General features: G+C 40.8%; 1 protein-coding gene across 1 annotated transcript; it reads right to left on the bottom strand.

The window, feature by feature from the left end:
* Positions 1-20,569: 20,569 nt before the first annotated feature.
* LOC123759174 (interaptin-like) lies at positions 20,570-37,808 on the bottom strand. The gene is made up of 7 exons (XM_045744050.2): positions 37,694-37,808; positions 30,813-31,487; positions 30,572-30,648; positions 28,525-28,805; positions 27,938-28,271; positions 21,581-21,733; positions 20,570-21,265 (listed from the first exon to the last, which is right to left on the bottom strand). The coding sequence occupies exons 1-7, from the start codon at positions 37,806-37,808 to the stop codon at positions 20,570-20,572; spliced, it is 2,331 nt and encodes a 776-aa protein (XP_045600006.2).
* Between the last annotated feature and the right edge of the window lie 27,696 nt (positions 37,809-65,504).

The following is a 65,504-nucleotide window of genomic DNA, read 5'->3' as shown; positions in this document are numbered from 1 at the left end:
ATAAACAAAGTGTAGCTAGTGGAATCACCAGTGCATACAGTGTGGAGGACCGCGTAGTGACCTGACCTGACCTGTCCTGACGGCCAGGTGGAACAGCCCGCCGTGGAACTGCTGACTGTGTTTGTTGGGTGGTGACTGTGACTCCAGAGATTTGTGTAGAGAAGAACCGACATCGTCAATCTACTAGCACTTAGAGAATCACCAAGTGGAAAGGCGACGACGGAGCACCATCGTCAACCATACATCATCATTACTCATCTAGTTGTGTGAGCGGGAAACAGACTGGTATGTACCCCCTCTCTGGTCAAGTAATCAGGTGTACAGTGTGAGGTAAAATATTATCAAATTCTTGTTCAGGATAGTATATATATTTAAAATCTCGGTGTGGCTCATTCTGGGTAGAAGTTACCGCTTACGGGAACTAGTGACACACGCATGCGCACGCACGCACACGCACGCACGCACTCAAGCCCACGTACTTATGCACGCACACACACACACGCACACACAGGCTAGAAGGGATTAACACCTTTCGTGGAAAGGAGATAAAACCTCTCATAATCCACTCCCCTCTCTTACCCCTTCTCTTCCACCTCGCTTACCTGCTGTAAGCTGAACACCTCACCTCCTCTTTACCCCATCCCACGCACACACATGTTCTCTCTCTCTCTCTCTCTCTCTCTCTCTCTCTCTCTCTCTCTCTCTCTCTCTCTCTCTCTCTCTCTCTCTCTCTCTCTCTCTCTCTCTCTCTCTCTCTCTCTCTCTCTCTCTCTTGCCCTCTCTCTCTCTTGCTCTCTCTCTCTTGTTCTCTCTCTCTCTTGTTCGCTCTCTCTTGTTCTCTCTCTCTCTTGTTCGCTCTCTCTTGCTCTCTTTTGTTCTCTCTCTTGCTCTCTCTCTCTCCCTTGCTCTCTCTCTCTCTTGCTCTCTCTCTTGACAAGGGGCAAAATGGCAGGAGGCCGCAACAGGGACACGGGAAGCAGCCAGGGTGATCAAACAAAGGAATTGCTAACCCAAGTTCTGGAGGAATTCAGGAGGGAGATGAATGAAATGAGGATTACAATTAACAATCTGCAAGGTGAGTTAGCATCAGCAAGGGAGGAGATCAAATCTCTCACAGAGAAAAATAAAGAGACCGAGCATCAGATTATCATCCAAAGGGAAGGTGGGAATGTTACATTGCAAGGAAATGCCTCTGTACCTGATACATTTGCGGATATACTGAAAAAGAGCTCAGAAGCAATGGACACAGTGAGGGAGATAGCGATGAAGCAGCTACGTCACAGGAAGCAGCAAGGTGCACCACTCAACTGCTGGAGAGAAAAAGATCAGTGGTAGTTGTAGGCATCAAAGAACAGGAAAGATCCAACAGGCAAGAATGGAATGGCAAGGATAGAGAGGCAGTACATGGGCTACTGAAGGGGTTACAGATGGAAGGGGCTGTACACAACATTGAGAAGGTTAGGTTTTCAGGTTGAGCTGGTACAGCAAGGACAGAAACCAACTTGTAAAGATGGTGTTTACAAACGAAACCACGAAGGAGGATATTCTCGAAAGGAAGAGTCGTCTGCAGCAAATGGAGGGATACAAAAAAGTATTCCTGCAGAGGGACAGGACGAAGGAGGAGAGAGCCAGGGCAGCAGAGGCAAGGAGGAAGCGCAGGGGGAGAGAGGAGCAAACCAGGAAATCACAGCCCTCAACACAACAGTCCCTGAGACAAGAGGAGAACCCAAAACCAGAATCCCAGCAACACCAGACGGGAGGGCAACACCACCACCCCCTCTGCATAGAAACCCTCCCTTCCCCTCACCCTACCTGCCCCCACCCAGGGAGCCGGTCGGCCGTGCGGACAGCACGCGGGACTTGTGATCCTGTGGTCCTGGGTTCGATCCCAGGCGCCGGCGAGAAACAATGGGCAGAGTTTCTTTCACCCTATGCCCCTGTTACCTAGCAGTAAAATAGGTACCTGGGTGTTAGTCAGCTGTCACGGGCTGCTTCCTGGGGGTGGAGGCCTGGTCGAGGACCGGGCCGCGGGGACACTAAAAGCCCCAAAAGCATCTCAAGATAACCTCAAGATAACCCAACCTTCCCTCCCCCCCCCACCCCATTCTGACCCTGACACCCCTTCCCCATTCCCATCATGTCCCCCTCTCCTACCTTTCCCCCCCTGTCCCCCCTCTCACTTCATCCCATACCCTCCCTATCCCTCCTCCCCCCTCACCCCGTATCCTCCATGTCCCCCCTGTCTCCTTAACCCACACCCTACCTGTCCCCCCTTCCCTTAAACCCCCCACCACCCACCCCAAAATCCTCTGAGCCCTGCAAACCACCTCACAGTTCCTCTCACCCACGGAACAGCTTCCCACACCAGCAGAATGCTCGCCAAGAAAGGGACATGAAAATGAACAGAAGAAAGTGAGCTTCAAAGCGATGTACACTAACATAGATGGGATTTAAAATAAAACAAGTTAACTTGGAGAATGGGCACTAGAAGAAAACCCAGACATAATAGCACTCACAGAAACAAAGTTAACGAAAATCATAACAAACGCAGTGTTTCCACAGGGCTACTATGTAGTGAGGAAAGAGAGAGAAGGGAGAGGAGGAGGTGGTGTAGCTTTGCTACTAAGGGAAGGTTGGAGTTTCGAAGAGATGGTAATTCAGAACTGTGAAGGTTTCAGCAGAATATTATAATAGTAGTCATATATAACCCCCCACCGAATGTCAGAAGACCCAGACAGGAATATGATAGAAACAACTTGGTCACCTTCAATATAATAGAGAGAGCAGCTTCTGTGGCTAGCAGGAACGGATCTAGACTTCTAATTATGGAAGACTTCAACCATGGGAAGATAGATTGGGGGAACAGAGACCCACATGGAGGCCCAGACACATGGAGAGCTAAGCTGCTGGATGTGGCAACAAGAAACTTTCTAAGTCAACACGTCAAGGGACCGACAAGAACGAGAGGAGGGGATGAACCAGCCTTGCTTGATCTGATATTTACCCTAAATGAGTCGGATATAAGGGAAGTTAAGTTGGAAGCCCCCTTGGGAATGAGTGATCATGGTGTATTGATCTTTGAGTACCTGGTTGAGCTGGAAATTATCACCCCCAAAAAAGAACTGGGAACCAAAGGGCTGGCGTACCGAAAGGGAAACTATGAGGAAATGAATAAATTCCTATGGGATATACATTGGGACACAGAACTCGGAACCAAGTCCCTACAAGACATGATGGACTATGTCACCCAAAAATGTCAGGAGGCTGTAAGCAGGTTTGTCCCAGCCCGACAGGAAAAAAACAGAGAAGCAAAGGAAGAATCCGTGGTTTAATAAGGAATGTATGAAAGCAAAGGAGCTGAACAAAAGGGCATGGAGGAACTTCCGTAATAACAGAACACCAGAAAGTAGAGAGAGATACCAGAGAATCAGGAACGAGTATGTCAGTGTGAGAAGAGCAGCTCAGAAAAGGTATGAAAATGATATAGCTAATAAAGCCAAGACCGAACCAAAGCTACTACTGTTATGATCTCAGCCTACAGGAGAAACGAGTCTCCCTCCTTGAGACCTTCTAATCAGGTCAAGCCTGACCTGATTAGAAGGTCTAGCGAATATTGAAGTGATAACGCATATGTAAAATAGTTGTTTGGATATGTATAACAGTTTGAGATCATGGACAATGAAGAAGAAAACAGATAAATGACTGGCGAGGAGATGTGGACATTTTGCTGGAGGCGTGAGGCTCGCTTCCGGAGGACCTTGACCTCACTTGAGTGCCAGACATTGCAGGGGGAAGCCGCGCTCCATTTGAGCTCCCGCCAGAAGGGAACCCCTAGTGATATATCTCGAAGAGAAGAGAAGTGTGTAGACGTGCCAGCTGTGGAACCGAGCTGGGAACGTTGTGGTATCAAGTCCTGGTCGACGAGCAGAGTTTAATAAGCTACTCAGAGGCATTTTCGTGGGCTGTGTGGAGCGCCCTGACCAGACGCCGTCAGAGGAAAAGCGCCCTCGATCAGTTAATCTGTGGTAAGCACGATATACGCCAGTTCATAGTGATCACTTGTAGTTGGTCGTGTGCCCAGCGACGGTAGCAATGTTTATTTATAAGTTAGACATGTTTTAATAAGGCAGAAAGCCTGAAATAGGAGAGTGAAGAGGGAGGAGCACGGAGCGACGTCCGCCCCCTCTGAGCGCTGGCGGACGACTGAGGGAGCCTGGCTCTTGACAGAGGAAGACCCTCCCAGCGAGTGAGGACCGCCGCCAGGCGAGGTGGAGTATGGACCCGCCCAAAACGGGGGAGTCCACTCTCACTGTAAGTAGAGAACAGATAGAGGTTTGAGGCAAGCATATTGTGTGGTTATTTTTGTTTATGTGTTAAAGGGGAACATTTTATTGGAGTGTCGATGGGTTGCAGGTTTGTCTTTTGGGGAAGAAGTTGCTGAGAACTTCGAAGCCAGCAGATGAAGTAGCTGATGAGACTCCAAGGTAGTGGAGCAGAGGACCTCGAGCTGTGAGGAGAAGCAGCAGTGAAGAGGAGTGTCACGTGCTTCTGTAGAGGTGGAGAAGCACCATAGTTGCTCGGGGAAACTTCATGGTGTAGCAGCCAAGAGAGCTGTGGAGGACCCTAGCAGAAGGGTGAAGCACCGTAGTTGCTCAAGGAAACTTCATGATAGCAGCCTGGAGGAGCTGCAGAGGATCCTGGTAGTGAAGCCCGGAAGAACCTAAGGATATTAGGGTAGTGAACTTCCAGAGGTGGAAGGGGAAGTTCTGGTGGATTACTTATAGGGAGTTGATAGTGTTTGGTTGTCATTAGCGTGCAAGACGCAGTGAGAGGTGAGTGACTGTTGGCATTCTTATGTCAAGGAGTTTTTTATACTGAAGTATCAATGAACATTTATACTGGTATATGTTATTGCATTCAAATGCTGATTTTCTATATATAAATGTTATCTTGCTGATGGTGCAACAGTGTATGTAGGCTTGATCAACTTGAGGAGGTTGATAGTATCAGGTGGTGAACCAGGAGATAGGATACCACTTGATAAGCTGATAATAGAGTTCTGATGGTGTTGGAGTGCAACCTGATTGTGATATTATAGAGTATAGGATTCATTATTATTATATGTGTGTATGTATCGTGTATGTGCTTTGTCCAGTAAATGTGTCACAATTTGCTGGTGTCCAAACAAGGACATTCCCTTGTTTGTTCCCGAAGAGGCAGAGAGCTTTTTCGAGCACTTTGAAAAAGTAGCCAGTATCAAGGAGTGGCCACAGGAGGAATGGGCCCAGCTGGTCCAGTTAAGATTGACCGGTGCAGCCAGGGAGGCATACACCCAATTGTCACTGGAAGAGTGCCAGGATTATGCCACGGTAAAGAGCAGCATATTGCGCTCGTTTCAGTTAATCCCAGAAGCTTATAGAAAGCGTTTCAGAGAGATGGTGAAAGTTGGAGCATGTACGTTTGCTGAGACAGCAAGGGATCTGGAAAGACGATTCCAGAAGTGGATTGAGGCTGCTGGAGTTGGATCTTACGCTGACCTGAAGCAACTGATGGTCATGGAGAAGTTCTTGGAGATGATGCATCCCAAAACAAAGTTCAAGATCCAAGAAGCAAGGATAAAGGAGGTGAAAGATGCCGCAGATAGGGCGGATATGATTACTGAAGCATACAAGAGCTTAAGAGAGAACAGAGTAAGAAGCGAGGCGAGACGCAGCAATAGCAGACCCAGTGGAGTCTGGGGAGGAAGAAGTTTTGGGGGGCAGACAAGCAGACCAGCTAGTTTTAAGCCCCAGGAAGGAAAGTTGCCGAGTCCGCCGGCTGGAGGTAAGCAGGAAAATAAAAATGTGCAGAGGAGACAAGAGTCCAATGAAGCTCCACAGAGTATGAGTAGTACATCTGGCCCGAGGAACTCCAATACGAGTGGGCAGAGTCAGAGCCACTCGGGGGCGTATAGGAGAGATTTCTCCCAAATGAAATGCTACAAGTGCAACAGATCAGGTCACATGATGCGAGATTGTCGGCAGGGCAAGAGAGTCGTGGCCCTGACGACATGTGATCCCCGGAAGAAGTACGTTGATGTACAACAAGACAAACCACAGAGGGTAGATTTGATGAACGAGCGGTATAGGCCGTTCATTAGTAAAGGTTGGGTCGGCATAGAAGGTCAACCCGAGATGGAGGTTAGTATCCTCAGGGATACTGGAGCCAATCAGAGCTTGATTCTGAGAGGCCTAATAAGAAATGATCGACTGTTAGCTGGCAGTAGGAGGATAAAGGTTCATGGGTTGTTGTCTAAGAGTGACATGCCCGTGTGTGCTGTCCAGTTGAAGTCAGATTATTTGTCGGCGGAGGTGATGTTGGGAGTGTGCCCCAACATACCTGTTCCAGGAGTCCAAGTGATCCTGGGGAACGACTTGTGTGGGTCCAAGGTGCTGCCAGAGCTGATAGTAAAAGCTGTGCCGGAGGTGAACCAGAAGGACCGCGGTACAAGTGGAACGCCGGACAAGATAGATCTAGCCAGCATCCTTGAAAATGAGGCAGAGGACAGTCAAGTCATCGTATACCCGGCCTGTGTAGTGACAGAGTCGGACGTAGCCGCCGAGGAAGACATTGGAGATGATATGGCAGTGTCGACTCCACCAAGGGAGGAGGTCAACATGGACATGTCTGGGCTGTTCGACGAAGATCGAGCTCAGAAGAATGAGGATTCGAGGAGACAGGAAGTGAAAATGACCCTACCTGAAAAGTTCAGCGTGAACCGAGCGGACCTGATTAGGGCTCAGAAAGAGGAGTTTATAGATCTAATCAGGGAGGCAAAAGGGGGAAATTCATGTCCGGAGTCCCCCGTGTATTACTACTTGGACGATGATGTACTAATGAGGAAATGGCGACCGGACAAAGCCGGCGCAGATAAGGTATGGTTGGAGAAGCACCAAGTGTTAGTGCCGAAGGAGTTTAGGGCGGCTGTGTTAGAACTAGCCCACTCCGTAGATATGGCAGGGCACTTGGGGGTGAAGAAGACCTTAAATAAGGTGCAGGAGCACTTCTACTGGCCGAACGTGTGGAAGGAGGTAAAGAAATATTGTAGGACATGTTTGGCGTGCCAACGTGCAGGTAAGCCGGCTCCGGCTATACCAAAGGCACCCTTAAAGCCCATACCGGCATTTGGCGAGCCTTTTGAGAGAGTCTTGATAGACTGTGTAGGTCCGTTGCCGAGGACCAGAAAAGGCCACGAGTACTTACTGACCATAATGTGCACGGCCACCCGTTTCCCTGAAGCAATCCCCCTGAGAAGAGTGACGTCGAGAGCCGTTCTGGATAGACTACAGAACTACATTGCTTGGGTAGGAATGCCCAAGGTTATCCAGACGGACCAGGGGAGTGTCTTCCAGTCGAAGTTGTTTAGGGAAACTGTGAAAGGATGGAGAGTAGAGCAAGTGCGCTCGTCACCGTAACACCCTCAGTCGCAGGGAGCATTGGAGCGTTTCCATGGAACGCTAAAGAGCTTGTTGAGGATATACTGCGCTGAGGAAGGGAGTAGTTGGGACGAGGCATTACCATCCGTGTTGTTCGCCATCAGGGATGCGGTAGTAGAATCACTCGGATTCACCCCATTTCAACTGGTGTACGGACACTCCGTGAGGAGCCCAGTGGGCGCGCTGAAGGAGCAGCTCACCGTGGATAGGCCTAAGGTGGACGTGGGAAAATATGTGAAGACTTTTAGAGAGCGACTCTCTAGGGCCAGAGATTTGGCCAAGGAAAATTTGAGGACATCCCAGGCAGAGATGGTAAGGTACCACGACAGGAAGGCAAAGGGCAGGAAATTTCAAGAAGGAGATCAGGTGTAGGTCCTGCTACCGGTAAAAGGAAGTATATACGAGTGGAGATTTTGTGGACCATATACCATCCAGAAGGCATTAGGGGATGTGAATTATGTAATCCACATGCCAGATCGTCCGAGGAAGTCACAGGTTTGCCACGTGAACATGATAAAGAGGTACTATGACAGAGATAAGCCTCTAGGCGATGAAGAACCGATGGAAACCCCATTGCAGGCGACGGTGCTGTGTGGAGGAGACGGAAAAGGGATAGAAGAGGAGAACTGTAAGTTAGAGAAGGCCGATGGCGCGAAGATATCAAATACAGAAAGCCTGGCCAAGATAGGTGAGCGTCTGGGTCATTTGGAGGATGACCAACGACAGGAGCTAGTGGAGATCCTACGGAGGAATGAGTCGTTATTCACGGACGTGCCTAGAAGACACCGCGGAACGGTGCACGAAGTGAATGTAGGGAGTGCTGAGCCCATCAAGCAGCACCCTTACAGAGTTAACCCGGAGAAAGCAGCGGCAATGAGAGCAGAAGTGAAGTATCTGCTAGATAACGACTTGGCAGAGGTTAGCGACAGTGACTGGAGTTCGCCGTGCCTCCTCGTGAAGAAGAGTGACGGCACGTACCGGTTCTGTACCGATTATAGGAAAGTGAATGCACTCACGGTCGCTGACTCGTTTCCGATACCGCGCATTGACGATTGCATAGATCGGATTGGGAGTGCACGGTATGTCTCGAAGATAGACCTGTTGAAGGGATACTACCAGATTCCCCTGTCTGAGGAGGCCAGGAGGATCTCAGCGTTCGTGACACCCGACGGCTTGTACCAATATAAAGTGGTGCCGTTCGGAATGAAGAATAGTGGTAGTTGTTTTCAACGAGTAATGAATCAGGTATTACAAGGCGCGACTGGATGTGCAGTGTACATCGATGATATTGTGGTGTTCGCTGATTCCTGGAAGGATCACGTGGATCGACTTTTAGATTTGTTCGATCGGTTGGAGAAGGCCAACATGACGATTAACTTGGCAAAAAGCAAGTTCGGGAGAGCCCGCCTGGAGTACCTTGGATATATAGTAGGGCAAGGCGAGGTTGCTCCGGTAAGAACAAAGGTGGAGGCCATTGACAACTTCCCGGTGCCCAGGAGTAAGAAAGAATTGTTGAGATACCTCGGTATGATTGGGTATTACCGGAAGTTCTGTGAAAATTTCTCCACCGTAGCCGCTCCTATGACGAGTTTGCTATCAAAGAGCAAGAAGTGGGAGTGGAATGGAACAGCACAAGAAGCGTTTGAGAAGACCAAAAGACTGTTGACTGAGGCACCTGTACTAGTGTCGCCAGATTTTGAAGCGCCGTTTACGTTATTTGTAGATGCCAGTGATATAGGGGCCGGAGCTGTACTGACGCAGCAGAATGATGGAATTTACCGCCCCGTGTCCTTCTTCTCGAAGAAGTTCGTTAAGCACCAGAGGTCGTACAGTACAGTTGAGACAGAGACTTTGGCCCTGGTGATGGCATTGAAACATTTTGAAGTGTATGTGAGTGGGGGGGGGGGACACCCAGTGACGGTGTATACAGACCATAATCCCCTAGTTTTCCTGAAGAAAATGAAGCATGCAAACCAGAGATTAACCAGATGGTTTTTATCGCTCCAAGAGTATGACCTGGTGATAACGCACATAAGAGGGCGAGACAATGTAGTGGCTGATGCGTTATCTCGAGCCTAGCCACTAGAATAACTCTCAAAAATAAGGGGAGGGGAGTGTTATGATCTCAGCCTACAGGAGAAACGAGTCTCCCTCCTTGAGAGTTATTCGTCAAGCCTGACCTGATTAGAAGGTCTAGCGAATATTGAAGTGATAACGCATATGTAAAATAGTTGTTTGGATATGTATAACAGTTTGAGATCATGGGCAATGAAGAAGAAAACAGATAAATGACTGGCGAGGAGATGTGGACATTTTGCTGGAGGCGTGAGGCTCGCTTCCGGAGGACCTTGACCTCACTTGAGTGCCAGACATCGCAGGGGGAAGCCGCGCTCCATTTGAGCTCCCGCCAGAAGGGAACCCCTAGTGATATATCTCGAAGAGAAGTGTGTAGACGTGCCAGCTGTGGAACCGAGCTGGGAACGTTGTGGTATCAAGTCCTGGTCGACGAGCAGAGTTTAATAAGCTACTCAGAGGCATTTTCGTGGGCTGTGTGGAGCGCCCTGACCAGACGCCGTCAGAGGAAAAGCGCCCTCGATCAGTTAATCTGTGGTAAGCACGATATACGCCAGTTCATAGTGATCACTTGTAGTTGGTCGTGTGCCCAGCGACGGTAGCAATGTTTATTTATAAGTTAGACATGTTTTAATAAGGCAGAAAGCCTGAAATAGGAGAGTGAAGAGGGAGGAGCACGGAGCGACGTCCGCCCCCTCTGAGCGCTGGCGGACGACTGAGGGAGCCTGGCTCTTGACGGAGGAAGACCCTCCCAGCGAGTGAGGACCGCCGCCAGGCGAGGTGGGGTATGGACCCGCCCAAAACGGGGGAGTCCACTCTCACTGTAAGTAGAGAACAGATAGAGGTTTGAGGCAAGCATATTGTGTGGTTATTTTTGTTTATGTGTTAAAGGGGAACATTTTATTGGAGTGTCGATGGGTTGCAGGTTTGTCTTTTGGGGAAGAAGTTGCTGAGAACTTCGAAGCCAGCAGATGAAGTAGCTGATGAGACTCCAAGGTAGTGGAGCAGAGGACCTCGAGCTGTGAGGAGAAGCAGCAGTGAAGAGGAGTGTCACGTGCTTCTGTAGAGGTGGAGAAGCACCAAAGTTGCTCGGGGAAACTTCATGGTGTAGCAGCCAAGAGAGCTGTGGAGGACCCTAGCAGAAGGGTGAAGCACCGTAGTTGCTCAAGGAAACTTCATGATAGCAGCCTGAAGGAGCTGCAGAGGATCCTGGTAGTGAAGCCCGGAAGAACCTAAGGATATTAGGGTAGTGAACTTCCAGAGGTGGAAGGGGAAGTTCTGGTGGATTACTTATAGGGAGTTGATAGTGTTTGGTTGTCATTAGCGTGCAAGACGCAGTGAGAGGTGAGTGACTGTTGGCATTCTTATGTCAAGGAGTTTTTTATACTGAAGTATCAATGAACATTTATACTGGTATATGTTATTGCATTCAAATGCTGATTTTCTATATATATATGTTATCTTGCTGATGGTGCAACAGTGTATGTAGGCTTGATCAACTTCAGGAGGTTGATAGTATCAGGTGGTGAACCAGGAGATAGGATACCACTTGATAAGCTGATAATAGAGTTCTGATGGTGTTGGAGTGCAACCTGATTGTGATATTATAGAGTATAGGATTCATTATTATTATATGTGTGTATGTATCGTGTATGTGCTTTGTCCAGTAAATGTGTCACAATTTGCTGGTGTTTGCCCTTGTCCTAGTGAGGCTTCCCAGGAGGTAGTAAAGAAGGAGAGAGAGAGAGAAAGAACCAAGAACCACTGCCGTGGACAGGGTAGGAGGTAATACTAGTAAGTCATAGGGGATTGAGGAGATCATATATCATAAGGAGAGAGTGGGGAGTCACAGCGGCTTGAGTGGGTGTGTGCACGTGACAACGAGGCTAAGTGTTGGAGCCTCATCCCCTAAACGTGTGACGTTGAGCCCCTCTCCAAGAGCCAGAAGCGCCAAGGGTGATCTCCTAGTATAAGCACTCTGCCGAGTTGTGGGTTGGGTTGTCCATAGAGAAGGATCAACGACGACAACACCAACCAACCCACAGTCTATAATACTACACAGTCACATAAGGAGGAAGACAACAGTGAAGGAACAGGTGATGAAACTTAGGGTGGGCGAGGACAGGTACACAGAGAATGACAAAAAGGTGTGTGAAGAACTCAACAAAAGGTTCCAGGAGGTCTTTACAATAGAACAGGGAAATGTCGCGGCGCTAGAAGAGGTGGCAGCAAACCAGGTGACCTTGGATAAGTTCGAAATTACAAGAGATGAGGTCAAGAAGCACCTATTGGAGCTGGATGTGAGAAAAGCTGTTGAGCCGGATGGAATCTCACCATGGGTATTGAAAGAGTGTGCAGGAGCACTTTGCCTACCACTCTCCATAGTGTATAGTAGGTCACTGGAAACGGGGGACCTACCAGAAATATGGAAGACTGCTAATGTAGTACCAATATACAAAAAGGGTGACAGACAAGAGGCACTGAACTACAGGCCAGTGTCCTTAACTTGTATACCATGCAAGGTGATGGAGAAGATTGTGAGAAAAAACCTAGTAACACATCTGGAGAGAAGAGACTTCGTGACAATCCATCAACATGGGTTCAGGGAGGGTAAATCTTGCCTTACAGGCTTGATAGAATTCTACGATCAGGTGACAAAGATTAAACAAGAAAGAGAACGGTGGGTGGACTGCATTTTTTTGGACTGTCGGAAAGCCTTTGACACAGTACCCCATAAAAGGTTGATGCATAAGCTGGAGAAACAGGCAGGAGTAACTGGTAGGGCGCTCCAGTGGATAAGGGAGTACCTAAACAATAGGAAGCAGAGAGTTACAGTGAGGGGTGAGACCTCAGACTGGCGTGATGTCACCAGTGGAGTCCCACAGGGCTCTGTAATTGGACCTATCATGTTTCTGATATACGTAAATGATCTCCCATAGGGTATAGACTCATTCCTCTCAATGTTTGCTGACGACGCCAAAATTATGAGAAGGATTAAGACAGAGGAGGACAGCTTGAGGCTTCAAGAAGACCTGGACAAGCTGCAGGAATGGTCGAACAAATGGCTGTTAGAGTTTAATCCAAGCAAATGTAATGTAATGAAGATAGGGGTAGGAAGCAGGAGACCAGATACAAGGTATCACTTGGGAGATGAAATACTTCAAGAGTCAGAGAGAGAGAAAGACCTGGGGGTTGATATCACGCCAGACCTGTCCCCTGAAGCTCATATCAAGAGGATAACAGCAGCAGCATATGCCAGGTTGGCTAACATAAGAACGGCCTTTAGAAACTTGTGTAAGGAATCTTTCAGAACATTATATACCACATATTTCAGACCAATCCTGGAGTATGCGGCACCAGCATGGAGTCCATATCTAGTCAAGCATAAGACTAAAATGGAAAAGGTTCAAAGGTTTGCCACCAGACTAGTACCCGAGCTGAGAAGTATGAGCTACGAAGAGAGACTACGGGAATTAAACCTCACTTCGTTGGGAGACAGAAGAGTTCGGGGGGACATGATCACCACATTCAAGATCCTCAAGGGAATCGACAGGGTTGATAAAGACAGGATCTTTAACACAAGGGGCACACGCACTAAGGGACACAGGTGGAAACTGAGTGCCCAAATGAGCCACAGATATATTAGAAAGAACTTTTTTAGTGTCAGAGTGGTTGACAAATGGAATGCATTAGGAAGTGATGTGGTGGAGGGTGACTCCATACACAGTTTCAAGTGTAGATATGATAGAGCCCAATAGGCTCAGGAACCTGTACACCTGTTGATTGACAGTTGAGAGGCGGGACCAAAGAGCCAGAGCTCAACCCCCGCAAGCACAACTAGGTGAGTACAACTAGGTGAGTACACACACACACACACACACACACACACACACACACACACACACACACACACACACACACTCACACACACACACACACACACACACATGCCGCGTATGCCGCGCCATCATGGAGCCCCCACCTGAAGAAACACATAAAGAAACTGGAGAAGGTTCAGAGGTTTGCGACGAGGCTTGTCCCAGAGTTACGAGGGATGGGATATGAAGAGCGGCTGAAGGAACTGAACCTAACGACACTAGAGAAAAGAAGGGAGAGAGGAGATATGATAGGGACATATAAAATACTCAGGGGAATTGATAAAGTGGAAATAGATGAAATGTTCACACGTAATATTAACAGAACGAGGGGACATGGGTGGAAACTGGAAACTCAGATGAGTCACAGAGATGTTAGGAAGTTTTCTTTTAGCGTGAGAGTAGTAGAAAAATGGAATGCACTTGGGGAACAGGTTGTGGAAGCAAATACTATTCATACTTTTAAAACTAGGTATGATAGGGAAATGGGACAGGAGTCATTGCTGTAAACAACCGATAGCTAGAAAGGCGGGATCCAAGAGTCAATGCTCGATCCTGCAAGCACATATAGGTGAGTACACACACACACACACACACACACATACACACACACACACACACACACACACACACACACACACATCCACATACACATTAGATGAAAATAATAAATTCAATAAAAAAATAATAATAAAACAAAGATGACTCCAAACACGGGGATTATAAACACACCAACAGATGATTGTTTCAAAGAATTCTCACCTCAAAATATAATGAAAAGGGGTTTTCTTCGCCAGTTAGAGATAATTGAGGATACGCAAAAGAAGTTTGAAGAAAGAGTATTTAAATTTGAAGAAAAAAATGAAACTCTCTGTAGTGAGTTTCACACTTTAAAAAGAAGTATTCTTCAGCAAGGTCAGAATGTTACTTCATTAACGGACAAGGTAAAGATTCAAGAGCAACAAATCAAGGAACTAGTGAAAGAAAATGAATTATGGAAACAGAAATTTGTCAAGGATATGCAAAGAGAAACTGCATTTGCAACTCACATAGAGGTGGTTAATAGAGAACTAGAAAAGTACATAGAAAAAATAAAAGAGACATATGCACAAATTATAAAAGAGAAGGAGACAATCAAATAATTGGAAGTCAAAATATTGGAAGTCAAAACCAGAAATGACAAAAATGAAACAGAAGTGAGGCAAGCAATTAGGAAAGAACTAGTAACCAACAGTGAACTAGTTCAAAACACTGTAAATAGAAGTAAGTCCATAATAATTTTCGGGTGTTTAGAAAAGGGACTATCATCTAGGGTGGATAGAGTAGCAGAAGAGATGAAAATCATAGATAAAATAGTAGGTTTAGGAGAAGGTCTAAATTCAAAGGAAAATGTCAGTGGTTATAGAAGAATAGGAAAATATGAGAAGAACAAAAACCGCCCCTTAAGGGTTAAATTTAATGAAGTTAAAAACACAATGGAAGTGCTTAGAAATGCCAGGAAATTACAGTGTGATAAGTTTAGCAAACGTTGGTCAATAAGACAAGACCTCTCAAAGAAAGATATTGAAGAACTGAAAATGAACAGTGAAGCAAAACGTCTAAATGGAAAAAGAACTGAAGAAGAGAAGAATTAATTTTTTTATAAAGTGTCAGGGACTGGAAAGTTAGTAAAATGGTACATAAAAACAGATGAACAAAACTATTAGAGGAAGGGGGAGTAAGGAACAAAGAGATAGGGAACATGTGCCTGAAAATTGTATATGCCAACATAGATGGAGTAGGATAAAAAGTATTGGAGCTGAGATGATAAACTGATAATTGTAAATGCCTACAACCCACCAGCAAGCAATACATGGACAAAGGAGGTACTGGATTACAAAGGAGAGAACTTCATAAGTGAGATTGTAGTAAAATCCGATAAAGATAAATCACGATTGTTGGTAATAGGGGACTGGAAACATTCACGCCAGCCAAGTACAAGATTTAGGGAAGGTTGTGATATAAGCTAGAAGAACCTATTAAATGTTTATTGTGTGAATACATAGGTAAAGTGACATAGTAGAATGTAGGTGGCAACGACGTCATCAAACAGGTAACTAATGATAACCAATGGTGTACATATGATATATAAAAAGATGATGAGACTCACACAAACAGTCAGTTAATCAGCCGGACCAGAGCATTCTTCATGAATCTTACCTGTCTCAACCAACGGTATAAATATAAGATGAGTTTGAGTTGGTTTTTTGCTTACTTAATTGAAAAACTTTATCATTTCCCAGGTAGTGCCTGGAAGCTACTTCAACTGGGTAGCAGTTAAGAAACTGAAAGAATTATAGTTAACATCGAGGAAAATAACTAATTATGAGAAATATTGTGGGTCACGTCAAATGGAAATGGGAATATACACCATCTGATTAAAGGGAAGTCACCAGTTCTAAGTTAACACAAAGGGATCTACCTTGGGTCAACCCAGCGTCTCCTCACAAGAGTCAATCCATGGATAAGCCATCCCGGACTAGCAATGTTCAAATCTTTAAATAAAGTGGTAAACAGTGAGATTTTAAAGAGAAATATATAAAACTAAGCTAGTCTATACTATTTTTTAGTAAAAAACATATATAAATATAATATATTATAATATATATATTATTAAATATGACCGAAAAAGTAAGATTAATAATTCTAACACGGCCATATACTGCAGGTATGTTGACGACATTTATACACAGGTACCTGATGTCAGACATCTGCAGGAGCTGAAGGAGGCTTTTGAGCAGAATTCTGTGTTGCGTTTCACTTACGAGATAGAGAAGGATGGGAAGCTGCCCTTTCTAGATGTAACAGTCATGGAAAGGAGCGGAGTTTTCCACACTGCAGTCTACACTAAGGAAACAAACATAGGAATGTGCCTGAATGCCAACAGTGACTGTCCAGACAGGTACAAGAGGAGTGTTGTTAATGCTTATTTCAACCGTGCTCTCAGCCACAGCTCAGAATGGAAGCAAGTCGACGAAGAACTCTGTAGGGTAAGGCAGGTCCTAGTCAACAACGGCTTCTCCAATGGTTTCGTGGAAGACATCATAAGAAGGAAAGTGAAACGCCATGCAACCTCTGAAGAGACAACTACCACAACACCTATACCCCCTATTAGACTATTTTACAGGAATTTCTTTTCCACAGCCCACAAAATGGAGGAAAGGGTCCTGAAAGATATTGTTAGTAGAAACGTTATCCCTATAGACAAAATTCAGAAGATACAACTGACAATTTACTATAAAACCAAAAAAACGACCAGCCTACTCATGAGAAACTCTCCAGACACAAAACAGAATGTTTTAAAAGAGACCAACGTCGTCTATGCCTTCAAATGCCCTCTTGGGGACTGTAAGTCTCAAAAAAATCAGTATATAGGCAAGACAACAACATCTCTTTCTAGGCGTTTAACGATGCATAAGCAACAGGACTCCATTAAGGAACATATAGTCTCTTCCCCCAACCAAACCATCACCAGAGAAATCTTAGCAAACAACACAGAAATCATCGATAGATACAGCGATAGCAGGCGGCTTGATGTCTGCGAGGCACTACACATTAAAAAGTCAACACCAGCAATCAACAGCCAATTAATGCACAACTATATTCTACCCACCTCAAGACTCCGCTCCAATATAGAAGCATCAAGAAATATGGACCAATAGGCTTTCTACAATCACTTCCATTCAATACCCATTGTTTCGTGTTCTGTCTTGTGTTTATGAATTTAATACCCTATTAATACCACCTCATCCCATCCACCTCACTCAAATGTAGATATAAACAAATCGAAGATGTGTAAGTTCTATTCAGTTGTGTATGTGTAAACTAAAGTCTCTGAAAATGTAATAAGTTTTACGAAACGCGCTTAAGTGTCGCGTCAGACTAGAAATAAAAATGAATTTTGGAGAATTAATTTTTGAATTACCACCAACAGTGAAAAGAAACGTACGAAAGATCGAGAAAATTCGTGCTAGAATTATTAATCTTACTTTTTCGGTCATATTTAATAATATATGTATGTCTACAGGAAAGACTGCTACCAAAATATACTAATATATATGTATATATATATATATATATATATATATATATATATATATATATATATATATATATATATATATATATATATATATATATATATACATATATATATATATATATACATATATATATATATATATATATATATATATATATATATATATATATATATATATATATATATATATAATATTATTATAATATATACCACATCAACCGCTGTCGTCATCCTCATTGTGTTTTTGTAACTTTTGTTAATAACAATATTATGAGCATTTATAATGATCAGCTAGTTCAATCCCAGCATCTCTTACAATTTAGGAATAATCGATTGTTGTGTTATGAACTTTTATCAACACACAGGCTCCACGACTATTTAGCTATGGCTATTGCTCTCTTTGACTACCTTGATGATTTTAAAGATAATTTTCTTATGTGACTCATATTGCAACCGAGAAACCCATGGTCAAAACGTATCAAACCCGTTTAACCTAAAATATTGATCATTTGAAACAGTATTTTACTACATTTAATGACGATCTAAATGCGGATGTGATAAACAACGTTACTAATCTCTCCATTCTCGATATTGCAATGGACATTTATCCTAGTAAAATATTCGATATAAATATGAAACCGGAAAAAGTTCATATATTGATATTCCCACCGATGATTCCAATAGGAAAAGTATAAGAATGTTAGAAACCACCCTTCTTAACATTGTTTATAAGCCTCAAATAGAGTTCGTTATCCTTAAAAATAGATGTTGTAATGAAATGTTTGTTTAAAGAATACAATTACATTTTTACTAAATATATTAACTCGAGGTACCAACACAAACTTTATTGTTGAAAATTCCCTAGGGATATACTATATCTATACTAAATACTATATCATCCATCAGTAAATATTTGGCAAAAATGGTTTAAATTATAATAAATTAAAACAAAAAATGACTACAACATCCACCATTGATGTTAATAATCTTAGCAGTGCCTTAAAAAATAAACAGTATAAAAAAGCTTTCCAAATCTATTTAAATTTTGAAAAATCTATTTTAAAGACACTCTTTACACACACCAAAATAAAATTTCACTATGAAAATAGTTCAGAGACTCTAAACCCATTTCCTCTGATAATATGTTACACCCTATTTAATTTAGCAATACAAGAAGATGGGAAAAGAGAGATAAAACAATTTAAACCGAAGGAAAGTATTCAAGAATTAAATGAATTCTTTAAAACTACCAATAATATCGACCGAATAATGGGTTCATCCCTCATTAACGATTTTTTAACTAACCTTATATTTTGTGTGATCAAGGAATTTGAAAACGAAAATATGGACGGACCCAATCTCATGAACAGAATTTTTAGTGTATATAAATTGTTTGAATGGTTTCTATCTGCCCTTGAACGTAGTCATCTTCATACACCGAATTCAATCTTTGCCCAACTGATTTACCTTTCTTATATGTTATGTAAACGAGTGAATGAACTCATTAAAAGTTGTGTAAATATGAACACGGTCGCTAATTCTAAAATAGATGAAATTCAAAATAACTTTCAAACTAATTTGGCCCAAATGGATAATAATAATAAATTTTGTATGCAACAATTACATAAACATTATCAACGGCAATTTAAAAAATCTCAAGAGGTCTTTAAAAACAACATTGAAGAAATTTATAGAAAAACTGAGGAAAGTAAAAATGAATTATGGGAAAGAGTTAACTTTTCAAATATCGACACTATACGCAAAAAGAATTAATGTTAAATATTCAGCTTGAGTTGATAGAACAACTCATAAATAATATACCAATGGACGAAAGTGAAGATGATGAAAGTAGATAATAAGCATTATAGAAGTAAGAAGACATAATATCAATATACAGAGAATTTTATTCTCATAGTGAGGAAATTTGTACCCATGTGAGAGGACGACATTGTCTACTGTTTACATCAGAATTTTCTGCTTCTTGTTTATTTATTAATAGTAACTGATCGTTTTCACATGAAATGACAAAGTAGTCACATTGTATTTTTTCTTTTTTGTCCCAAAGATTTATTTTTCACAGAAACATATTAAGGATAAGAGAGCTGTGTCACCATAAGACAGACACTGGGCTAACTTTCCCTGAGGTGGGGGTTCTGTTCTTTTGCTACTACTATTATCATCTATTTTTCCATTTAAACGTTTAGAGAGAATAAAAGTATCTATATTTTTTATTTGGTGAGGGGGTATATTGAACGCTCCAAATTCTTTCACCACATCACGAATTGTATAAGGACTATATTGCTGTTTGACTGTTCCATCATCATCATTTGTCTCTGTCTCATAACTCTTTTTTTTCTTCCTAAAGCATTATAAACAGCCCAATTTTCTATCAGTATTGCTCTCATATCTGAATATCTAGGGTATTTATTGACAATATATTTGTATGACTTACTAATACCATATTTATTTTTGGATAAAACACAGTCATAATACGTTAGAATATGAGTAAAATATTGATACATGTTCAATAGTGTTAAAACATTTTGGATATATGATCTGCCGATCATAAAATAAGAATGTTATGTTTGTTGGTGGCTTTCATATAATCTAACATTTCATATAAGAATAGGCGTGTGTACACTGAAAGAAAACTGTCTGACAAATTCAATGTCAAATGTTGTTGTTCATCATATACAGCTAATGTATTATCAAAATCAAAAACTAGAAGAACAGGTGCCCTCTTTTCCTCATTAAGATATCGTACATATTTAAAAAAAACATGTTGAGAAAAATCTTCAGTATCTAAGCTCTTTTTACTATTAAAATAATTATTACTATTATTATCATCGTTGTTTACTGGGGACAATATATTACTAGTAGTAATAGTAGTAGTATTAATATCACTAGCAGCAACAGTAGTAGTAGCAGTAGTATCATTAAAAACATCATTAGTAGTAGTTATATTAGAAGGAAAATATGACAAAAGTTGATTTGTACTCATATTCCACGACATTGTATTTTAATGTGTTTAAATTTATTTTTTTTATTTTAAATAATTTATTTACTTAATTGTCTAACAAGGTAACAATAGGTAACATTGGATGACCAAATAGTGTTGATGGTATATGTTTTAATACTTCCTCAATGAAATATTTGTTAGAGTGCTGCATTTCCTCAGTGGGCAGTATATATTTCTCAAGTAAGCATTTTAAATGAATCATAGCATGGACGATAATAACACAGATATTAAGAGCTGACATTCCCATTCCTTGTAGACTAGTGTTGAACATTTCTCCATTAGACACATTTACAAATGTGTTATATAAAATGCGATGTGAACCTAACACTTTATATCGCTTATCTGCTCCAGGCATAACCAAACTGTAGGCAACTAAGCCACTTACCAGAGACCGGTCATTATTCTTGTTTAATGAATTTTTGTCATCATCTATAATTGTTTTATAAATGCTTTGTAATTCATTTATTGAATAAACAATATACACATTATTAGTAATATGGTCAAAGTAAAGATTAATATACTCACAATCTTGAGGATGGAGGAGTTTTCCACTTTGATATCGATTACCCTCTAATGCCAAATTCAAAATTTCAGTATTTACTTCCATTCCACTCTCCTCGAAATCGACAAAGAGATAATTTACTGGGGGTGATCTTGATTTTTTTTTATTTTCAAACCAACCATCAAACAAAAATTGATCAGCAGGTCCAAATAAATTTTCAATTGTTCTAGATGTAAGTTGCTGAGCCACATGTCCCATAAACCTAATCCAGTTATGATAAACTTTATTTATAATAAATGGGGCACTTTCATGGGTATATATTAGAGCCATGATTGGCTCAGCTTTGATAATGTTACTTTTACCTAGACACTCTTCAATATACTGTAAACGTCTTTCTACTCTAGCTAAGCGTGTTCTTTCCTCTAAATCATAATCATCAATATAAACATCTTTATTAAGGTTGTTTTTTTTCTTTTTTCATATGACCATCTGTGTTTACACAATATGCGTCACTGGAGGGTAAGAGTCCAGCTGCTGTTTTGACATATGACATACGTTGTTGCTGCTTTCTTCCGTACTGATTTTGTTCATTATTTCTTTCTCTAGTTGTTGTTGTTGTTGTTGTTTTAGCTTCAGTTGTTGCAGTTGTTTGTTTTTTTCTACAGTTAATATAAGATTTTTCATTATCACCGGTGCTGTAGATTCCTCCTTTTGAGGAGAAATAGGCCATCTACTCAAGACTTTCTGTTTCTTCTTCTTCTTCTTCCTCTTGTTTTTCTCTTTTTTTCAACATGTTAGTGTCAAATGTATTATTATGCATTGTTACTTTTTTAATTATTTTTAACTACTTTAAATTTTATTGTATTTATAAATACATTCTTTCATGTTCAACTCATTTTCTTGGAAAGTGTCTCAAATATCTTCATCTTGTTCTGTAATTCTTATAAATTTTGGGGGTCCGCCAATGTCGAACGAGAGACTTGGATGACACCAGCAGCGGAGACGGAGGTAAAATTTTAATACTTTTCAAAAATAATAATAATAATATATCTGATGGCCAGCTGATCAACTATGGATATTTTAAAATTACTCGAGGAAAAGAAACGGCAAAATGTCAATACGCATTTGCTAGACTTGTACAATCCAAGAAATGATGGAACTGGAAACAAGGACCTGGATGAGTTTCCGCAGGTATATGATTCAATGTTATTTAAGTTTATCGTATATATAAAAGAATTCAAATCTAAATTAGGTAGTAATATTCCTATTATTGAAAAATATAATAAACAGTGCTTATCATGTTCCCCTCAATATATATAAGGACATTACATTATGGATGATACAAGTATTAATAGATATTATCAAGAATTTCAGCAGAAACTAGGTGATATTGGTCAGGCTTCGGCTAGTTTTGCCCTAGGTAATATGATAACCCCTAATTTGGATTATACGATGTGGATTAGGACTGAAGATTTACAACTCAATCGTATATTTATTGGTCAAGTATATCTGACAGTATCACAAATGCGTCAATTAATAAGTCAGTCACCATACCGAGCTCATCAAATATTAGGTTTCAGTGATGTTACCACACCTTCGAAATTTGAAAAACTGGTTAACCAGGAAAATGCTGCTCAATTCTTTGATTTTATTCCATTTCTTCGTAACCCTCAAACTGTTCTTGAAAAAGACATGGTATATATATAGTAAATTCAATTTTAATAATAAAAGGATAGACTGGGAGATAATAAACAGGGAACTTACAAACATTCCATGGGGAACTGTTCTAAGTAATACAAGTCCTACAGAAGGAATAGAAAAACTGACTTCAGAAGCGTATCAAGTCTGTCTGAAACATGTTCCTTTGAGGAAAGCCAGAAAGAAATCTAACGTAGAAAGAGAACGCAGACGACACTATAAACGCAGGAAAAAAATAACGAAACTGCTTATGCAGACACGAATTTTCCGTCAAAGAAGGAATAATTTAAATAGGGAGATTGAAGAAATCGAGCGGAAATTGAAACACTCATATGAAACTGAAGAAAGGCAGTTAGAACAGAAAGCCATTCAGGAAATAAAGAAAAATCCAAAATATTTCTTCTCATATGCGAAATCAAAAGCAAAAACCACTGCCAGTATTGGACCTATTCGTACAAGTGAAGGTTCATACACGGAGGATGACAAAGAAATTAGTGAAATCCTAAAAAAGCAGTATGAGGACATGTTTAGCACTCCAATAAACAACATGAAGGTGGAAGATACAGACAATTTCTTTATGCGGGATATTCAAACCCCTGTAAATATAACTGATATAAACACAAGCGCACTAAATTTTGAAAAAGAAATTGAAAACATGCCCATGCACTCGGCCCCAGGTCCAGACTCATGGAATTCAATATTTATAAAGAAATGCAAAGTGCTGGTAGCACAGGCACTCAGTATAGTGTGGAGGAAAAGCTTGGACACGGGGGAGATACCAGATGCACTTAAAGTAGCAGACATAGCCCCTCTACACAAGGGAGGGAGCAAAGCATTGGCAAAAAATTATAGACCAGTTGCACTAACATCGCACATCATAAAAGTATTTGAGAGAGTGATTAGGAGTCAGGTCACCAATTTCATGGAGACCAATGACCTTCACAACCCAGGCCAACATGGATTTCGAGCGGGAAGATCGTGCCTCTCACAGCTACTTGAGCACTACAACAAAGTCACTGAGGCATTAGAAGAGAAACAGAATGCTGATGTGATATACATGGGCTTCGCAAAGGCTTTCGATAAATGTGACCATGGCGTGATAGCACACAAAATGAAGTCAATGGGAATAACCGGTAAAGTAGGATGCTGGATACTCAGTTTTCTGTCAAACAGGACTCAGCGAGTAACTGTCAACCATATAAAATCTAGTCCAAGTGCAGTGAAAAGCTCTGTACCTCAGGGTACAGTCCTTGCACCGCTGCTTTTCCTTATTCTCATATCAGATATAGACAAAAATACAAGTCACAGCTTCGTATCATCCTTTGCAGATGACACAAAAATCAGTATGAAATTTACCTTGGCTGAGGACATTGAAAAACTTCAAGCTGATATTAATAAAGTTTTCGACTGGGCATCAGAAAATAACATGATGTTTAACAGTGATAAATTCCAGGTACTCAGGTACGGTAAAAATGAGGACCTTAAACATAATACAGAGTACAAAACACAATCAAATGTACCCATAGTAGGAAAACAGCATGTAAAGGATTTGGGAATAATAATGTCTGACGACCTAACGTTTAATGAGCATAACCAAGCAAATATTGTGACAGCCAGAAAAATGATAGGATGGATTACGAGAACTTTCAAATCCAGGGATCCCATCACAATGGTTGTACTCTTCAAGTCACTTGTGTTGTCCCGCCTTGAGTACTGCTCAGTACTCACTCCCCCCTTCAGAGCAGGAGAGATTGCTGAAATAGAGGGAATACAGAGAACATATACGGCACGCATAGACGCAATAAAGCACCTAAATTATTGGGATCGTCTCAAAGCCCTCCAAATGTACTCACTAGAAAGAAGACGAGAGAGATATCAAATAATATACACCTGGAAGATACTGGAGGGCCAAGTACCAAGTCTACACAGTAAAATAACAACGTACTGGAGTAAACGATATGGAAGAAAATGTAGAATAGAACCAGTGAAGAGCAGAGGTGCCATAGGCACAATCAGAGAACACTGTATAAACATCAGAGGTCCGCGGTTGTTCAACGTCCTCCCAGCAAGCATAAGAAATATTGCCGGAACAACCGTGGACATTTTCAAGAGGAAACTAGATTTATTCCTCCAAGGAGTGCCGCACCAACCGGGCTGTGGTGGGTATGTGGGCCTGCGGGCCGCTCCAAGCAACAACCTGGTGGACCAAACTCTCACAAGTCAAGCCTGGCCTCGGGCCGGGCTTGGGGAGTAGAAGAACTCCCAGAACCCCATCAACCAGGTATCAACCAGGTATATTACCGAAAAAATAGTATATTGTAAAAATTAATAAAAAAAAGAAAAGAAAATGTTAAATAAAAAATAGTTTATAACTTTTTGGAACCAAACTTTTGATTTTTATTCTGGTGTGTTAAGAATAATAATAATATTGAAGGAATTTGCTTCTGATTAACTCTTAATTGTTTACTTCTCTTTTTTTTATTTATCTTTGATTCTATTATTTGACCTCCCTTAAAAGTCGACATAGTCATGAAAAGCTTGGCTAAGTATCGCTGAGTCACATCAGCCCATATGCGCTTGGGGTTTGGTTCTCCTGGTCATTCTCTTGCATGGAACTGGTGACTTCCCATTGATCAGATGGTGTATATTCCCGTTTTCATTTGTTCTGACCCACTACCATCGCTACCAACATCACCACCTCATATTGAGGATGATGCCACCTGTAGCATCCTCAATATTCTCATAAATAGTTATTCTTCTCGATATTTTCAATAATCTTTTTAGTCTCTTAACAACTACCTAGTTGAAGTAGCTTCCAGGCCCTACCTGGGAAATAATAATGTTATTCAATTAATAGTTGTAATTTTTTATCAATTATAACAAAATTGAATTATAGCTAACCCCTTGTATTCAGTAAGCCAAAAAAACACTCAAACATCTAATATTTTTACCGTTTGTAATTTATAATTTAGATCGTTAGGTAAGATTCATTAAGAATGCTTTATATATCCTCTGGACATTATGGGTCATCATTATTTATCTCTGTGATTACTAACGCCGGTAACATCTATATCCTGCTATGTTACCTTTCGTTGTTTCTACACAAATACACTCTACTTTCATAAATAAATATTTAACAAATATATGATGCTTAATTGCCCCAAGTAAATATATGGCCTTTAAACCCAGTATAACATTTCATTTAGAGATTGAACCTGGCAATGTATTTCTTAACCCGCCCCACTTAATTATGTACTGTAACTCCAAATAACTAAACTGAAAGGCAAGATCAACAATATTTCTTTCAATGTTGAAATAACTTTTAACACACAATCTTGACCGAGTGTGAGATAAAAATTATCTATCATATGTGTATATAATTAACTCATTTCTTTTTGTTTACTTTTTTATAGAAAGTATAGTATAAATATTTATATATTCACTTAAATATAACTGCATAACATTTTATTTTAGAGATTGAGACGTTTGCTATATATTTCTGAACCAACCTTATGAATAACCCCCCCCCACCCCCCCAAAAAAAATGATGGGTATAATTAATTTTTTTTTTACTAATATACTTATTTATATGTACGGTAATTATTGGAGACGAGACAATACAAAGAAAAAGAAAGTTATTTCACTATGGTATAATCAGACAAAAAATATATCATCATTAAAATGGTACATTGACCAGGCTGAAAGGGATGATGTGATAGATAATAATCCCTTATTAATTTTATCAACATTAGGACACCATCAGGATGACAATCATCATCAAGCCTGTAAAGTGTGGGAAGGTATGAAACTAAATCAGTGTTGTATATTTTTACCGTCTCCCTTATATTCTAAAGAAGGTAATGAAATATTACCAGCCAGTGCCTCCTGGCAGGACGGATATTGGTTTGAAATATCCGTCCTGCCAGGAGGCACTATATCTACTACTCCCACAATAATACCTACAGTTCCAGTATGTCCAACCACATTAGGTAAATTAATATGGCAAGATTACCAATTTATCTGTGAGTGTACAACTCGTGGATTATTTAGTGGAACGCATTGTGATCAACCCACGATTAAACTTACTCAGGATAATGGATGTAGAAAAGTTGGATGGATTCATGATCTAAATATTATAGACATATCTAAATTCAATCCAGTCAAAGAAGGCATATGTGTGGAATGTTCTGCTCCCGAAACGGTACCAAACATAGAAGGAATGGAACGTTCTTGTATCCATATTGACCTTAATTCTTCATCTCAAAACTCCACTACACCGAGTAGTAGTAGTAGTAGTAACCCCTTTTATAAAACAAATGTTCCTTCCAATACCAAGGCAACTTGTGTGTACGACGCATTGAATCCAAATAACGAGAATGAACTTAATAAATACGTAGAGGGATATGGATGCTCATGTGACTATTACAGTGGCTACGTTGAGGCTCTAATTCCTACATTGGTTGGCCTGTTTCGTGAAACAAATTAGATTAGTAATGCCTGTGTGAAAATTGGCCATAACTCCAAAGATCCTCATCGAGTTGATTTGGCTTACTATACGCTGGATAATGGTGGCAAACCTTTACAGACTCACACTTACTATGAACTCGATCCCCTTTTCCAACCTCTGATGTCTCAAGCCAAGTCAAAATTAAAGACTGATTTGGAAATATATTAATTTTATGTTTAGCTTTGATATTTTTAATAATAAGTCTGCTCCTCTTTAAGAACCATCCTTATTATTATTATGCACTAGTTATAAGTAGTTTCGTTTATATTTGTTGGTCTCTTTCTACACCGTGGTTGGGTTAGATTGACGTGTTTGAATAGTATAAGAAGACATCAGGTCAATCTTTGAAGAAAGAAAAAAATAGGATGAATGGGGTAAAAAAAACTTTTATAACATATTAATGTACTGTAACGTTGTTATATCCCTATGAAACAACAAGATCACTCTAGTGTTAAAATAACATTATCCAAAGAATAAAAACACATGCAGCCTGAGATGATCTATGGCAACATTGGTGATGATTTAGTTTATAAAACAGTTCCCAAATAAATTATTATCTGTACTTATTTTTGAATTGAAGGCTACCACGGCTCTTATTGTTTTGGGGGGGAGGGATATTTACAAATTTCCTTTCTCTAATGAGTTGACGGCTTACAGTCAACATCCTCTTATTTATTTTCAACTATTCCTCCCCTTATAATGTTTACATGTCTATCCCTTTGATTCTTTTTCTCTGTTAATGCCTCCACTTGTCGCCTGCCTTGAGTCTTATCTTTTGCCCTTTGTTTTGCGTCTTTTAATTTTGTTTTATCTCTTTTTTGTGTGGTTGTTTTCTCAACAGTTTCAGGCGAAGAAACTTTCTGAGAGGCGATTGCTTTTAAAATGCTGTCATCACCCAATACACTTTCGTACTTAACTTTTAGGTTTTTAAGGAACCAAGATTTTTCTGCTTCCATATTAGTCTCGTGCAATGACGCAATCGATTTTAAATTCTTCTTTTCGTTATCGATAGACACTATTTGATTATTATCCTCATAGTTGCTTATAGAATACATACCATTTATCAGATAGAATCGGGAAAACAGGTGCTATTTCTATAGCTTCATTTATCGTCAGTATGTTTAATATTTCAGATAGCATATCTTGGTGGTTATACATTTCTCGTGAAAAATGAAGGTTTAATTGAATGGAACGCTGAAGAATGTTATCGTTTATTACCGTGACAAGATTCTTATAGAACTGGGTGCAGAATATAAATTTTAAGATATGATTTGAAAGTGAAATATATAATTACATCATTTCAGATTTGGCCATTTCATTCCTGCAAAACATTTCTGTTATTGAGAGCTTGTCGAATGCTGATCTCAAATACTTATTGTTGCATGTCCCGGCCAAGTAAGCATCCAGATGAGTAGTGACGGCTTGGATGATCGAAATGAATTTAGTCATTTGAGTTTCTTCGTATTCTATGGGGTCCACCGAAGTCTCATCATGGTTAATCATCGACAAATGCATGCTTGTCTCACTTAATTCTGAAAGCATTTGTTTGTTGGAATCCTGGAGACTAGCATTTGTCTGTTGAATGGTCAACAGGTTAGAAGTTATTATTTCATTTCTTTGTTGTAAGGTCTTAATATTTATATCATTTTGTTGTTGTAACGCAAGTATTTCATGAATATTATCAGAAGGGGACTTGCGAATCGCGTTCAAGATAATGTAATAAAAGCGTTATACATTATTTGCATTCAAATCTTGCCTTATTTCCTTCTGGAATAATGTTTATATAATAGTAACAAATGTATAAACTTTTATAACTTCCTCATTCGTCCCTTTATGATCTCTTTCCAGGTCAACAATTTGTCGTATTATAATTTCTTTAACTAAAACTATTGATGCCATCGCGTCTATGAACAATTTAGCAACATAATTAGGTTCGTCTAATTGCCGTTTTAAATTAACATTTTCATTTACATCGGGCATTATTTGATGTTCGTGATTATATACTGTTTCATCGATAATATTAGTTTTACATTTTTCTAATATTTGATTAAATAAATTTCTTTCTTCCTCATTAGTAAAAATATTAAGTATATTATTATTTTGGTGTGGATCATTATTATTAATATAATTTAAACAGGAAATCCTGTCTTTAGTGTCCGTTTCACGTTCTTCATGAATGTAGTTATCACGTTCGGTAGTCAACTGATGAATGAACTTATTTATTATTGCTTCAATTCAACCTTCATTTACTCCAGTCCTGACCCTCTTGCTCTAAATGCCACAGTAAATACTGAGCTAAATAAAGTCCATCTTTGGCTAACTGCCAACAAACTCACCCTTAACATTGACAAAACTTTCTATATTCTGTTTGGCAATAAATCCTCTAGTCATATAAATCTCAAAATAAACAATACCCAAATTTGTAACAAATTAGATGGCAAATTCCTTGGCATTCTCATTGACCACAAGCTGAATTTCCAGGGACACATTCTAAATATATCAAAAAAAGTTTCAAAAACTGTGGGCATTCTTTCTAAGATCAGATATTATGTACCACGCCCTGCCCTGGTGACTCTCTATTACTCCCTTATCTATCCTTATCTCAACTATGGTATTTGTGCTTGGGGTTCTACTACCCAAAATCACTTACGTCCTCTAATTACCCAACACAAAGCTGCTATTAGAACAATATCCAACTCTGGCCCCAGACATCACTCGGTACCCCTACTCAAATCTCTGAATATGTTAGATATTAAGTCACTGCACATTCTCTCATGTGTATTATACATATATAAAACGCTAAACTATAATGCCAATCCTGATCTTAAAAGCTTCATAGAAGGTTGTAACAGAACCCATGAGCACCACACCAGAAATAAATACAGTTTTGATATTCCTAGAGTACGTCTTAATCAAACTAGAAATGCTCTGCAAATCAAGGGGCCCAGAATGTGGAATGACCTTCCCAACCATGTTAAAGACTGTACCTCTCTCAACCAGTTTAAGATAAGAACTAAACACTACCTAATAAATTCCCTGTAATCTACCTCACTCCTCTATTGTCAACCCATGTCTGTTATTTTCTTTTTTTTTAATCAACACTGTTTGTCAACCTATTGTATTTGTGCTGCTTTTTCAGTCATGTTCTCCCTTTTTTATCTTTATTTGTATTTGTTCTCAACACTTTTTATTCTTTATGCTCAATTAGTATTAAGTTCTAGATATTAATGTTTTTCTTGCCCGAAACGCATTGCGTAATAATGGCTTTAGGCATTGTATGTACTAGCTCTATCTATATATCAATCCATTAATGTAACATCACTTGTATGTATATACCTTACCTGAATAAACATCTGAATCTGAATCTGAATCTGAATCTGAATTCGAGATTTTCCTGTTGCTTTCGATTCATCATCATCTAAAGGATATATGCTTGAAAAACAATGAATTATATCGCTATTCGATAATGTAGGTTTTGTATAAAGTCGCTCTAATGTTTCAATATTATATTTATTTGCTTCATTTATATTCTTTAACAATGTATTATATTCATCATACTTTATTTTTTTTTAGAATTTTCACAATCTAGTAGTTTTTGTTGGCATTCCTGAACATAATGGTTTTGGGATACTAATAAATTATTATTTTCTTCTTTTTCTGATAGTTTATCATCTTTGCATTTTTGTAGGGCTTGTTGGCATTCCAGAAATTGCATATTCTGGTTCTTTATGTCGTTTTCACATGTGGCTAATTTTAGTTGGTATTCTTCAAGAGACATTAAATTTGTATTTATTTGCCTATATAATTCTTGTTGTTGTTGACGACTTTTAGTTAATTGTTCAAGTGCGCTATTTAATTGTTGCTTACATTTTTTTAGGTCATTCTCGAGTGTAACGTATTTGGATCTTATTCTAGTATTATTTGAATTTATTAAATCAGTTAGTTTTTCTTTTTCATCAGCTAAGTCTTTTATTTGTTTATCTTTGTTTTTGCAGATATGTTGAATTTGTCTGTCTTTCTCATCTAACATAAATGCATATTCTGTTTCATACTGTTTCTTTTCATCATCATATTGGATTCTAAGCTTTATTAATTCAGTATTGTTTCGATCTTCTAGGTTATTTTTCAATTTATTTTGATTATCTTGAAGAGTTGAATTTTCCTTCTTTAAATTCTCTATTTCATTTTCTTGGTCTCCTAATTTCTCTGAGAGCTGAACAATAGTAAGTTCTAAATCTCTCACGTTTGTATTTAAATCTGTTATTGTGGCATCTTGATTTCCACATTTAATTTCTAATTCACTTTTTTCATTCTCGCATTCATTACATTTTTTTATTAAAATGAGCTATTGTTTGTTTTTGTTGATTCCAACTTTTAAGAGGATATCTTTCGGTTATTAATTTAATATATCGATCAGAGATAGTAAACAAATGAAGCATCTTATTCAATAATAGAACCATTCTTATATCATCATCATTCACAACAACAAAATTGTTAATAAGAGTTTTTATGAATATACGTTCTCTTAAACCCGAGAGAAACTGGCATAACAGGTACGCCTTAACCCGCTCCACCGGGTTAAGGCATAACTGGCATAACAGCCAACTGGCTGTTATGCCAGTTGCTGGAAGGCTTCTGTGCTGGCTAGGGTTCGAGTCTCCTGGTGGGAAAGTGTTCTAAAGTTGTATACTTCACTCTCGTGTTTAGGAGAGTTGTGCCTTAAGCATAGACACTGTGTCTTCCCATATTAACAGGGACTTGATGAAATAAACGTATAAATGACCCCTCACTTGCTCTAGTGCTCTTGGGAGGTGGTGATCTTTGGTCTATTTAAATGCTCCGAAATTACCATCTCTTTTAAGGGTCTGAGCAGGTGGTGGAGCGGGTTAAGGCGTACCTGTTATGCCAGTTGCTGGAAGGCTTCTGTGCTGGCTAGGGTTCGAGTCTCCTGGTGGGAAAGTGTTCTAAAGTTGTATACTTCACTCTCGTGTTTAGGAGAGTTGTGCCTTATATATATATATATATATATATATATATATATATATATATATATATATATATATATATATATATATATATATATATATATATATATATATATGACAATGTCAGACCATGGAGGAAAAATGAAACAGGAATTTCCTTAAGTACTTTCGTATATTAATACATCTTCAGAAGGAGTGACTCCTTCTGAAGATGTGTTAATATACGAAAGTACTTAAGGAAATTCCTGTTTCATTTTTCCTCCGTGGTCTGACATTGTCACATTTTAATCACGTATTTACTTTCGTGATATACACACACACACACACACACATATATATATATATATATATATATATATATATATATATATATATATATATATATATATATATATATATATATATATATATATATATATATATATATATATATATATATAACTGATTAGAACTTACGTCTCTCTGATATTATACCTACATTTGAGTGAGGTGGGAAGGGTGATGTGGCATTAACACAAGACAGAACAGGAGGGGATATTAATAGGGTATTAAAAGTATCAACACAAGACAGAACAGAAACAATGGGTATTGAATAGAAGTGTTTGTAGAAAGCCTATTGGTCCATATTTCTTGATGCTTCTATATTGGAGCGGAGTCTTGAGGTGGGTAGAATATAGTTGTGCAATAATTGGCTGTTGATTGCTGGTGTTGACTTCTTGATGTGTAGTGCCTCGCAAACGTCAAGCCGCCTGCTATCACTGTATCTATTGATGATTTCTGTGTTGTTTACTAGGATTTCTCTGGCGATGGTTTGGTTATGGGAAGAGATTATATGTTCCTTAATGGAGCCCTGTTGCTTATGCATCGTTAAACGCCTAGAAAGAGATGTTGTTGTCTTGCCTATATACTGGTTTTTTTGGAGCTTACAGTCCCCAAGTGGGCATTTGAAGGCATAGACGACGTTAGTCTCTTTTAAAGCGTTCTGTTTTGTGTCTGGAGAGTTTCTCATGAGTAGGCTGGCCGTTTTTCTGGTTTTATAGTAAATCGTCAGTTGTATCCTCTGATTTTTGTCTGTAGGGATAACGTTTCTATTAACAATATCTTTCAGGACCCTTTCCTCTGTTTTATGAGCTGTGGAAAAGAAGTTCCTGTAAAATAGTCTAATAGGGGGTATAGGTGTTGTGTTAGTTGTCTCTTCAGAGGTTGCATGGCTTTTCACTTTCCTTCTTATGATGTCTTCGATGAAACCATTGGAGAAGCCGTTATTGACTAGGACCTGCCTTACCCTACAGAGTTCTTCGTCGACTTGCTTCCATTCTGAGCTGTGGCTGAGAGCACGGTCGACGTATGCGTTAACAACACTCCTCTTGTACCTGTCGGGGCAGTCGCTGTTGGCATTTAGGCACATTCCTATGTTTGTTTCCTTAGTGTAGACTGCAGTGTGGAAACCTCCGCCCTTTTCCATGACTGTTACATCTAGAAAAGGCAGCTTCCCATCCTTTTCCGTCTCGTAAGTGAAACGCAGCACGGAACTCTGCTCAAATGCCTCCTTCAGCTCTTGCAGATGTCTGACATCAGGTACCTGTGTAAAAATGTCAACAACATACCTGCAGTATATGGCCGGTTTCAAGTTCATGTCGACTAAGACTTTTTGCTCGATGGTACCCATGTAGAAGTTTGCAAACAGGACACCTAGGGGAGAACCCATGGCGACCCCATCTACTTGCTTATACAGAGGCATATATATGCCCCGCATATATATATATATATATATATATATATATATATATATATATATATATGTCGTACCTAGTAGCCAGAACGCACTTCTCAGCCTACTATGCAGGGCCCGATTTGCCTAATAAGGCAAGTTTTCATGAATTAATATATTTTCTCAATTTTTTTTCTTATGAAATGATAAAGCTACCCATTTCATAATGTATGAGGTCAATTTTTTTTTATTGGAGTTAAAATTAACGTAGAGATATGACCGAACCTAACCAACCCTACCTAACCTAACCTATCTTTATTGGTTAGGTTTGGTTAGGTAGCCGAAAAAGTTAGGTTAGGTTAGGTTAGGTTGGTTAGGTAGTCAAAAAAACATTAATTCGTGAAAACTTGCCTTATTAGGCAAATCGGGCCTTGCATAGTAGGCTGAGAAGTGCGTTCTGGCTACTAGGTACGAGATATATATATATATATATATATATATATATATATATATATATATATATATATATATATATATATATATATATATGTATATATATATATATATATATATATATATATATATATATATATATATATATATATATATATATATATATATATATGTCGTACCTAATAGCCAGAACGCACTTCTCAGCCTACTATGCAAGGCCCGATTTGCCTAGTAAGCCAAGTTTTCATGAATTAATTGTTTTTCGTCTACCTAACCTACCTAACCTAACCTAACCTAACTTTTTCGGCTACCTAACCTAACTTTACCTATAAAGATAGGTTAGGATAGGTTAGGTAGGGTTGGTTAGGTTCGGTCATATATCTATGTTAATTTTAATTCCAATAACAAAAAATTGACCTCATACATAATGAAATGGGTAGCTTTATCATTTCATAAGAAAAAATTACAGAAAATATATTCATTCAGGAAAACTTGGCTCATTAGGCAATTCGGGCCTTGCATAGTAGGCTTAGAAGTGCGTTCTGGCTACTAGGTACGACATATGTATATATATATATATATATATATATATATATATATATATATATATATATATATATATATATATATATATATATATATTGATTATATATCCACACCAGGATTGGTGTGTGTGTGTGTCCTCACCTATATATATATATATATATATATATATATATATATATATATATATATATATATATATATATATATATATTTATATATATATATATATGTCGTACCTAGTAGCCACAATGCACCTCTCAGCCTACTATGCAAGGCCCGATTTGCCTAATAAGCCAAGTTTTCCTGAATTAATATATTTTCTCTAATTTTTTTCTTATGAAATGATAAAGCTACCCATTTCATTATGTATGAGGTCAATTTATTTTTTATTGGAATTAAAATTAACGTAGATACATGACCGAACCTAACCAACCCTACCTAACCTAACCTAACCTATCTTTATAGGTTAGGTTAGGTTAGGTAGCCCAAAAAGTTATGTTAGGTTAGGTTAGGTAGGTTAGGTAGTCCAAAAACAATTAATTCATAAAAACATGGCTTATTACGCAAATTTGGCCTTGCAAAGTAGGCTGAGAAGTGCGTTCTGGCTACTAGGTACGACATATATATATATATATATATATATATATATATATATATATATATATATGTCGTACCTAATAGCCAGAACGCACTTCTCAGCCTACTATTCAAGGCCCGATTTGCCTAATAAGCCAAGTTTTCATGAATTAATGTTTTTTCGTCTACCTAACCTACCTAACCTAACCTAACCTAGCTTTTTTGGCTACCTAACCTAACCTTACCTATAAATATAGGTTAGGGTAGGTTAGGTAGGGTTGGTTAGGTTCGGTCATATATCTACGTTAATTTTAACTCCAATAAAAAAAATTGACCTCATACATAGAGAAAAGGGTTGCTTTATCATTTCATAAGAATAAAATTATAGTAAATATATTAATTTATGAAAACTTGGCTTATTAGGCAAATCGGGCCTTGAATAGTAGGCATAGAAGTGCGTTCTGGCTATTAGGTACGACATATATATATATATATATATATATATATATATATATATATATATATATATATATATATATATATATATATATATATATATATATATATATATATATATATATAAATATATATATGTCGTACCTAGTAACCAGAGCGCACTTCTCAGCCTACTATGCAAGGCCCGATTTGCCTAATAAGCCAAGTTTTCATGAATTAATTGTTTTTCGACTACCTAACCTACTTAACCTAACCTAACGTTTTCGGCTACCTAACCTAACCAAACCTATAAAGATGTCTTAGGGTAGGTTAGGTAGAGTTGGTTAGGTTCGGTCATATATCTATGTTAATTTTAACTCTAATAAAACAAATTGACCTCATACATAATGAAATGGGTAGCTTTATCATTTCATAAGAAAAAATTTAGAGAAAATATATTAATTCAGGAAAACGTGGCTTATTAGGTAAATCTGGCCTTGCATAGTAGGCTGAGAAGTGCGTTCTGGCTACTAGGTACGACATTATATATATATATATATATATATATATATATATATATATATATATATATATATATATATATATATATATATATATATATATATATATATATATACATATATATATATATATATATATATATATATATATATATATATATATATATATATATATATATATATATATATATATATATTTGTTACGGCCCTATTGGGTCGCAACTGGGTTCTTCTCTGATGTTATTAGAGTTTGGGTATCCAGCCCCAAGTTAGTAGTGGCTTTCAAGGGGTGTGTTCCGCAACGCAAGTAAATTAAAGGGGAAGGGATACAAATGCACTAATTTAAATATATTATTTCACCACCACCATAAATAAATAGCAATCAGTCACACGGGGTTATAAATACACTCTAATGTACAGAACTGTCTTTTGATTCTTCTGATTCTCTCGGCGAATCTACCCTGGCCACAGGCCAGCCAAATCACAGTCCCACTGGGTTCACCGTCGTGGAGGCCTTCCACCACAATCCAGCCTGTAGCTGGCAGGTTCCGATCAGCTCTGCTGTGTAGGCCACTCCACGACCGATACTAGGGTTGCGAGCCCTAGGCAGGAGCCTCGTGTGATCCCGCAGATCACTCTCCTCTCTATAGTACCACAGTGGCTAGTCTCTTCCACCAGCCAACCCCAGGGTACGACGAATCCTGGTACTGCCACATCACATGCAGGCTAAACACACTCAACAGTGTTCGTCCGGGGGGTGACTCACAACTTCTGCAGCAAACACGTGGAGAGACTTTGGCTACCTCGGGTAGACTGCCCCATCGTCCAATACAGCAGTCCCAGGTCGACTCTGTAATCAGACACGTCATTAGTACTAGGGACACTCTAGGGCACCTCACTTGCAGGCTTAGACACAAACGTCCACCTATCCACTCCATAGATGGCATTGCTGTCCAAGCGCCACCTCACCAGAGGTCAGCAGCGGCTATGTTATGAGGTGGTAAACACGGGAATCCAGCCCCTGTGGCCGGTATATCCCGTCCTAACTAGATGGCGTCGTCCATTTGGAGGGGGTTTCGGGAGCTGACTCACAGATGGCATTGTCGTCATAGCTCTGTGCTACGACGCTGGACTCTGGTCCGTAACACCTCCCCACCAAAAAGAATTTGGTTTGGGTTTCTATAAAAGAAAAAACAAACCAAATTAGTGTGTGGATACTACTCCAAATGGACTCACATAAACTATGAACTGAAGTGGTGATGATGTCTTGTCCACAGAACTGTCCTAATGGGAAACACAAAGGAAACTTGCCGATGGAAGGCAATGACCTGCCTGATGTGATTTTCCACATCTTCACTGAGATGTCAAGCAGGAGCATAATTGTCTTACGTGTCTCGAGTAAGGATCGGTATAGACGCAATCTGGGGTGAATCGACACTTCCCTGTGTCGTGGCACCGATGATGGCTGGTCACAGACGGCATTTCTGGTACCGGTCCGGTAGTCCTTCAGGGAGACGGGAACCTGGAATACAGGGGTCTGATAATTTAGAGTGACAGCGATAGTTAAGTCAGTACTCACAGCATACGCCTCTACTAGGCCCACACCTAGTCCCAACAGGGCTGCTCGTACAACGAAGATGGTGTCTGCTCTGCAACCCGTTCTCGCAAATTTAATAAGTCAATATTGACTTATTAAATATGTGCATAGGTGACATACTTAACATAATAGTTTCCCTTGAAAAGCTTCATAGAAAACACCGACCTTACCTATCCTACTTAGCATGTTAAGATGAGCATCTTATTGCTTCGTAATTACAATTATTACCTAACCTATACCTATAATAGGTTAAGTAACAATTGTAATTACGAAGCTATAAGATGCTTATTTTAACATACTAAGTAGGTTAGGTAAGGTCGGTGTTTTCTATGAAGCTTTTCAAGGGAAACTATTGTTTAGTATGTCACCTATGCATGCAACTAATAAGTCAATATTGACTTATTAAATTTGCGAGAACGGGTTGTAGCTCTGCCACCGTCAGGTCGACCAACGTTCCGCATAACGCTGAAACCGGGCTTGGCAATCACGCGGGGGGGTGTCAACCTGTCGGAAACAGTCACTCATAACATCACTTCTCCCACTCTCTGTATCCATCATCACTTTCCAGGTCCCTTCTTTGACTGCAACACTCGCAGTGCAAATCTCCAATCCCTAGGATCTCTTCGCGATGTTCATGGGAGCCATCATCTGTCGGGTCGTCCACTGGTCCTTTCTGAGAACACACATAAGAATAAAACAAAATACCGCCAAGAAACATTTGGCTAACTTAGGGATAAGTTTCATGAGCCTGTAATGTCCATAGCCGGCTATATCCATTAGCCTGGTTTGGACCGAAGAGGGCACTATAACTTTCGCACATACCTCACATACCTCTGACGTCTGGGGAATCTCTGGCCGGTTCAGTATACATTGTACTTTGCCATACCGCAAGTACTCAGGTGCCTTCACTCCAGACTCTGGGGTATCCGTGGGTGCTTGTACACGAGGCCTCTCTTCTTGCTCAGTCGCTTCTGCCATCATAACCTCATGCTTCTTGTCGGGAAACGATTCAGGAGACTCTGCTAGAATGTTGTCGATCTGTGGGTGAGAGGGAGAATTTAACATGTCATCTAATTCCGGGTCTGTCTGTACCTGGACATTACCACTGCCTGCTGTTACCTAAGAACTTGCTGTTTCGGCTGACTCGTCCGCGACCTTGGGATGATTGTTGCACCAATCTGTCACCAAGTCATTGGCTTGTATCACGTCAATCCCAGCTATAGGTAGGGTATCAACTACTGCCAACACACATGTGCCGCTGAAGTAAGGCGAGTCTAGATGTACCGGCACTAAGGGGGCAACGTACCGCGTCCTAGGAAACCCAACCAGGACAACCTTTTGTCTCCCATCCACACTCACTCCCTCGGGTAACGAGCTTCTCACGATCAAGGACTGGGCTGCTCCACTATCTCTGAGCACTACAACTGATCTACCAGTATGATCACTCGATACATACCCGCCTAAAGTGTGAGGGGAAAACAATCTTGGTTCTTCCTGCTAGTCATCAGGGACGGGGTTCCCTCTGGAGGTGTCACACAGCTCATCAACATCACCTCCCTACGTGGGCCGCTACCTCTCCTGCCTCGGCACATAGCAGCTACATGCCCATTCTGCCCACAATTCCAACACACCATATTCCTCCTCGGACTCCGGTGTTTCACACTGTTAGGACTGGTCCTTCGAGGGCTACTTGGGGGCGTCTTCTTAGCGCTTTGTGGGACGGATCTCTCCTCTTCCTGACAAGGTTTGCCAAACAGATGTGGGTAATTCCTCGGGACATACCTAGTGGAAGACCTATGTGTCAGGATGTATTCCTCAGCCATGGTGGCTGCCGCACTCAAGGTCTCCACCTGCTGCTCTTCTAAGTACGTCCTCAGGTCTCCAGACAGACAGTCTTTGAAGTCCTCTAACAGTATGAGCTGCTCGAGGTCTTCTTTGGTTTCCACCCTCCGAGAGGCACACCATTCTTGGAAAAGCCGCTCCTTGATGGTCGCGAATTCGGTGAAAGTGTGCTCTGAGGTCTTTTTCAGGTTTCTGAACTTCTGCCTGTAAGCCTCAGGTACCAATTGGTACGCCATTAGCACGACCTTCTTCACCTTGTCATAGTCGCCGGAGTCATCAAGGGACAACGTGGAGTAAGCGATTTGGGCCTTCCCAGTCAAGACGGACTGTATCATGATGGCCCAATTCTCCTTTGGCCATTCCAAAGAGGCTGCGAAGAACTTCGAAACTTCCTTCTCGTTGAACTTCGGGACCATTTTGATGTTCCTTACCGGATCGAAACTACTCGTTTCCATTGTTTGCCTTCCACCACTTAATCGCAATACTTCTAGCTCATGTTGTCTTTCTTTTTCTTTTTCTTCTTTCGCTCGCTCTTCTCTTTCTCTTTCTAATTCTAAACGCCTCATCTCCAATTCTTTATCTTTCATCTCCATTTCTTTATCTTTTAATTCTCGTTCTAATTCTAATTTCTTCCATTCTATCTCACAATATATTTCCAAGGCACGCATTTTGACTGTAAGTAAACTTATATTCAGCTCACCTGCATCACTGTCAATGTCATTGGCCTTATCTTCCTTTCAGCGGAAGCTACTTCCTCACTTTCTTTTGTATTTTTCTGCCTCGCTCTCTTCGGCCTTCAAATGCCGGTGAACCTTGGACAAGATCTCCACACGGGAATCACTGGCACGTATCTTGATCTCCAGGTAGGCACTTACTAGTACAAGTTCCTGTTTTCCCAGATATTTTAATCTGGCAAGACAGTCCTCCCTGTTCAGAAAGGCTTGAACATCGTCCAGATCGTCGATGGTCGCTTTTTCTGCCATTGTCACTTAGATGGAACACTAGCACTTAACACACCGCTTCACTTTAGCACTTACCGCACCAAGCACTTTACTTAGTCAATATTGCACTTTATCGCACCTAACACCGCACTTGTCAATATTGCACGTAATTACACCGGGCACCGCACTACGCGATATTGCACTTAATCACAGCGAGCACCGCACTCTACAATATTGCACTGAATCACTCCGAGCACTGTACAGGACATATTACGTCCTAATAGTCACAAACAGGGGGAATTATTTACAAGGGATTGCGCTACTTTACCACCCCTGTCAAACATACTTGACAAGGGATCGGATCCCACTGGGGATGCCAATTATGTTACGGCCCTATTGGCTCGCAACTGGGTTCTTCTCTGATGTTATTAGAGTTTGGGTATCCGGCCCCAAGTTAGTAGTGGCTTTCAAGGGGTGTGTTCTGCAACGCAAGTAAATTAAAGGGGAAGGGATACAAATGCAGATGGCGTTGATACAAATGCACTAATTTAAGTATATTATTTCACCACTAGCATAAATAAAAAGCAATCAGTCACACGGGGTTATAAATACACTCTAATGTACAGAATTGTCTTCCTGTGAAGACATAGGATGCTCCACGGTGCTCACGATGAGTAGCCCTGGTTCTCTTCTTTGGCCCACAAAGAATCTTCTGATTCTCTCGGCGAATCTACCCTGGCCACAGGCCAGCCAAATCACAGTCCCACTGGGGGCACGGTCGTGGACGCCTTCAACCACAATCCAGCCTGTAGCTGGCAGGTTCCGATCAGCTCCGCTGTGTAGGCCACTCCATGACCGATACTAGGGTTGCAAGCCCTAGGCAGGAGCCTCGTGTGATCCCGCAAATCACTCTCCTCTCTATAGCACCACAGTGGCTAGTCTCTTCCATCAGCCAACCCCCGGGTACGACGAATCCTGGTACTGCAACGTCACAGGCAGGCTAAACACACTCAACACTGTTCGTCCGGGGGGTGACTCACAACTTCTGCAGCAAACACGTGGAAAGACTTTGGCTGCAGTCCCAGGTCGACTCTGTAATCAGACACGTCATTAGTACTTGGGACACTCTAGGGCACCTCACTTGCAGGCTTAGACACAAACGTCCACCTATCCACTCCATAGATGGCATTGCTGTCCAAGCGCTACCTCACCAGAGGTCAGCAGCCGCTATGTTATGAGCTGGTAAACACGGGAATCCAGCCCCTGTGGCCAGTATATCCCGTCCTCACTAGATGGCGTCGTCCATTTGGAGGGGGTTTCGGGAGCTGACTCACAGATGGCGTTGTCGTCACGACCCGTGCTACGACGGACATATATATATATATATATATATATATATATATATATATATATATATATATATATATATATATATATATATATATATATATATATGTGTACATATATATGTGTATATATATATATGTCGTACCTAGTAGCCAGAACACACTTTTTGGCCTACTATTCATGGCCCGATTTGCCTAATAAGCCAAGTTTTCCTGAATTAATATATTTTCTCTAATTTTTTTCTTATGAAATGATAAATGTACCCTTTTCATTATGTATGAGGTCAATTTTTCTTTATTGGAGTTAAAATTAACGTAGATATATGACCGAACCTAACCAACCCTACCTAACCTAACCTAACCTATCTTTATAGGTTAGGTTAGGTTAGGTAGCCGAAAAAGTTAGGTTAGGTTAGGTTAGGTTGGTTAGGTAGTCGAAAAACAATTAATTCATGAAAACTTGGCTTATTAGGCAAATCGGGCCTTGCATAGTAGGCTGAGAAGTGCGTTCTGGCTACTAGGTACGACATATATATATATATATATATATATATATAAATATATATATGTCGTACCTAGTAGCCAGAACGCACTGATCAGCCTACAATGCAAGGCCCGATTTGCCTAATAAGCCAAGTTTTCATGAATTAATATGTTTTCTCTAGTTTTTTTCATACGAAATGATAAAGCTACCCATTTCATTATGTATGAGGTCAATTTTTTTTAATGGAGTTAAAATTAACGTAGATATATGACCGAACCTAACCAACCCTACCTAACCTAACCTAACTTATCTTCATAGGTTAGGTTCGGTTAGGTAGCAGAAAAAGTTAGGTTAGGTTAGGTTTGGTAGTCGAAAAAACATTAATTCATGAAAACTTGGCTTATTAGGCAAATCGGGCCTTGAATAGTAGGCTGATAAGTACGTTCTGGCTATTAGGCACGACATATATATATATATATATACATATATATATATAAATATATATATATATATATATATATATATATATATATATATATATATATATATATATATATATATAACTGAAAACTCACACCCCAGAAGTGACTCGAACCCATACTCCCACAACTGGTATGTACAGGGACGCCTTAATCCGCTTGACCATCACGACCGGACATAAGGAAGTGATAGCCGAGGCTATATGAACCACTTCCCCGCCGGCACTCGGATGGTAATCTTGGGCATAGCATTTTATCAAATCACCTCATTCTTTGGGGCACACGTGAGGAACACAAATGCAAACAAGCCTGAATGGTCCCCAGGACTATATACAACTGAAAACTCACACCCCAGAAGTGACTCGAACCCATACTCCCACAACTGGTATGTACAGGGACGCCTTAATCCGCTTGACCATCACGACCGGACATAAGGAAGTGATAGCCGAGGCTATATGAACCACTTCCCCGCCGGCACTCGGATGGTAATCTTGGGCATAGCATTTTATCAAATCACCTCATTCTTTGGGGCACACGTGAGGAACACAAATGCAAACAAGCCTGAATGGTCCCCAGGACTATATACAACTGAAAACTCACACCCCAGAAGTGACTCGAACCCATACTCCCACAACTGGTATGTACAGGGACGCCTTAATCCGCTTGACCATCACGACCGGACATAAGGAAGTGATAGCCGAGGCTATATGAACCACTTCCCCGCCGGCACTCGGATGGTAATCTTGGGCATAGCATTTTATCAAATCACCTCATTCTTTGGGGCACACGTGAGGAACACAAATGCAAACAAGCCTGAATGGTCCCCAGGACTATATAAAGAATGAGGTGATTTGATAAAATGCTATGCCCAAGATTACCATCCGAGTGCCGGCGGGGAAGTGGTTCATATAGCCTCGGCTATCACTTCCTTATGTCCGGTCGTGATGGTCAAGCGGATTAAGGCGTCCCTGTACATACCAGTTGTGGGAGTATGGGTTCGAGTCACTTCTGGGGTGTGAGTTTTCAGTTGTATATAGTCCTGGGGACCATTCAGGCTTGTTTGCATTTGTGTTCCTCACGTGTGCCACAAAGAATGAGGTGATTTGATAAAATGCTATGCCCATGATTACCATCCGAGTGCCGGCGGGGAAGTGGTTCATATAGCCTCGGCTATCACTTCCTTATGTCCGGTCGTGATGGTCAAGCGGATTAAGGCGTCCCTGTACATACCAGTTGTGGGAGTATGGGTTCGAGTCACTTCTGGGGTGTGAGTTTTCAGTTGTATATAGTCCTGGGGACCATTCAGGCTTGTTTGCATATATATATATATATATATATATATATATATTTATATATATATACATATATATATATATATATATATATATATATATATATATATATATATATATATATATATATATATATATATATATATATATATATATATATGTCGTACCTAGTAGCCAGAACGCACTTCTCAGCCTACTATGCAAGTCCCGATTTGCCTAATAAGCCTAGTTTTCATAAATTCATGTTTTTTCGACTACCTAACCTACCTAACCTAACCTAACCTATAAAGATAGATTAGGTTAGGTTAGGTAGGGTTGGTTAGGTTCAGTCATATATCTACGTTAATTTTAACTCAAATAAAAAAAAATTGATCTCATACATAATGAAATGGGTAGCTTTATCATTCCATATGAAAAAAATTAGAGAAAATATATTAATTCAGGAAAACTTGGCTTATTAGCCAAATCGGGCCTTGCATAGTAGGCTGAGAAGTGCGTTCTGGCTACCAGGTACGACATATATACATATATATATATATATATATATATATATATATATATATATATATATATATATATATATATATATATATATATATATATATATATATATATATATATATATATATATATATATATATATATATATATATATATATATATATATATATATATTAGTATATTTTGGTAGCAGTCTTTCCTGTAGACATATATTATTAAATATGACCGAAAAAGTAAGATTAATAATTCTAACACGAATTTTCTCAATCTTTCGTACATTACACTTCACTGTTGGAGGTAAATAAAAAATCACTTCTCCAAAATTCATTTTTATTTTTTAGTCTGACGCGACACGGGCGCGTTTCGTAAAACTTATTACATTTTCAAAGACTTCACAAATACACAACTGATTAGAACTTGCGTTTCCCTGATTTTATATCTACATTTGAGTGAGGTGGGAAGGGTGATGTGGCATTACATTTGAGTGAGGTGGGAAGGGTGATGTGGCATTAACACAAGACAGAACACTAGGGGATATTAATAGGGTATTAAAAGTATTAACACAAGACAGAACAGAAACAATGGGTATTGAATAGAAGTGTTTGTAGAAAGCCTATTGGTCCATATTTCTTGATGCTTCTATATTGGAGCGGAGTCTTGAGGTGGGTAGAATATAGTTGTGCAATAATTGGCTGTTGATTGCTGGTGTTGACTCACCAGTCAACAAGTCAACACCAGCAATCAACAGCCAATTATTGCACAACTATATTCTACCCACCTCAAGACTCCGCTCCAATATAGAAGCATCAAGAAATATGGACCAATAGGCTTTCTACAAACACTTCTATTCAATACCCATTGTTTCTGTTCTGTCTTGTGTTAATACTTTTAATACCCTATTAATATCCCCTAGTGTTCTGTCTTGTGTTAATGCCACATCACCCTTCCCACCTCACTCAAATGTAATGCCACATCACCCTTCCCACCTCACTCAAATGTAGATATAAAATCAGGGAAACGCAAGTTCTAATCAGTTGTGTATTTGTGAAGTCTTTGAAAATGTAATAAGTTTTACGAAACGCGCCCGTGTCGCGTCAGACTAAAAAATAAAAATGAATTTTGGAGAAGTGATTTTTGATTTACCTCCAACAGTGAAGCGTAATGTACGAAAGATTGAGAAAATTCGTGTTAGAATTATTAGTCTTACTTTCTCGGTCATATTTAATAATATATATATATATATATATATATATATATATATATATATATATATATATATATATATATATATATATATATATATATATATATATATATATATATATATATATATATATATATATATGTCGTACCTAGTAGCCAGAACGCACTTCTCAGCCTACTATGCAAGGCCCGATTTGCCTAATAAGCCAAGTTTTCCTGAATTAATATATTTTCTCTAATTTTTTTTTATGAAATAATAAAGCTACCCATTTTATTACGTATGTCGTCAATTTTTTTTATTGGAGTTAAAATTACCGTAGATATATGACCAAACCTAACCAACCCTACCTAACCTAACCTAACCTATCTTTATAGGTTAGGTTAGGTTAGGTAGCCGAAAAAGTTAGGTTAGGTTAGGTTAGGTAGGTTAGGTAGTCGAAACCCAGCAAACAATTTTAGGTTGCCACAACATATCTGGATAGTATTTGAAAGTATTGGAAACGTTTGTTTTATCGTATCAGATACGATATTGTGTGTGGACTTAAATAGGTTTCCAAAACTTATAACCAAGACATATGTATCTAACACTAATTTGAGATGTTGTGGCAACTTTACACTCCTAACATGAGTCATTCATAATCCATTCATATACCAATATGAATCTCTTATGAAAGGTTTGAGCCAATAATCTGAACCCTTTGCACATCTTTGTGTTTAAAGTTAAATTTCTTGAAATTAAATTATATTTTATATTATATTATTTTTATTATATTTTATATTATATTATTTTCAATTTAAATATTAAAACCAATTTAAGGGTAAAAAAAATCTAATAATTTATATTTCTTTTATTATTTACTAACAATTATAATTATTTACTAACGGAGAGAGGGGAGGCTGTACGGCGGAGAGTGGCGGCTGTGGCGGACAGTGGCGGATAGTGGCGGCGGGCGGACAGTGGCGGCGGGCGGACAGTGGCGGCGGCGGGCGGACAGTGGCGGCAGTGGCGGATAGTGGCGGCTGTGGCGGATAGTGGCGGCGGGCGGACCGTGGCGGCTTTCCCGGCTTTGGCGGCGGTGGTGGACAGTGGCGGCGGGCGGACAGTGGCGGCGGCGGGCGGACAGTGGCGGCGGCGGGCGGACAGTGGCGGCGGCGGGCGGACAGTGGCGGCGGCGGGCGGACAGTGGTGGCGGCGGGCGGACAGTGGAGGCGGCGGGCTGACAGTGGTGGCGGCGGGCGGACAGTGGTGGCGGCGGGCGGACAGTGGTGGCGGCGGGCGGACAGTGGTGGTGGCGGGCGGACAGTGGTGGCGGTGGCAGACAGTGGTGGCGGTGGCAGACAGTGGTGGCGGTGGCGGACAGTGGTGGCGGTGGCGGATAGTGGCAGCGGGCGGACAGTGGCGGCGGGCGGACAGTGGCGGCGGTGGCGGATAGTGGCGGCGGGCGGACAGTGGCGTCGGGCGGACAGTTACGGCGGTGGCGGATAGTGGCGGCGGGCGGACAGTGGCGGCGGGCGGACAGTGGCGGCGGTGGCGGATAGTGGCGGCGGGCGGACAGGGCGGCGGCGGGCGGACAGTGGCGGCGGGCGGACAGTGGCGGCGGGAGGACAGTGGCGGCGGTGGCGGCCAGCTGGGACACACCCTTCACCACTGAAGGTCTGAGCACAACTAACCATATGTCTCTCTCACCCACCAGCCCAGTGTTGCCAGCTCGTGCTCTCAAAATGTTTCCTTCAAAGATTGTATATCATCTTTGAACAACAAGTTTGATTATCAAGGAAATAATGCATATATTATTGTCACATTAATACTGTGCAATATCTTATTACATTCCTGCTAAATAATTATAATTTGAAACAGGACAAAAAATCCAACATATATATAAAAACCAACATTAGAGATCACGAGGCCTAGGCCTCGCCTGTGACCACACATCCTGCCTCCCTGGCCTGCTACCCTCTCACACCTCACACTCTTAACTCTCTCATAATCACTCTCACTCTCTTACTCTGTCACTCTTACTCTCTGTCACTCTTACTCTCTGTCACTCTTACTCTCTGTCACTCTTACTCTCTGTCACTCTTACTCTCTGTCACTCTTACTCTGTCACTCTTACTCTCTGTCACTCTTACTCTCTGTCACTCTTACTCTGTCACTCTTACTCTCTGTCACTCTTACTCTGTCACTCTTACTCTCTGTCACTCTTACTCTCTGTCACTCTTACTCTCTATCACTCTTACTCTGTCATTCTTACTCTGTCACTCTTACTCACTCTCAGTCACCCTTACCCATTCATACTCACTCTCTCACTCTTACTCTCTTACTCTCTCTATCGGGCCTTGAATAGTAGGCTGAGAAGTGAGTTCTGGCTACTAGGTACGACATATATATATATATATATATATATATATATATATATATATATATATATATATATATATATATATATATATATATATATATAAATATATATATATATATATATATAAATATATATATATATATATATATATATATATATATATATATATATATATATATATATATATATATATATATATATATATATATATATATATATATATATGTCGTACCTAGAAGCCAGAATGCACTTCTCGGCCTACTATGCAAGGCCCGATTTGCCTAATAAGCCAAGTTTTCCTGAATTAATTTATTTTCTCAATTTTGTTTCTTATGAAATGATAAAGCTACCCATTTCATTGTGTATGAGGTAAAAAAAAAATATTGGAGTTAAAATTAACGTAGATATATGACCGAACCTAACCAACCCTACCTAACCTAACCTAACCTATCTTTATAGGTTAGGTTAGGTTAGGTAGCTGAAAAGGTTAGGTTAGGTTAGGTTAGGTAGGTTAGGTAGTCGAAAAACAATTAATTCATGAAAACTTGGCTTATTAGGCAAATTGGGCCTTGCATAGTAGGCTGAGAAGTGCGTTCTGGCTACTAGGTACGACAAATATATATATATATATATATATATATATATATATATATATATATATATATATATATATATATATATATATGTGTGTGTGTGTGTGTGTGTGTGTGTGTGTACTTACCTATTTGTGCTTGCGGGGGTTGAGCTTTGGCTCTTTGGTCCCGCCTCTCAACTGTCAATTAACTGGTGTACAGTTTCCTGAGCCTACTGGGCTTTATCATATCTACATTTGAAACTGTGTATGGAGTCAGCCTCCACCACATCAGTGCCTAATGCATTCCATCCATTAACTACTCTGACACTGAAAAAGTTCCTTCTAACGTCTCTGTGGCTCGTGTGGGTACTCAGTTTCCACCTGTGTCCCCTTGTTCACGTCCCACCAGTGTTGAATAGTTTATCCTTGTTTACCCAGTCGATTCCTCTGAGAATTTTGTAGGTTGTGATCATGTCTCCTCCTACTCTTCTGTCTTCCAGTGTCGTAAGGTGCATTTCCCGCAGCCTTTCCTCGTAACTCATGCCTCTTAGTTCTGGGACTAGTATAGTGGCATACCTTTGTACTTTTCCAGCTTCTTCTTGTGCTTGACAAGATACGGGCTCCATGCTGGGGCCGCATACTCCAGGATTGGTCTTACACATGTGGTGTACAAGATTCTGAATGATTCCTTACACAGGTACCTGAACGTGTGTGTGTGTGTGTGTGTGTGTGTGTGTGTATACTCACCTAATTTTCTTTCGGGGGTTGAGCTTTCGCTCTTTCGTTACATAACATAGCGCGTGTGTTTGTGTACTCACCTAGTTGTATTCATCTAATTGTGTTTGTGGGGGTTGAGCTCTGGCTCTTTTTTCCCGTCTCTCAACCGTCAATCAACAGGTGTACAGATTCCTGAGCCTATTGGGCTCTATCATATCTACACTTGAAACTATGTATGGAGTCAGCCTCCACCACATCACTTCCTAATGCACTCCATTTGTCAACCACTCTGACACTAAAAAAGTTCTTTCTAATATCTCTGTGGCTCATTTGGGCACTCAGTTTCCAACTGTGTCCCTTAGTGTGTGTGCCACTTGTGTTAAATAGCCTGTCTTTATCTACCCTATCAATTCCCTTGAGAATCTTGAATGTGGTGATCATGTCCCCCCTAACTCTTCTGTCTTCTGGCGAAGTGAGGTTTAATTCCCATAGTCTCTAATCGTAGCTCATACCTCTCAGCTCGGATACTAGTCTGGTGGCAAACCTTTGAACCTTTTCCAGTTTAGTCTTATCCTTAACTTGATATGGACTCCATGCTGGTGCTGCATACTCCAGGATTGGCCTGACATATGTGGTATTCAAAGTTCTGAATGATTCTTTACACAAGTTTCTGAATGCCGTTCGTATGTTGGCCAGCCTGGCATATGCCGCTAATGTTATCCTCTTGATATGGGCTGCAGGAGACAGGTCTGGCGTGATATCAACTCCCAAGTCTTTTTCTTTCTCTGACTCCTGAAGAATTTCCTCTCCCAGATGATACCTTGTATTTGGCCTCCTGCTCCCTACACCTATCTTCATTACATTACATTTTTTGGGTTAAACTCTAATAACAATTTGTTCGACCACTCCTTCAGTTTGTCTAGGTCTTCTTGAAGCCTCAAACAGTCCTCTTCTGTCTTAACCCTTCTCATAATTTTGGCATCATCCGCAATCATTGAGAAAAATGAATCTATACCCTCCGGAAGATCATTTACATATATCAGAAACAAGATAGAAACGAGTACTAAGCCCTGTGGGACTCCACTGGTGACTTCACGCAAATCGGAGGTCTCACTCCTCGCCGTAACTCTCTGCTTCCTACTGCTTAGGTACTCCCTTATCCACTGGAGCACCTAATCAGCTGCTTCTGCCTGTCTCTCCAGCTTATGTATCAGCCTCTTATGCGGTACTGTGTCAAAGGCTTTCCCACAATCCAAGACCTCATCTCTCGTAATTTCGAACTCTTGCAAGGCCGCCTGGTTTACTTCCCTTTCTCCTAGCACAGTGACCTTACCTTGTTCTATTGTGAAGACCTCTTGGAACCTCTTGTTGAGTTCATCACACACCTCTTTGTCATTCTCTGTATACCTGTCCTCGCCTGTTCTAAGTTTCACTACCTGTTCTTTCACTGTTGTTTTCCTTCTGATGTGACTGTGGAGTAGCTTTGGTTCGGTCGTGGCTTTGTTTGCTATATCATTTTCATAACTTTTCTCTATTTCTCGTCTCACCCTGACATACTCATTCCTGGTTCTCTGGTATCTTTCTCTGCTTTCTGGTGTTCTGTTATTCCGAAAGTTCCTCCCCGCTTTTTTGTTCAGTTTCTTTACTTCCAAACATGCCCTATTATGCCATGGATTCTTCTTTTGCTTTTCGGATTTTTCTTTTTGGGCCGGGATGTATCTGCTTACTGCCTCCTGACACTTTTGGGTAACATAGTCCATCATATCTTGTACAGATTTAGCTCTGAGGTCTGTGTCCCTTAGGAAGCTTCTCATCTCCTCATAATTTCCCGTTCGGTATGCCAGCCTTTTGTTTCCTAGTTCTTTTTCGGGGGGGGGGGGGGGGGGATAATTCCTAGCTCTACCAGGTACTCAAAGTTCAATACACAGTGATCACTCATTCCTAAGGGTGCTTCTATCTTGACTTCCCATATATCCCACTCATTTAGGGTAAATATCAGATCAAGCATTGCTGGTTCATCTTCTCTCATTCTTGTTGGATCCTTGATGTGCTGGCTTAGAAAGTTTGTTGTTGCCACGTCCAGCAGCTTAGCTCTCCATGTTTCTGGTCCTCCATGCGGGTCTCCGTTCTCCCAATCTATCTTCCCGTGGTTGAAGTCTCTCATGATTAGTAGTCCAGATCCATTCCTGCTAGCAACAGAAGCTGCTCTCTCTATTATGTTAATGGTGGTCATATTGTTTCTATCATATTCCTGTCTGGGTCTTTTGTCATTTGATGCTGGATTATATATGACTACGACTATAATTTTTTACCCTCCAGTTGTTATTGCTCATATTATGTAGCCACTGAAACCTTCACATCCCTGAACAACCAACTCCTCAAAATTCCAGCCATTTCTTACCAGCAGGGCTGTATCACCACCACCACCTCTTCCTTCTCTCTCTTTCCTCATAACATAATAGTCCTGTGGGAACATTGCATTTGTTATTGTTTTCGTCAGCTTTGTTTCTGTGAGAGCTATTATGTCTGGGTTTTCCTCTTGTACCGATTCTCCAAGTTCATTTCCATTCAATTCCATCTATGTTAGTGTACATTGCCTTGAGGCTCACTTTCTTCTGTCCCTTCTCAAATGTCCTCCTTGGTGAGTGTTCTGCTGGTGGAGGAAGCTGTGCCATGGGTGTGAAGATTTGTGAGGTGGATACCAGGGTTGCAGAGGATACTGGCATGAGGGGTGGGGGGTCAAGTGAAGGGGGAGGGACAGGGAGGGTATGGGGTGCAAGGGGCGGGAGGACAGGAAGGAAAGGGGGGGTTTTCTATGCAGAGGAGGGTGGTGGGGTTGTCCTCCCCGCTGGTGTTACTGGGTAGCTGGTTGTGGGTTCCCCCCTCGCCTCTGGGGGTGATGTGTTGGGAGCTGAGGTTTCCTGGTTTTCCTCTCTCGCCCTGCGCTTCTTCCTTGCTTCTGCTGCCATAGCCCTCTCCTCCCTCATCATGTCCCTCTGGAGGAATACTTTTTTGAATTCTCCCACATGTTGCAGGTGGCTTTTCTTTGTTAGAATCGTGTCCTTTGTGTTCTCGTTTGCAAACACTATCTTTAACACACGGTCTCGGTCTTTTTTTGTACCAGCCTAACCTGAAAACCTTCTCAATGCTATGTTCAGCCCCTTCCATGTCTAGTGCCTTCAGAATTTCATTCACTGCCGCTTTGTCCTTATCATTCCACTCTTTCCTATTAGAGCCTTCCTGCTCTTTAATACCCAGAGCAACCACTGACCTTTTCCTTTCTAGCAGCTGGCTAGTGGAGCATGCCGCTTCCTGTGAGGTGGCTGCTTTCATGGCTACCTCCATCACGGCAGACACTGTGTGTGTGTGTGTGTGTGTGTGTACTCACCTAGTTGTACTCACCTAGTTGTGTTTGCGGGGGTTGAGCTCTGGCTCTTTGGTCCCGCCTCTCAACCGTCAATCAACAAGTGTACAGATTCCTGAGCCTATCGGGCTCTGTCATATCTACACTTGAAACTGTGTATGGAGTCAGCCTCCACCACATCACCCCCTAATGCATTCCATTTGTCAACCACTCTGACACTAAAAAAGTTTTGTCCTTGTGTGTGTGTGTGTGTGTGTGTGTGTGTGTGTGTGTGTGTGTGTGTGTGTGTGTGTGTGTGTGTGTGTGTGTGTGTGTGTGTGTGTTTACTAGTTGTGTGTTTACTAGTTGTGTTTTGCGGGGGTTGAGCTTTGCTCTTTGGGCCCGCCTCTCAACTGTCAATCAACTGTTTACTAACTATTTTTTTTTTTTTTTTTTTTTTCCCACACCACACACACACACACCCCAGGAAGCAGCCCGTGACAGCTGACAAACTCCCAGGTACCTATTTACTGCTAGGTAACAGGGGCACTTAGGGTGAAAGAAACTTTGCCCATTTGTTTCTGCCTCGTGCGGGAATCGAACCCGCGCCACAGAATTACGAATCCTGCGCGCTATCCACCAGGCTACGAGGCCCCCCATGTGTGTGTGGGTGTGTGTGTGTGTGTGTGTGTGTGTGTGTGTGTGTGTGTGTGTGTGTAAATCACGAAAATTAACTCATAATGAAAAATATGCCAGTGTTAGACCACGAAGGAAGAATTGAAACAGGAATTTCCTTGTGTACTTTCGTATATTAATTCATCTTTAGAAAGAATGATTTACAAATCGGGGGGAGGGGGGAAGAGGGACCGAACCCGGACCCTACTTGTGGATTGTGGGTCTTGGTACCACCTCACCCCCCAAGTTCACCACCAAGTCAATAAGTTTGTACGTATATAGACAGGAGAGAGAGGTGAAGTGAAGTGAGGTACAATGACAAATATATGAATGGGATTAGGTGCATATAAAATAAGAGTTGTGTCATATGGACCCATACAATTACACCTGCCTCAATAGGCCCATACATGGATAATAATGGCATATGATAGTAGATATGTATATGAATTAGTGAAACAAATGTATATTATTTATCTTATTCAAATCGCCCTGATCAATCAAAAATGGATCTAAATTATATAAACCTCGGCTAATGTTAAAATTACACAAATTTGTAATCTGTATTAAAGCAGATTCAATTATGTTCCTATTGAAAGTACTTTTACAGTACGTTATTGAAGAAGCATTTTCCCAATATTTTTGGAGAGAATTTTCTGACAAATGAGCAAACTAAGCATTAGACAATTGGCGATGTCTTACAGGGTATTTATGTGGCGAAATTCTACATTTCAAATCTTTAGATGTTTGCTCAACATAGAATCTATTACAGTCTTTACAAGGTATTTCATAAATTACACAATTATCACTACAAATGCTGTTTCTAAGTAATAGTTTACAACTGTATTTTTGTATTAATTTACCAACACTATTAAACTGTTAGTTAGAAACAGCCCTCATTTCATTAATTCATTATTTCATTTATGCAAGCAGATAAATATTTATCTGTTTGCTTTTGTGCTGGTTTGGGGTCTTGAAGTGGGTAGAATTTAATTATTTGATGACCATCACTTTGATGGTAATCTTGGGCATAGCTATTTCATCAAATCACCTCATTTTTATGGGACCACTTGAACAACACAAATGCGAACAAGCTTGAATGGTCCCCAAGCATATATATGCAACTGAAAACTCCACAACCGAAAAGTGACTCGAACCCAGACAACCAGGAGCACATTGCAACTGGAGTACACGGTGCCTTAAACCACTCGACCATCAGTGACCGTACAAAAAACAGTGATAGCCAAGGCTATTTGAACCACCGCCCCGCCGGCACTTGGAAGATAATCTTTGGCATAACTATTTCATCAAATCACCTCATTTTTGTGAGGCCACATGAGTAACACAAATGCGAAAAAGCTTGAATGGTCACAAAGCATATATGCAACTAAAAACTCCACACCCCCATTTACTTTTACAAAACTAGTTCATTGTTTTAGGTATTAATTGTATGCCCACACGAAGACTTCCACGAGCTGCAGATGATCATCTGCCTCAGGAGTCACACGCTGGATGCTGACGAACCTGCCGACGACTCCATCATTCCTGAAGCAGTTAAGACCGCCCTGGTCCACGGTATATGGTCCTTTGTATGTGGAGAACAACGTGTAGGACGAAAAGTTACCGTTTTCCACAAGTATTGACCCAACACGGATCTGAGAAATATGAAAGGAGAAACACTAATAGAGAAGGTTCATTCTAAAATCACCAATCTTAACTCCTGCAATATATGCAATAACATTTAATTTCACATATCTCCAATGTTAGAGGTACGATGCTCAGGGTTAGCTTCCCCAGTCTTTGCAGGGTGACTGTTGATAGGTTTGTGACCAAATGGGCTAGTCAAGGTTGGCACCATTGCTCCAGCTGAAAGGTGGCTGGCACCCATTGCGACCATGAGGTGGCTACCCAGCAAACAAAAAACTTTTTTGACGTTGTATTTGGTCTCAGACAGGTGACACTGTAACTATTGATATAAAGACGACTTTTTAACGTATAAAATACGTTAATTTTAGTCAATCAAATGTGTATGTGCGTTCACCTATTTGTTCTCACCTATTTGAGCTAGCGGGGGTTGAGCTCGGTCTCTTTGGTCTGGCCTCTCATCCGTCAATCAACTGATGTACAGATTCCTGAGCCTACTGGGCTCTATAGGCCTTCAGGACTCTATGTGTGTGTGTGTCTGTGTGTGTGTGTGTGCGTGTGTGTCTGTGTGTGTGTGTGTGCGTGTGTGTCTGTGTGTGTGTGTGTGCGTGTGTGTCTGTGTGTGTGTGTACTCACCTAGTTGTACTCATCTAGTTGTGTTTGCGGGGGTTGAGCTCTGGCTCTTTGGTCCCGCCTCTCAACCGTCAATCAACAGGTGTACAGATTCTTGAGCCTATCGGGCTCTGTCATATCTACATTTGAAACTGTGTATGGAGTCAGCCTCCACCACATCACTTCCTAATGCATTCCATTTGTCAACAACTCTGACACTAAAAAAGTTCTTTCTAATATCTCTGTGGCTCATTTGGGCACTCAATTTCCACCTGTGTCCCCTTGTGCGTGTTCCCCTTGTGTTAAATAGACTGTCTTTATCTACCCTATCAATTCCCTTCAGAATCTTGAATGTGGTGATCATGTCCCCCCTAACTCTTCTGTCTTCCAGCGAAGTGAGGTTTAATTCCCGTAGTCTCTCCTCGTAGCTCATACCTCTCAGCTCGGGTACTAGTCTGGTGGCAAACCTTTGAACCTTTTCCAGTTTAGTCTTATCCTTGACTAGATATGGACTCCATGCTGGGGCTGCATACTCCAGGATTGGCCTGACATATGTGGTATACAAAGTTCTGAATGATTCTTTACACAAGTTTCTGAATGCCGTTCGTATGTTGGCCAGCCTGGCATATGCCGCTGATGTTATCCACTTGATATGTGCTGCAGGAGACAGGTCTGGCGTGATATCAACCCCCAAGTCTTTTTCCTTCTCTGACTCCTGAAGAATTTCCTCTCCCAGATGATACCTTGTATCTGGCCTCCTGCTCCCTACACCTATCTTCATTACATTACATTTGGTTGGGTTAAACTCTAACAACCATTTGTTCGACCATTCCTTCAGCTTGTCTAGGTCTTCTTGAAGCCTCAAACAGTCCTCTTCTGTTTTAATCCTTCTCATAATTTTAGCATCGTCCGCAAACATTGAGAGAAATGAATCGATACCCTCCGGGAGATCATTTACATATATCAGAAACAAGATAGGACCGAGTACAGAGCCCTGTGGAACTCCACTGGTGAGTTCACGCCAATCGGAGGTCTCACCCCTCACCGTAACTCTCTGCTTCCTATTGCTTAGATACTCCCTTATCCACTGGAGCACCTTACCAGCTACACCTGCCTGTCTCTCCAGCTTATGTACCAGCCTCTTATGCAGTACTGTGTCAAAGGCTTTCCGACAATCCAAGAAAATGCAGTCCGCCCAGCCCTCTCTTTCTTGCTTAATCTTTGTCACCTGATCGTAGAATTCTATCAAGCCTGTAAGGCAAGATTTACCCTCCCTGAACCCATGTTGGCGATTTGTCACGAAGTCCCTTCTCTCCAGATGTGTTACCAGGTTTTTTCTCACGATCTTCTCCATCACCTTGCATGGTATACAAGTCAAGGACACTGGCCTGTAGTTCAGTGCCTCTTGTCTGTCGCCCTTTTTGTATATTGGGACCACATTCGCCGTCTTCCATATTTCTGGTAGGTCTCCTGTCTCCAGTGACTTACTATACACTATGGAGAGTGGCAAGCAAAGTGCCTCTGCACACTCTTTCAGTACCCATGGTGAGATCCCATCTGGACCAACAGCCTTTCTAACATCCAGATCCAGCAGGTGTCTCTTGACCTCCTCTCTCGTAATTTCGAACTCTTCCAAGGCCGCCTGGTTTACCTCCCTTTCTCCTAGCACAGTGACCTCACCTTGTTCTATTGTGAAGACCTCCTGGAACCTCTTGTTGAGTTCCTCACACACCTCTCTGTCATTCTCTGTATACCTGTCCTCGCCTGTTCGAAGTTTCAATACCTGTTCTTTCACTGTTGTTTTCCTTCTGATGTGACTGTGGAGTAGCTTTGGTTCGGTCTTGGCTTTGTTTGCTATATCATTTTCAAATTTTTTCTCTGCTTCTCTTCTCACCCTGACGTACTCATTCCTGGTTCTCTGGTATCTCTCTCTGCTTTCTGGTGTTCTGTTATTCCGGAAGTTCCTACACGCCTTTTTGTTCAGTTTCTTCGCTTCCATACATGCCCTATTATACCATGGATTCTTCTGTTGCTTCTCGGATTTTTCCCTTTGGGCCGGGATGAACCTGTTTACTGCCTCCTGACACTTTTGGGTGACATAGTCCATCATACCCTGTACAGACTTGTCTCTGAGGTCTGTGTCCCAAGGTATTTCACTTAGGAAACTTCTCATCTGTTCATAATTCCCCTTTCGGTATGCCAGCCTTTTGGTTCCTAGTTCTTTTTTGGGGAAGATAAGTCCTAGCTCTACCAGGTACTCAAAGTTCAATACACTGTGGTCACTCATTCCCAAGGGTGCTTCCATCTTAACTTCCCTTATATCCCACTCATTTAGGGTAAATATCAAATCAAGCATTGCTGGTTCATCTTCTCCTCTCCTTTTATGTGTGTGTGTGTGTGTGTGTGTGTGTGTGTGTGTGTGTGTGTGTGTGTGTGTGTGTGTGTGTGTGTGTGTGTATGTGTGTGTGTGTGTTTGTGTGTGTGTGTGTGTGTGTGTGTGTGTGTACTCACCAAGTTACTCACCTAGTTGTGCTTGCGGGAGTTGAGCTCTGGCTCTTTGGTCCCGCCTCTCAACTGTCAATCAACAGGTGTACAGGTTTCTGAGCCTATTGGGCTCTATCATATCTACACTTGAAACTGTGTATGGAGTCAGCCTCCACCACATCAATTCCTAATGCATTCCATTTGTCAACCACTCTGACACTAAAAAAGTTCTTTCTAATATCTCTGTGGCTCATTTGGGCACTGAGTTTCCACCTGTGTCCCCTAGTGCTTGTGCCTCTTGTGTTAAACAGCCTGTCTATATCAACCCTGTCGATTCCCTTGAGGATCTTGAATGTGGTGATCATGTCCCCCCTAAGTCTTCTGTCTTCCAACGAAGTGAGGTTTAATTCCCGTAGTCTCTCCTCGTAGCTCATACCTCTCAGCTCGGGTACTAGTCTGGTGGCAAACATTTGAACCTTTTCCATTTTAGTCTTATGCTTGACTAGATATGGACTCCATGCTGGTGCCGCATACTCCAGGATTGGTCTGACATATGTGGTATATAACGTTCTGAAAGATTACTTACACAATTTTCTAAAGGCCGTTCTTATGTTAGCCAACCTGGCATATGCTGCTGCTGTTATCCTCTTGATATGAGCTTCAGGGGACAGGTCTGGTGTGATATCAACCCCCAGGTCTTTCTCTCTCTCGGACTCTTGAAGTATTTCATCTCCCAAGTGATACCTTGTATCTGGTCTCCTGCTTCCTACCCCTATCTTAATTACATTACATTTGCTTGGATTAAACTCTAACAGCCATTTGTTCGACCATTCCTGCAGCTTGTCCAGGTTTTCATGAAGCCTCAAGCTGTCCTCCTCTGTCTTAATCCTTCTCATAATTTTGGCGTCGTCAGCAAACATTGAGAGGAATGAGTCTATACCCTCTGGGAGATCATTTACGTATATCAGAAACAGGATAGGGCCAAGTACAGAGCCCTGTGGGACTCCACTGGTGACTTCACGCAAGTCTGAGGTCTCACCCCTCACTGTAACTCTCTGCTTCCTATTGTTTAGGTACTCCCTTATCCACTGGAGCGCCCTACCAGTTACTCCTGCCTGTTTCTCCAGCTTATGCATCAACCTTTTATGGGGTACTGTGTCAAAGGCTTTCCGACAGTCCAAAAAAATGCAGTCCGCCCACCCTTCTCTTTCTTGTTTAATCTTTGTCACCTGATCGTAGAATTCTATCAAGCCTGTAAGGCAAGATTTACCCTCCCTGAACCCATGTTGATGGGTTGTCACGAAGTCTCTTCTCTCCAGATGTGTTACTAGGTTTTTTCTCACAATTTTCTCCATCACCTTGCATGGTATACAAGTTAAGGACACTGGCCTGTAGTTCAGTGCCTCTTGTCTGTCACCCTTTTTGTATATTGGTACTACATTAGCAGTCTTCCATATTTCTGGTAGGTCCCCCGTTTCCAGTGACCTACTATACACTATGGAGAGTGGTAGGCAAAGTGCTCCTGCACACTCTTTCAATACCCATGGCGAGATTCCATCCGGCCCAACAGCTTTTCTCACATCCAGCTCCAATAGGAGCTTCTTGACCTCATCTCTTGGAATTTCGAACCTATCCAAGGTCACCTGGTTTGCTGCCACCTCTTCTAGCGCCGTGACATCTCCCTGTTCTATTGTAAAGACCTCCTGGAACCTTTTGTTGAGTTCTTCACACACCTCTTTGTCATTCTCTGTGTACCTGTTCTCGCCCACCCTAAGTATCATCACCTGTTCCTTCACTGTTGTCTTCCTCCTGATGTGACTGTGTAGTAGCTTTGGTTCGGTCTTGGCTTTATTAGCTATATCATTTTCATACCTTTTCTTAGCTGCTCTTCTCACACTGACGTACTCGTTCCTGGTTCTCTGGTATCTCACTCTACTTTCTGGTGTTCTGTTATTACGGAAGTTCCTCCATGCCCTTTTGTTTAGCTCCTTTGCTTTCATACATTCCTTATTAAACCACGGATTCTTCCTTTGCTTCTCTGTTTTTTCCTGTCGGGCTGGGACAAACCTGCTTACAGCCTCCTGACATTTTTGGGTGACATAGTCCATCATGTCTTGTACGGACTTGGTTCCGAGTTCTGTGTCCCAATGTATATCCCATAGGAATTTATTCATTTCCTCATAGTTTCCCTTTCGGTACGCCAGCCCTTTGGTTCCCAGTTCTTTTTTGGGGGTGATAATTACCAGCTCAACCAGGTACTCAAAGCTCAATACACTATGATCACTCATTCCCAAGGGGGCTTCCAACTTAACTTCCCTTATATCAGACTCATTTAGGGTAAATATCAGATCAAGCAATGCTGGTTTATCCCCTCCTCTCATTCTTGTCAGTCCCTTGACGTGTTGACTTAGAAAGTTTCTTGTTGCCACATCCAGCAGCTTAGCTCTCCATGTGTCTGGGCCTCCATGTGGGTCTCTGTTCCCCAATCTATCTTCCCATGGTTGAAGTCTCCCATGATTAGAAGTCTGGATCCGTTCCTGCTAGCCACAGAAGCTGCTCTCTCTATTATATTGATGGTGGCCAAGTTGTTTCTATCATATTCCTGTCTGGGTCTTCTGTCATTCGGTGGGGGGTTATATATGACTACTATTATAATTTTCTGTCCTCCAGTTGCTATGGTGCCTGAAATGTAGTCACTGAAACCTTCACAGTTCTGAATTACCATCTCTTCGAAACTCCAACCTTCTCTTAGTAGCAGAGCTACACCACCTCCTCCTCTCCCTTCTCTCTCTTTCCTCACTACATAGTAGCCCTGTGGAAACACTGTGTTTGTTATGATTTCCCTTAACTTTGTTTCTGTGAGTGCTATTATGTCTGGGTTTTCTTCTAGTGCCCATTCTCCAAGTTCACTTGTTTTATTTGAAATCCCATCTATGTTAGTGTACATCGCCTTGATGCTCACTTTCTTCTGTTCATTTTCATGTCCCTTTCTTGGCGAGCATTCTGCTGGTGTGGGAAGCTGTTCCGTGGGTGAGAGGATCTGTGAGGTGGCTTGCAGTATCTCAGAGGATTTTGGGGTGGGGGGTGGGGGTTTAAGGGAAGGGGGGGACAGGTAGGGTGTGGGTTAAGGAGGTAGGGGGGACATGGAGGATACGGGGTGAGGGGGGGAGGAGGGATAGGGAGGGTATGGGATGAAGGGGGAGGGGGGACAGGGGGAAAAAGGTGGGAGGGGGGGACATGATGGGAATGGGGAAGGGGTGTCAGGGTCAGAATGGGGTGGGGGGGAGGGAGGGTTGGGTGGGGGCAGGTAGGGTGAGGGGAATGGAGGGTTTCTATGCAGAGGGGGGTGGTGGTGTTTCCCCCACCTCTGGTGTTGCTGGGATGCTGGTTTTGTGTGTGTGTGTGTGTATGTTTGTGTGTATGTGTGAGTGTGTGTGTGTGTTTGTGTGTGTGTGTGTGGATCCACAAAACAAAACATGGAGAACAATTTCACAAATATTGGGATCAAAGAAGATTTTAAATAACAAACCAATACTCTTGTCCAATAATGATGGTCAGCTTACAGCCTCTGATACTGCTATTAAGTTCAATAGGTTCTTCTCTTCCATTGGGTCATCCCCTGCAAATCATATTCCATCTTCCAGTACTGATATTCAGGACTATCTTATAGGTAACTATCCTAACGCCTGCATGTAACGCTTACAGGTAACTGTACCTAACGCCTGCAAATTCCACTGATGTTAATGAGATAATCCTTTCCCTTAAAACCAAGTCTAGTGCCCTTGAGGAGATACTAACTTTAATTTACAAAAAAGCCTCCAGATCTTTAGCTCCTGCAATTACATTGCTCTTCAACAAGTCACTTGAACTCCAAACTTTTCCAGATATTCTAAAAAAAAGCGAGAGTAACCCCTGTCCACAAATGTGGTGATCTCACTGATGTTAACAACTTCAGAAATATATCAATCCTGCCAAACTTGCCAAAAATATTTGAAAAACTAATCTAAAAACAGCTTTACTCTTATCTAGCCAAACACAATATACTTAGCTCATGTCAATATGGCTTCAGATCCAAAAAAAAGCACTAACGATGCACTTATTAGAATGATTGACTTGATACATGCATACTTTATACAAATTAGTTCCCTGTTGGGTTATTTGTGGACCTGCGTACTGCTTTTGACACTGTCAACCACCAAAACTTTCTTCTTAAATTACATCATTATGGAATCAGAGGTCACTCCCTTCAATACCTCAAATCTTACCTTACTGACAGGCTCCAGTATGTTTCTCTGAATAATTCAATTTCTCTCACCCTACCCATCAACATCGGTGTTCCTCAGGGCAGCATACTTGGCCCTCTCCTCTTTCTCATCTCCATTAATGACCTTCCAAATGCCTCTCAACACCTCAAACCTATTTTATTTGCTGACGACACAACCTTCATTTACTCCTGTCCTGACCCTCTTACTTTTATTGTCACAGTGAACTCTGAACTAAATAAAGTCCACCTTTGGCTAACTGCCAACAATCTCACTCTTAACTTTGACAAAACTTGCTATATTTTGTTTGCCAATAAATCCTCAAATTAAATTAATCTAAGAATGAGCAATATCCAAATTAGTAATAAATTAGTTGGAAAATTTCTTGGTGTTCTCATCAGTAACAAGCTGAATTTACAGAGACACATTCTAAATATATAAAAAAAAGTTTCCAGAACTTTTGGCATTCTTTCTAAGATCAGATATCTCTACCTCAATTATAGTATTTGTGCTGGGGTTCTACTAATTATTCAACACAAAGCTGCTATTAGAACAATATCTTACTCTGGCCCCAGACAGCACTCGGTACCCTTACTCAAATCTTTGAATATGTTAGATATTAAGTCTCTGCACATCCTCTCATGTGTACTCTATATATTTAAACTCTGAACTGCAATATCAATCCCGACCTTAGAAGCTTCCTAGATGGTTGTAAAAGAACTCATGAGCACCACACCAAAAACAAATACCTATTTGATATTCCAAAAGTGCGACTTAACTAAACTAGAAATGCTCTACAAATCAAGGGACCCAGAATGTGGAATGACCTTCCCAATCACGTCAAAGGCTGTTCCTCACTCATCCAGTTTAAGAGTAAAACCATGTGCTACTTAATTAACTCCATGTAACCAACCTTACCCCCCTAAATGTCAACCCATGTCTTGCTTTTGGTAAACATTGCTGTGTGTTCACCAACTTGCACAATTGCTGATTTCTGCCATGTTCCCCAATTTTTAATTTTTTATTCCTTTTTTCAACACAATTTTTACCTAATCTCAATTACTATTAAGTTTTAGTATAAGTGTTTTTTCCCCCAAAACCTTGTCCAAAACACTGTGTGTATTTTTTATTTTTTTACATGCAAGCATGCTTATAAGTACAATAAAAGCAAAACAAATTACACCATAGAACAAAAGAACAAAAGTACAAAGCACAAACTGGCAAAAGTACAAAGGAACAAAATCATGCAACACAAAAAAAATCCAGCCTAAAGGGCTGACCACACAACAACAAAAATTTCAAACAAAACACAACAAGTAATATAAAAACAGCGGAATACAAAACAAAAATGAAACAGCATAACAAAATTATGAAGAACAAGCCTACCAGCACCTCAAACACAGATGGAGAGGCACCAACACAAAATGATAATAATAATAATAATAATAACAAGAAAGGAAATATAATATTACAACAAACTAAAGGAAAAGCACAATGGCAAAACATGACAGAGTGCATAAACCCAGGCCGGGTCACGCCAACAGCCTGAAGGGCACTCAATACAACACAAACAAGCGCACAAACAGCATCATAAAAAATAGAGCCACAAAAAAAACAGAACATTAAAAACATGACATCCACAACAAGACACACACACTGAACCAAACCTCGGACCGCACAGGAACCGTACACACACACACAAGCCATACAAATAAAACTCACAAAAACAAACTGGAGCACGCAGGAACCGGGAAACATAATCCGCCCCACCCACCCACACTCAATCCGCACTCCACAACCACTGCTATTGAGCACGCAAATGGAAACAACCCACAATATACAAAAAATCATGGGCGAGGAACACAGTCGTCAGTGGCAGGAGCATATTTCTCAGGGAACGAATCCCAAGGATACTTCCACTTATAGGCCTCCCAAATTGCATATTCCAAATCGGTAGGGGTACGATTCCCCTGCCGCCGTAGGGCCAGCATAAACTCAGGAATCTCCAGATCAGGCGGCATTGGCCAATCCTTAAGCTCACTGACGCAAGTCGCATAACGAGGCCGGGGAGCACAAACCACGCCCGTCGAGGAAGCAGACGACACCGAAGAAGCATACGAGGGCTGCCGAGACGGCCTCGCCGTCGTACACACAGGAGCAGGGGACGGTTGACGAGATGGTAACACCCCCACCGCAACCCGTTCTCACACAAGACAGCACATATATGACTTAATGCTTAAAGTCAATATGTTGAATGTGATTTAGTACATATGTGATATATTCCAAGTTACCTTTTTTACCAAGGCCCAAACTCATCCTCACGTACCAATTTACGTCTCACAGTACCCGTCCATCAACGTAGATAGCAGAATAGTCGTGATTGGTTCAATTATAATGAAAATTGTAGTTTTCAGGTCCCACATGGGTTGTGAAATTTACCTACCATTGTCCATGCTCTTAGAATATTACAGATCAGCTACTTCCTATTGAAGGCTCGTAGTTTTGTTTTGAAAAATATTAGTTGTTCTTAGTAAATTATAATAAGCACTATAAATTATTACATAGAATAACAGTGCTTCACCACTCAATATTATATACCATAGTTTGAGCTTTAAAAATCTTTAAAGAATGTTTTGTAGGAACGCTAACAGAAAACGATGTTATGTTGGAATGTTTATGGGGTAAACTACTGCA

This window comes from Procambarus clarkii, chromosome 15 (genome assembly GCF_040958095.1).
Source record: "Procambarus clarkii isolate CNS0578487 chromosome 15, FALCON_Pclarkii_2.0, whole genome shotgun sequence".
NCBI classification, from domain to species: domain Eukaryota; kingdom Metazoa; phylum Arthropoda; class Malacostraca; order Decapoda; family Cambaridae; genus Procambarus; species Procambarus clarkii.
Note: the sequence above shows the minus strand (reverse complement) of the source record. Positions and strands in the feature narration are given on the sequence as shown.

What these genes read in the sequence shown, in the direction of transcription:
- LOC123759174 (XM_045744050.2), bottom strand. Translation starts at nt 37,808, where the DNA reads ATGTGGAAAATCACATCAGGCAGGTCATTGCCTTCCATCGGCAAGTTT. An exon ending in AGAATCAAAGGGATAGACAT is followed by an intron (nt 21,734 to 27,937) that starts GTAAACATTATA and finishes TCTCCTCAAAAG; the next exon opens with GAGGAATCTACAGCACCGGT. An exon ending in CGGAAGAAAGCAGCAACAAC is followed by an intron (nt 21,266 to 21,580) that starts GTATGTCATATG and finishes CATGTGGCTCAG; the next exon opens with CAACTTACATCTAGAACAAT.